General features: G+C 46.4%; 2 protein-coding genes across 2 annotated transcripts; one reads left to right on the forward strand and one right to left on the reverse strand.

Annotated features, from left to right (window-relative positions):
• Window positions 1-7,839: 7,839 nt before the first annotated feature.
• On the reverse strand, window positions 7,840-8,889 carry LOC108159277 (odorant receptor 45a). The gene is given in 3 exon segments (XM_017292438.2): window positions 7,840-7,893; window positions 7,962-8,259; window positions 8,261-8,889. Coding segments are annotated over 3 exon segments (981 nt in total).
• Window positions 8,890-43,789: 34,900 nt separating this feature from the next.
• Window positions 43,790-49,348, forward strand: LOC117194163. The gene is made up of 2 exons (XM_033398817.1): window positions 43,790-43,820; window positions 47,954-49,348. Exon 2 carries the CDS (start codon window positions 47,968-47,970, stop codon window positions 48,745-48,747), a length of 780 nt encoding a protein of 259 aa, XP_033254708.1. The 5' UTR covers window positions 43,790-43,820; window positions 47,954-47,967; the 3' UTR covers window positions 48,748-49,348.
• The last annotated feature ends 22,741 nt before the right edge of the window (window positions 49,349-72,089 follow it).

Below are 72,089 nucleotides of genomic sequence, written 5' to 3' on the forward strand. Positions count from 1 at the left end.
AGAAGTATAATTCTTTGTAAAATATAAGTAGATTTCTTTATTCTGATCATTCGGGAGTTAACCCTCCGATCTGTTTTATTGGTTCTTGTTGATTGAATTTAACAATTGTGTTTGGGCTTTCATAAGCCAAAAGCCGTGGAGCTGTGCTGCCAGTGACGCCGGCAGCGGAGCGGAAGAACTATGTGTTCTTATCTCTTATATTTTAGTATGTATATGTGTGAATATGCTCAGCGCTGTTGGCAGCGAGAGCGCGAGGGAAGATATATGTGTGTATGCATGTAAGTTAACGTACCCAATTCTATTGAGCTCTTATACGAGTTGTAAACAATCTTTGGCTTTCCAAAACGAAAACAATTTCAACCTTGGGCCTCCGCCTAATTGATTTCTAAGATGTACAATCTCAAGGGCTCCCGCCGCAATCCCAATCTTTGACACTCGCCTAAATGGAAAACCAATGTTTGCCCACAACCGGCTTCTCATAAACAATCTCACTCCCGTCTTTCTGCAGATCCTGCACTTTAGGCATTATACAGTTCTCTCTTTGGATGACGAAATCCAATACTCGGGATGGCGAAATCAATTGAAATGTTTATAGAAAAACTATTCCCGAAAGGGATCAACGATGCAAAGATCAGAAAGTTCAAGTCAGTCTTGATCCAGAAGCGACACCGCAAAGTCGAGCTAAAAATTAAGATCGCGCAAACCCTTTGCCCGGAATCCTTTGTGACCCTCTACTTAAATCTATATCAGTGAAGTAAGAAGTAAAATAAAAACTTTTTAAAAACACAATCCGCTACGGCAGTTATTTAATTTGCGCCCAACGTGGGGCGACGTTGTATAAAAAGCACCGAATAATAAAAGAGTTGCGTCGTGCCGAAACCCGAAGGACAATTAATTAATGGAATAAATCCTTCAGATATAAAAACTGTGAGATATAAGATAAGAAGAAGTGAGATAAAAAGGAAACAAACCGGAGCTAAGGGTGTGCAAAAATAAATACAATATACCATACAAATACAAATACAAATACAATACAAAATACAAATAAATACAAAAGCTAATCAAGACAATTCAAAAATACAAAAAAACCAAAAAAACCAAAGTTTTTAAATAAAACCAACCAAACCAAAACACAAAGAAAGGGAAACTATCAGCTAAGCCAAAGAAGGAAGACCCCCAGAAGACCCAGTTAAACAAAGAAATTTAAGAAGGAAGACCCGTTCGAAGGAAGACCTGTCAGCCAAATCAAGAAGGAAGACCCGTTCGAAGATCTGTCAGCCAAACTAAGAAGGACGACCCCTACCGGATAGTTCGTGAGCAAAAGTTGTATTAATAAATATATAAGTTCAATTAGGTTATATTAGATTATAAAAACAAACATATAAGAAAAATTTAAGGTGGATCAACTAACTTTAGATTTTGAAAAACTAAAAATGATTAACTCACAGACAAGGACCGATCTCACTGCAGATCTGGTCAAACAATTGATAGCACTTCAAATTTCACAAGTACAGGAGCAAATTGTAAAATTAAAACAACAAATAGAAACTAAATCCGATCAGGTATCAGATTATCAGGCAGAAACAATAGACGAGACAATAAAAGATGACACCACATTAAAGGTAATAGAATCCCTACCAATTTTCAATGGTGGATTAAACCAATACGTAGGATGGAGGGAAGCTGCAGAAACTGCAGTGAAGTTATATAAGAAAGGAAGTAAGCAATATTATATTGCCTTAACAATTTTGAGAAACAAAATAACAGGACCAGCACATGACGCACTGACCAACCACGGGACAGTTTTAAATTTTGATGCCATACTTTCACGACTTGACTTTGTTTACAGTGACAAGAGACCAATTTACATAATAGAACAGGAGTTAAGCGTTCTCCGACAAGGGAACCTTTCAATAATAGATTTCTATAACGAGGTTAACAAGAAAATGACCTTGTTAATAAATAAGACAATAATGACTCACGGAAAGGACAGTGAAATCACGAAAGAATCAAATAAGAAAATTAGAGACAATGCCTTACGCATTTTTGTCACTGGCCTAAACGGCGGCATTGCAGAAATCCTATTTTCATTGAATCCCCCAGATTTACCGAATGCCTTGGCAAAGGTACAGGAATTGCAATCAAATAACATTCGGGGCCAATTTGCCTACCAATTCAGTGGCCCCAGAAATTCAGGGAATAATAATTACAATACATTAAGATTCAACCAACGACAACCAAGGACTAATAGTTCACCATTCGACCAAAAAAGGGATTTTCAGAGGAATAACATGTCATGGGGACAACCCTATTTCTTGGGTAATAGACAACAAAAGCAGGCCCCAGAACCAATGGATGTAGACGAATCATTACAAATCCAGAGCCGACAGAACAGCAATCAATTCAGGGGAAATAATAATAATAATAATAATAGATATTATCGGGAGAATACTAATGGTTATTATAGGAGAAATAATAACAATTATAACCAAGCTCAGCATTTTAGGGCAAACGTAGTACCGAATTATCAATCTAACGCAAATCAAGCGCAGAAACGTAAACCAAATGAAACGTCGGAACAACCGGCTAATAAAGCAATGCGGATAAATAACATTGAGGAGGACCATTTTTTAGATCAGCCCCCGAAGTAGGTCTGCCCTACTTAAAAAGAGTAGATAAAAAAATAAACAGAGAATTACAAGTTTTGATAGATACGGGAGCAACTTCCTGTTATATAAAAAAGGGAATTTACGAAAATAAAAAAGAACTATCAATTTATAAGAAAGTTGCTACAATAAATGGGTTTTCAATAATTAAATATTTCCATAATATAACTATTTTCAACACAAAACAAGTGTTTTACGAAATAGATGGAATGAAGGCAGATTTACTAATAGGATTTAACCTATTAAAGAAAATCGGAGCTGTTATTGATACAGGAAAGGGGACTTTAGGTTATAAAGACAATGAAGAGAAACTAATATATGACGAGGTCCTTTCTTTAAACAAATTAACCTTTACAGAAGGAAAAACCATCCTTCCATTGAAGGAATATATAATAAAAAAATATTTTGAAGATGAAAAAGAAATGAAAAGTGATTCAGTAAAGGTAGAAGGAAGTTTATATAGCTTGGGATCAAAAAATCCTGAGCACGCCGACGAAGAATTATCCGTCAATAGTTTGGGATTCAAATACCCTGAACCCGCCGTCGTTGAATTATCCGACACTAAAAGTTTGAATAGTTTGGGATTAAAGAATCCTGAACACGCCGTCGTTGAATTATCCGACAATGAACAATTTAAAAGTTTGGGATGCAAAAATCCTGAACGCGCCGTCGTAGAAATATCCGACATACAAAGTTATGCAAATTCTGAATTGAAAAAAATGAAATTGTATAACACAATAACCTACAAAGAGGACAATTTAGAAAATCTCAGAGAGAAAATGGTATCTATCATCGAAGAATACCATGCCAATATAGATTTACAGTTACCGTTCAGAACGGATATAAAAGGAGAGATTAACACTGAACATGATAGACCGGTATATGGCAAACAGTATCCATACGCTTATTCGGTTAACGATTTCGTTAATAACGAAATAAGTAAAATGTTAGATGAAGGTATAATCAGACCTAGTAAAAGCCCATTTACCGGTAATAGTAGTACCAAAGAAGGGAGTAAATGAGGACGGAACTCCTAAACATAGATTAGTAATAGACTTTAAGAAACTTAATGAAAACACCATACCGGATAGATACCCTATGCAAGATCCTTCAGTAATCCTTGCCAATTTAGGTAAGGCAAAGTATTTCTCGGCCATTGATTTAGAGTCAGGTTTCTATCAGATTTTAATGAGGGAATCTGATATTGAAAAAACATCTTTTTCCATAAATAACGGCAAATATGAATTTCTAAGAATGCCTATGGGATTGACGAACGCTCCCAGAATTTTCCAAAGGTCAATGGACGATATACTTAGAGAACAAGCTGGGAAAACTTGTCACGTCTATATGGACGACATAATAATATTTTCAAAAACTATAGAACAACATTATAAAGATCTAATTCATATAATACAGATATTGCAAAACGCTAACATGCAAATTTCCCTAGAAAAGTCTAAATTCTTTCAATTGGAAACCAAATTTCTGGGATACATTGTTTCCCAAAATATCATTAAAACAGATCCAGACAAAATCTCCACAATACAAAACTATCCAATTCCTAAAAATATCAGAGAGCTACGTAGCTTCTTAGGACTAACAGGGTATTACAGAAAATTTGTCCGAAATTATGCTACAATTGCCAAACCATTAACCAAATATCTGAGTGGAGTAAATGGAAAAGTTTCACGAAGGGCATCCAAGAAAACATTAATAAAGCTGGATGAACCAGCAATGGGAGCATTCAATAATTTAAAGGACAGTTTAATAGCACATATTGAATTAGTACAACCAGATTACAATAAAAAATTCACATTAACCACAGATGCATCGGACATAGCAATAGGTGCAGTTTTGTCGCAAGATGGGAATCCCATAACATTTATTTCTAAAACTTTAAGTAAAACCGAGCAATTATATGCTACTAATAAAAAGGAATTATTAGCTATTGTAAGGGCATTAAAAAATTTGCGAAATTATTTATACGGAGTGAGTGGAATTGAAATACATACAGACCAACCTATGTCCTTTGCAATGTCGCAAAAAAATCCAAATGTTGAAATGAAACGTTGGTATTACTTCATAGAAAGTTTCACACCAAAAATCATTTATAAGCCAGGCTCCACTAACGTAGTAGCGGACGCTTTATCTCGGATTAAAATAAATCATATGACAGATAGTGATGTCGACCAGACAGATTCAGAATCAGACATAAATACTCAGCATTCAGCAGAGAGTAGTTTTAAAAACGGCATTCAAGAGACTAGCACGCATCTAAACCAATTTAAACAGCAGCTACTATTAGCGCAAGAGAGATAATTGATAAAGAATCCAAATATGTCAACAAATCAATTAATTCAAACGATGAGTGGGAAATATCAATGGACTTAAGTCTATTAAAATTAATGATTTCAGAATTAGTTCCAAAACGGAATGAAAGGGGAATAAATGAATTAGGTACCATTTGGAAATGGATAGCAGGCAGCCCTGATCATGACGACTTTTTGAAAATACAAAATAAAGTAAATGAATTAACTGAAAATAATAATAAACAATTTGTAATAAATTCCAAATTTTTCAAAGAAATTGAATTGCTATCAAATTCATTAAAAAATGTCATCTTCAATGAAGAAACGATACTGAGAAAGCATCGTTTAAAATTAATAACTTTTGACCTACTAAATTTAGTTGATACCATAACCCTCTTAAAAGTAAACATTTTCAATACAAAAATTTTAAATAAAAACGAAATAGAGGACATTTATAAGCATGAAAAACATCCTGTTGAACTGTCTGATCTGCTGGACATTGCTACGGTTAAAATAATTCGAAATGCAGATTTAATAATCATTTATATAAAATATCCTCAAATTAAAGATATTTGCAAGTTTTACCATGCAAGAGCCATCTCACAAAATGATGGAATGTTAGTTATAAGTGAAAAAGTTTGTGAATGTAAGGAGAAATACTATTTAATGAATAATTTTAAAAGTGAAACTTTTAACAATTACGCACAAATAAATTTAAAGAAGACCTGTTTCACCAATTTACTTAATGGCTTTAAAGCCAACTGCACTAAAAAAAGGGAAAAAAACAAAGAAATAGACATCATTCAGGATGGTGCCATATTAGTTTCAGGCAAAAATATCGTAGACAATACTACTTTGTTAGGTTCGTATCTCCTTATATTCAACAACACAATTTTAATAAATAATATAACCCACATAAATGACAAGGGTAAAATTCTAAGATATATATCGCATCATAGATATAGCGATTTTGAATTAGTTGATTATATACAATCGAATGATAAGCAATTTTCTTTTGATAATGTTAATATTTTAAATCCCCTTATAACATTATGTAATACGGCCTTACCATTAACAACATTATTTTTAATCATTTTGATATTAATAATGTTTTTTTACTTCGGCTATAAATTAACCAAATTTGTACTTATTAAATCAATAAGAATACCGTCAGAAGAAATAGTGGAAAGCAACATTCAAATACTGTCAGAAGAAATTAGAGCTCTATCAGAACTTCAAAATGTATCGGGACGAAACATTTAAGAATGGGGGGAGTTAACGTACCCAATTCTATTGAGCTCTTATACGAGTTGTAAACAATCTTTGGCTTTCCAAAACGAAAACAATTTCAATCTTGGGCCTCCGCCTAATTGATTTCTAAGATGTACAATCTCAAGGGCTCCCGCCGCAATCCCAATCTTTGACACTCGCCTAAATGGAAAACCAATGTTTGCCCACACCCGGCTTCTCATAAACAATCTCACTCCCGGCTTTCTGCAGATCCTGCACTTTAGGCATTTTACAGTTCTCTCTTTGGATGACGAAATCCAATACTCGGGATGGCGAAATCAATTGAAATGTTTATAGAAAAACTATTCCCGAAAGGGATCAACGATGCAAAGATCAGAAAGTTCAAGTCAGTCTTGATCCAGAAGCGACACCGCAAAGTCGAGCTAAAAATTAAGATCGCGCAAACCCTTTTCCCGGAATCCTTTGTGACCCTCTACTTAAATCTATATCAGTGAAGTTAGAAGTAAAATAAAAACTTTTTAAAAACACAATCCGCTACCGCAGTTATTTAATTTGTATATTAGTGCCGTCAAGTCTTGGGAACATGCTGACGCTGCACTTGGGTCGCTCGAGGCATTCTTGAGACTTTATTGTTACGTAAACACTGCAACAAAGTGTTACAGTGTGTAATCGTTAAGTACCGTCGGTACAGTGGGTATTCGAAATAATGAATACTTTATGTGAATGTGTATATTATATTTAATTTAATATGAGCATACTACAATTTTGTTTACGCTGCAGGCCACAGCCAGAGATGCTGCCCATAGGTCGCCCCGCCTCACACCCCTCACCCCTCGCGCCACCTTCCACGCTGCCGAGTAATAAATCAAAGGCCAGAGACAAAAATTAATTATGCCAACAAAAGCTGAGCCGCAATTTGTTATAGAAGCTAAGGCGCCATCCACCTCCGACCGCATACAATTTGTCGTCTTCTCGGACTTTTGTTGCATGTGGATATTTTCGAGTTGCAAAATGTAATAAAAGAAATTCCTGGCTGCCAACTTGAAGTCCAACTGTAGCCGAGTCTCGGCAGTTCCAAACTGAACATTCCACAGGCTGAAGAACGGTGGAAGGCTGGGGGTTCGCATTCCAAGAGACTAACAGCACCTGTGCAGGATTCAGAGCAGAAGCTATAGCTGGGGCTGGGGCTGGAGCTGGATCCGTAGCCTGTATCGCATCCCTGTCTGAGCCAAAGGACTCCGGGGCTAATGGCTGGGAATGGTGCAAATAGTTCAGGCAGCTATTTTTCAACAACTTGTTCTCGTTCTGAATGTTGCCAGTGATGTTGTTGCTGCTGCTCTTGCTGCTGTTGCATATTTCGAGTTAACAAATTCCGGCTTCAGCTACGGGGCTCCGAACACATGCATGGGCACGTTTTGTGTGTTGCTCGTATGGAATTCGCTCATGAATTTCAATTTCCCCTGCTCGTGGCAGCATCAGTGTATGGCAAGTGGCAGGTGTACCGGTCGGTCATTACGGTGTGTAAAATTTGGCAAAAAACTTTCAAATGGCAGCAAATTAGTGTCGTTTTTTGAGTGCTTTTGAGACTAAACGGAGAGTGCAGCCGCATCCCTTTATCGCTCGAATGTCCGCAGCAGGGCCAGAAACGAGCCCGTCGTCCTTGTTACCTGTCAAATAAATAGAAACCGCAGAATTAAGTCCACCAATCCATGGGACAGCCAAAGGGCACACCCACCCAGAGGAGCAGCGGCAGATCCACATCGAACATGTAGCCAAACACTTTGGCTGGCCTTTGGGCCCGCATGATCATCAACTGCCAGAGGCGACGCCTGGCCGGGGGCGTCTGCGACCAGTCGCAGCCGGAGTAGACGGCCAGGGCCACGCCGGAGCTCTGCTGCTTGAGGTACTCCCCGCCGTAGCAGTAGGAGCTCAGCTGGATGAACACCGTCACCAGGAAGGTAGCGCGGAAGCGCACCTGGGAGCTCCAGCCGCTGCGGGTGAAGCGGAACGCCAGCATGCAGAGCTGCAGGTAGCTGGAACTGCGCCACCACGTTGTGCACCAGCCAGGAGAAGAGCGTATCGGCTACTATGGCCAGCCAAACGGCGGCTGCCACGCCCAGCACGCCCCACGCGTAGATGGGCCAATAGAAGCGGGCCTGCGGCTCGTCCAGCCAGAAGTTGAACTCCATGGGCGTGGTCGGCCGGAAGACGCCCTCAGTTAGGTAGGCAATCAGGCCGTTCAGCATGGGGGCTATCATAGAGGCAACACTCATCGCGGCATTCCTGAACGCTCTCGATACATACATGTCCAATCGGTTCTCCCGGAGGATATTCTCCCGCTGCAGGGGAATGGCACATGCCTCCCGGTTGAGCCCGTGCAGGCGATGTACCATGGCGCCGATGCGGCGCCGCTTCACGATGAAGGCCAGGAACTTGAGGGTACAGAGGGATCCCTGCATGAACACGGCCAGGTTGTCGGTGAGCCAGGTAAGATCGCTGAGATCCTGCAGGCCATAGACGACCATCGGCCGGTTGTGCGAGACCAGGGACAGGATGAGGAGCCCAGCCCACAGGGGCCGTCTCATGTGCAGGCGCTGTGTGCTGGGGTCGAACCCGACGATTTCCAGGGCACGCCGCTGTATCGAGAAGTAGCTGTCATCCATGTCCGCAGGCAACTGAATCTGAGCCATGACTTGGAGCTCAGTTTCCACAAGGAGCTATTTATATGTATATACACAGGACGGGGATAGGGGATGGGCGATGGGGGATGGCTGATGGGGTATGGAGTGGACGGCTAAGTGGATGTCGTTGCCGCCCATGAAATTGTGGCTGAAATATTTATGCTCTCCGTTAACAGGCTACGTGATACGCTTACTCCAACACAGAAGACATGGAAGCCGGAGTAGGAGTAGGAGTAGGAATAGGCGTAGGGGCAGCAGGAGTCAGAGATCATGGGGCCACATGGCTGCCATGGGTGTGGCGTTGTTTTGATTGGAATTTCCAATTTCACACAATAATAGTTTGTTGATTTGTGGGCCGGGCCGTAAATATATCGTATTATCAAATAAATACCATGCCTCGTGGACGTGGGCCGTCCAACTATTTTCTTATGCACGGCAGATGTTGTTTTTTTAATTAACATATAGAAAACGCATAACTCGGTACTCTTACCCCCGATCCAAGGACATTTTATTTAAATATGCCACCATTTCGCGACACCCACCAAATTGTATCTGCCAGAGGGGGTATCTGGAAAATAATCATAAATCAATATGCGCTTGTTTATTTATGTTGATAGGAATGATATGGTATCTCACACGAGTTAAAAAGCGTTAATATTTATTTTGTGACACGCTTCCGGTTTCAATTTGCATATTTTTCCAAAATATTTTCACCACTTCTGATGATAAAAATATACTGAACTTCAATCAAATGTTGTGTACTCTTTGCCGAAAAAAGCGGTTTCCAAATGGCTTTTAATTCCCCCAGACTTCTTTCCCCCCTTTACTCCCTTTATTTGCGGCTAATTCCGTGATGGGCCTATTTTCTCATCCCCCCCCTGGAAGGATGGTTGAATTTTTAGCGTGAAATCAACAAGTAAATCGAGTTTTAAAATATCTCTCGCTTTCAGAAATTCCTCGACCCCGACCAAATTGAGGAAAATTGCAATTTTCCAAAGGGATCGTATAGCTCCCTCCACATCTTTTTTTGGTTATTTTCGGGGTTCTTTATTTTTTGGGTCACCCGCTTAATGTCACCTCAAATGCTTTCAATTAATATCGGGGACCCGGTCTGGGCCTTCATTTGCATGATGGTCCTGGTTGCTGTGTCCCCTGACAGCTTTACTGATTTGTATGATTCGTTGGTGGAGTGGCAGCAGCGGTCGTGGCAGGTCAACCGCTGCAGGCGCTTTGCGGTAGAAAAAGTTATGCAACATTATTTAGAGCAAGGCAGCCACCGCAGGGCACTTCAGTTAAATGGAGAGAGAGAGAGAGAGAAAGAGGGGAAGATAAATGTATTATACAATTTATTAACTTGTTGTATTTGCAAATCCAGTTTCATTCAGTTTAAAGCCTGCAATGCACTTAGAGGTCCTCATGTGTGCAGTGCGGCATCAGCATCGGTATATAAAATTGATATTTTATGCAAAATATTTACCCAAAAGCCACAAAGCCAGGGGCGGGGCCAAAAGGGGCGGCAGGGCAGAGCAGAGCAGAGCAAACACCCGTACTCCACAGTGCGTGTGTGTGTGTGGAATATAATCTGAGTACTGCCAATTTGTTGGCCGTTTTACATGGCCAAAACAGCCATAGGAGTGCGAAGGGAGAGTGCCATAGAGAGCAGATAGCAGATAGTAAGACATCTACTTGGTGTTCCACATGAATGAAGCTGGCAGCCAGCCTCAGGGAATGCAAACCAATCCACCCGCCCTCTTTCACCTACAGACGGAGGAGTGGGATGTGTGGTATAGAAAAAGAGCATCCTTCAATAAAAAATTAATAGGAAAACATTCAATGAGCGTGGCACAAAGGCGCCAAAGGGGCGCCCTGGCAGCAGTTAACCTCCAATCGCATCGCTGTGTGTGCTCGACTGCAGGCAGCAAGCAGCCCCCCTTTCTGATGAACCGTCCATACCCCGGCAATACGGGTATCGGCATGGAACCCCATCGCCTCCAGCCACCTGTCTCTGTGCTCGGAAATCACAGGTAATGTGGCTTTACGAGCACTGAGAGACAGGTATCGGTGTTCCCACTCCCCCCCCACATCCACATCTCATACACCCATTCCCTCTACCACTTCCACTCCTTTTGCTCCACTGATAACTGCAGGCAGCCCCAACTTGGTCGTGTGCCTGTGCCTGGCCGCACACAAAGGCGTATAAAGCATGCTAATAAAAACATATACTATGGCATGTCCATGTCCATGTCCTGTGCCCCCCTGTGTCTCGCCCTCTTTTCTGCATGTGTGTGTGTGTGTGTGTGTTATGTAAGCGGATGTGCAACACTTTTTTTTCGTATTCCTGGAAGCCCCGGCAGCCAGCCGTTAATTATACTAAACTTGTTTACTTATACCGCTCGTGTATACTGTAGACACACACACACACACACACATACAGCACTATTGGGTATCTGTGTGTGTGTATGTAAAAGTGCAAACTACAGCATAACCCAGACTCTCGTCTGCCAGTATAAATTTCGACTTATCCACGCGAGAGCGCTAAGCAGCAGCAGCAGCAAGAGGATGGCAAACATGGTCACAGAGAGAGGTAGTGCGGCATTTGGGGGTGCGGTGCTGGTGGCAGTGTGGATGCGCCATGTGGCACAGTGTGATGAATGGTGCCAGAAAATTTGATGATACACGATTAACATAATGATTTGCATGTGCTTAGCGTGTCCTTGTGCATTAAACATCTTGTAAATTGTCAGACAAAAAAAATTACTAAACTGAAATCTTAGTGAGTGAGACGAAGGGCGAGGCCATGAAGGTAAAGGATGTGCCGGATACACCATGCGGTTCTTAAAGAATGGCAGCGGATATCTAAGATTTAATCAGCATGCTTATCTAGTCGTAAGTACTTCTGTCCTAAACTAATTTACTTATCGTCTATTCTACCACATAAAATATGGGTACAAGACTCAGGTCTTATGTAGAAGTATCATCCATAGGAAAATAAGCCATATTTATGGGAAGCCATATCTGAATTGCATACAATTAAATGATGATATAACTAAATTACAGCACATGTGTACTCTGTATAGCTTTCTTTATAAAAATCGTTAAATTTATATGTTAAATTGATTTTCCTGCATGCCAGCCAATGAAAAGGAATATTTTTCTAAAGCCACAAGGGAATTGGTACCAAAAAGCATGCTCTTCAAAATCTCGACAATTTGTGATGTGATTTAAATACCTGTACAGTGTGTAGGGGACCGAACGATCTCCAGGGGAAAAGCTCTAATATTTCGTTTGGAGGTTTTGTGCCCCGTCTCGCCCCGCCCGCTCTGCTCCACCATCGTGTCCCCCAGAAATACTCACGACTTTTTTTTAACAATTTCATCTATAGAATTTTATGCATGAACAGACAGAAGAGAACATGTGCACACAGCACACACTTTGCTGGAGCCGAAATTAATTTCCACCAGAGCAAGTATGAAAAGTCCGAGCACCAATCACTAGAATCTTACATATACATGCACCTGTACTCGTAGATGCATTGATGGTCGATTGCCACCCGATGGACGGGACAGAGGATTGTGCGGCAAGTGTGGCCATAAATAAATAACGAAAAAATCTAGCATACAGCAGAGGTATTCAACTGTGGCAGCAACAGAAGTAAAACTTCTCAAATGCACACACATTGGGAGGGATAGAGCGAAACGGAGAAATGGAGGAACGAAGGAAAAGTTGCAATTGAATGAGCGAAAAGTTCCCAGACGAAATCCAGCAGAATTGATTGCTTATTTGCTTAAAGCTTTTCCCCAGCAGCGAGACAAATCTCAAGGGGTTGGATATACATATCCTCTAGCGTATAAGTATGCACAAATATGTGGTAATTGACTGCCTGCCACACAACAGAGAGAGAGAGAGAGAGAGAGACAGAAAGAGCCACACAAAGGAGAAGACTCTGCTTGAACCCGATGCTTTCCGGGCGAACAATGAGCTAATTTTAAGCTAATATTTATGCAGCAATTAAAACGGTTCAGCTGAGTTGAGTTTGAGCTTGAATCAGAACGAGGACGAGGACGAGAACGAGACCGATGACGACATCCTGCCACGCCCCACTCCCCTCTTTTTGCCGCATAGAAACCAACCTCAACAATTGGCTGAGCAAACCAGTTCGTGGCGGAGGAATAGATATCGCTGAATTATAAATGGATGATGAATGAATGCAAACTGCACTCTGGCAAAGTACGTACCCCTGCCTCTGCCCCTTCTGTAAGCCGCACCAAATCTGTTCCACATTATGAATAATATTTGAAAAATTTCCAGAGTTCTAGTGGAAGAACTTTGGCTCACTCATGGGAATTGACTGAAAAGTTAGACCGTAAGCCCATCACAGGGCTCTCTGGCCAGCATCAGTGGCAGGGTGGATCAGCAACAGTAACAGCAACATCGGCTTAGGCGGGTGCACGGGCAGGAGCAGGAGCAGGGGCAGGGGCAGCCAAGTCACATCTTCGAGCCAATAATGCGCCCTCATCTGGGGGCATGTGGCATGTGAAGTGTCAGATGTCTGTGACTTTTGCCTTTGACTTGGCCAGCACTTTTATCAGCTCAAGCAGACACACACACAACCACTCATCTGCCTAATTGAATTCCTTAACGCTTTCCGTTATGCTGCTACCCGTCCCCTGGCCCCATCTCATGTTGTTCAAGGAAACTCAGCGAGTGTTTCCTTTTTCCGCTCTGAGTGGCAGTGGCATGTTCGACATGGCAGTGGGGCACCCCCAGCTGGCAGCCACTTTTGCACGCCTGTCAGCCAAGACCTCTTTTGCACCCGCCCACTGTTCCGCCCCCCCCCCCCCCCCCCCCCCCCCCCCCCCCCCCCCCCCCCCCCTGGCCACTGTCAAACTATGCGCCTAAGTATGTCGATGTCCATGTCCTCGCCCGCATGCCTGAATGCCAATTCTATGTGTCGTTTTTAATAACTGTGTCAATCGCTACTCTCTACTCTCTCTCTCTCTCTGTGTGTATGTTTGGTTGCAGCTTAGAGGCTAGCCAAAAAGGCTATTCATCAGTGGCCATTAGGGGCGTCAAAAGGAATGCAACGGTTTGGGGCAATTAGTGAACATGGATTGGTCAGCTATCGTTTCGTGCATGTGACTTGCGACATTTGCATTAATTAATCGGAATGTCCGCACTTGTCCATACACTCACTAATTGGCCTAATCGACTTGTGGACAAGCAGGCTCCCGGTCTCCCACTGCTGCTGCATTCACTGCTGCCGCCTGGCCTCTGGGGCTCATTAATAATCAATGTTTTGTGTGTAATAATTGCCCAGATGCTGCAGGGTAACGTTTGTGTGTGTGTGTGTGTGTAATTAGGGTTTCTTCAAGTTGGAAAATAAACAAGTTATGGTCTCTCTTGAGTGCACGAGGATATGGATATCCACCTGTTCTGTCTGCTCCTTCGCTCTAATTGATTTTAATACATTTTTTTCGGAACAGACACATTGATTAGCCTAATTTAGACTCTTGCCCTCGTGACTTGGCTTAAACGCTTGTCAAATGCCTGACTGCGGCACATGCTGATGCTGATGGACAGGACGCCCCATAACCCACACACTTGCCACCAAACGGTTTTTCTCATTATAATGCCTCGATGGCTGGCTGACAGGCGCGTTATTTGATGTTTTATTCAAGGCCTTTGATCTTTTATGCGCTTTATCTAGGCCAAAAACGGACAAAAAACATCTACAGAGAGGGAATGAAAATATGCGTTGACAATGGACCCAAAAAAAGTAAAAAGAATGAGAGCATGCGCCCGACCTTGATGGCAGCGATTATGATAATGACAACAGCAACAATGGCATCCAACTATAGAAGCGATGCATTAATCCTTAATAATGGCCGCTAATCTCCCAGGCGAAAGTTGATTAAACAAAACTGATTACGGAGGACAACAACACCACCAGTTTCATCAGCTTGAGGTTTAGTTGAGGCTTTAGATACAGCGACAACAGCAGCAGCAGCAGCAGCAGCAGCTTCACAGACAGCTGGCAAGGACTTTGGGCGAATGTCAACTGCAGGCCAACGCGTCGTATGCGCAATGTCAGCAGCATCAACATTGTTTGATGTCGTCGCTTAGCCTCTGAAGGTAGTGTGGATGTGGATGGAGGCAGGCTGTGGAACAGGGAAACCCCTTACTGGAGCGCGGGAACACTCAGCGTTTTTCTTTTCGAGTAGTTTTGCCCCGGGGCCAAGTGGAGGCATAATTAACATAAGCGCGCGCGCGAGATGAGCCTCTGCGCCCATTATCAGCCCTCTGCCCTCCTGCTCGCCCAATGAGTGTGTGTTTGAAAGCTTTTACCCCAACACACACTCACGCAACACACAATTCAGTAGCCAAAAAAAAGGGGGAGGAAGAAAGAAAGATAACTGTCAAAAGCGACTGTCGCGCCCCCGCCATCAACATTTTCAAGTGCAAAAGTTGTTCGCCTTTTTTTCAACAGACATCAATATAGTTAAATATCCGCAACTCGAAATTTAGTTTTTAAAAAAGATTTTATTTTTAGTACTTAATTTCTTTATGTCACAAGATTGGTTGAATTCCCGGACTTAACTTTACGTCTGCTTGTCTCAAACGGAACTAATCTCTCTGCTGCTGGCTAGTTTCCATGAGCCCTTCTCTTGGAACTCCCGACTCTGGCTTCGGGCGTTGCTTTCCTCGGCTGCATCTTCGTGTCGGTGGCGTACGTGCCTGGATCGATCTTTGGGGATGCGTCGGCTTTGATGAAAGGCATCCACTGCTGGCGATCGGTGTTGCATTACATGACGGAGCTAGGAATATGATACTCCTTGGTTTTATGTCTATCTTTGATTGGTCCTCATGAGTGGCTTGATTCTAAAGAATCGATTTCTCGAGAGTGGCGTGATTCTAATGTTGATGGAACAATGTGGTCCATTGTTTATATTATGGGGGGCCCTAGCTTGGAGTATGGGAAGAAACAGTTATTGATTCTTGAGTGGGGTCCTGTTACTTGTGTGGATGGGGTGGATGAATTGTACATAAACATAATGTGTATGGGATGTGGGGAATTATGGATACGTCACTCCCCCAACGTTTGTTATTAGCCTGTCCCTAGGCGATTACCCTCGGGTATAGTGACGGGGTGTCAAGTGCGGTGGCTGAGGTTGGTTCCTCTTCTGCTTCTATTATAGGGTTAATACATTTAACAGTGACTCTTTTAGAAGTTTTCTTAAATTTAACAGCTACATAACTTAGTAGTACTAATATAATTATGACAAATGAAATTAGTAGACTTATTTGTAATAGGTTACTATATTTGGTGTATTGCATAATTATTTCATTAGTTTGGACATACGACAGTGGTTTTATTTTAGTTATGTTGTTGTTGACATAAACATTCTGGGAAAAATCTAACATTGTGTTTGATATTGTAAATTCATTTAATTGGATTGAACAGTTGTAGATTTTTATAATGGTATTTTCTTCCGCTATGATTTCTTGGTTGACACAATTCTGGTTTAGCGTTGTTTTTGGAAGATTCCATGTGATTAGTATATTGGGTTCAATAAAGTTTATTTGAAAGTTTTGAAAAGTTTTGGAATATGGACATTTAGTGGGAATTTGCATTACAATTCCTTTTAGACAATTGTCATTGGTTTTCAATCTAGTTTCTTTAACAAATACTTCTTCATTTTTTATGTAGTACTTGTCGTATGTCATATCTGTTAACATGTTATTTAATTCGTCTGGATACGGAACGATTTTATAGATTGGTACTTTTGTAATGTCTTTGGGAATGTTGGAAATTATTAGAATTTCGTTGGTATCGGATTTTAGCCATGGAGGTTTTTATATTTAGTATTTTCTCAGAATTTATTTGTTCCAGGTAGTCTTGTTTTAATAATTTTGGATTAAATATACCGAGCCTAGTTAATTGCATACCTAGTTCTATATCTTCGATATATTCTGTGAAATGTTGTACATTGAATATCAAAATTTCTATTTGTTGATTCCTGTCTTTTTCTTCATTTAGTTTGTTTATAACGTTTATTCCGCTATTAACTGCATCTATTACCAAATTTAGTTCATTCATTTGAATGTTATGCCTGGCTAAATTTTCTATTTTTTGTTCCAAATCGACTTCATCTTCCTGATCTAGTGTTCCAAAGAGATATTTGTAGGCTGTTCCTACTATATTGATTAGGCCTCTTTTATTTCTTTTGGTTATTTTTAGCCCGTTCATTTCTCTTTGCAATTTGTCTACTAGATATTTTATTTGGATTATGTCCTGGAATTATTATATTTGCTTCTATTAGACTTCTTCTTTTTCTTGAATTTTGATTTATAATGAGTTATTTTCCTACCCCTATTCTTTTCTTCATAATGTTTTTCGTCTACCTGTCTAATTTCGCCCGTCCTTTTGAAAGGATTTGTTACCTTAGACTTAACTAGAGGTGATAGTTTATAGCGGGTATCTACTTCATACTCTATGCGGTTTTTATTAAATTGAGTGATTTTATTCACTTTATTTAGTTGGGTGTCATAATCAGGTGAGCCTGCATAAATGAATATATCAGCTGGTGTCCTATTTGTGGTATTATGTTTGGTTTTATGATTATAAGTATAAATATTAATTCAAACTTCGTGAATCTATCTTCTGGGTTATCCTCGCTAGATATTATTCTTAATTTTTCATTTACTGTTTTATGAAATCTTTCTACGTCAGATATTCCATTTTTGCTGGAAGTGATCTCTATTTTGACGTTTTCCGCATTCAGCCATGCTTGCAATGCTGTGCACATAAAAGCTGAATCTTTTTTATCGGCTTTGATTTCAATTGGTTTGCCCATCTCGTTAAAAACTTTCATGATGGCTCTTTTTGCTTCTAACCAGTCACGACTTTTTACTTCTACAAGAGTGGCAAACTTCGAGTATACGTCAATACATGATAGGAACTGTTGGTTACCAACCATATAGAAATCTATGACGTATTTCTCTCTGATGTTCAGTATTTCCGGTGTAGTTTCGAATGCCAACTTCGTATTTCTATGCTCTGTTTCGGCAATATTACAAGTAGGACATTCGTTTATGATGTTTTGGATTAGTTTTTGATAATCCGGGTAATAGTATTTTCCCCTAAACCAATTGACGGTTTTCTCTATCCCTGGATGGAGTAAGCCTTTATGATTCTTTAATATGGTTTCTTTAAATTCAGCGTAATTCTGAATATCTAGGAGTTTCGTGCTTGATTTTGTTCAAAGTGACCGCCACGATAATTAGATATTGATCTCTAACAACACTGCACATGTGCCCTGCTGCATATCGATGTTCTCATATCGATGTTCTCATATCGATATTCTTCTTTCGGCGTCTGTCTCTTGCGTATGTTACTCGGAAGCACATATAATTCTGTATACTGATCTTCTGCTGTCTTACAAATAAAATAACTTTAACAGGTTATGGGCCCAGACACCAATTCACCCAGAAACAGTATAAAACAGAAACGGTGAGAAACAATAAACATTGTTTGGTGCTTAGTGAAAAGCAGTGCTAAAAAAAATGGCATAGACTCATTAGTGTATGTGTGTACATAGAAAGGCAAAAGAACAAGTTGAACAAATTCAACGGAGATTTGTATTATGTTTTTTGGATTAGAATTTAGCAGCTAATCGGACCGTTGCCGTGGTTTAAAGTCCAAAATAAAGCAGTCCCAACGGATCAAGAAACACAAAAGCGAACGGAGACTCAAGTGTGTATACCAAAAAGTGCGTATGCCAAGCCGCACAAAACCGCGAGTGTGTATACCCAAAAGTGTGTATACCAAGCCTTAGAAAATCCCGAGTGTGTGTGTGTAAATAGCAACTCGGAGGGATACTTAAGAGAAAACGAAAAAACAAAAGAAAGACACGGACAACAGTATTGTCGTCGTAGTTGCTTTGTGCATGAGACGATCGACAGTTACAAATTTTGCACTGTGGGACAATAAGTATAAAAAATGAGTGGAAATATGAATTTCAATATTGAGAAACTGGACGAAAACAATTATAGCACATGGGAAGTTTTGATGAGAAGTGTTCTCATACAAAATGATTTGTGGCCAATCGTCAGTGGTAAAATTGAGCTTAGTGAAAGTGCAACAAATGAGCAACGTGCAGCTTTTGAACTAAAGGATCAAAAGGCGTTGGCGTCAATTTTACTTTGTGTTAAATCGACCCAACTAAACAATATTCAAAATTGTGTATCGTCGTCACAGGCATGGCAAAAGCTAAATAAAATTCACAGGCCAAGCGGACCAGCAAGGGTAGTGCTTTTAATTAAACAATTGTTGACGTTAAAAATGTCGGATGGTATAAGTGCACAGGAATATTTGCGGAAATTCCAGGTGGTACACGAGGCTTTAGCAGAGGTCAACATAAAGGTTGATGAAAAGATCTTATCAGTTGTGTTGCTAAATGGTTTGCCTAAATCGTATGAAAGTTTTGTTGTTGCGATTGAGACGCGAGATGATTTGCCGAACTTGAGCATGCTAAAAATAAAAATTTCTGAAGAAGCGAATAGGCAGGAAGATAGCATTAGCAAGGAAATTACAAGTAGCGCGGAACTACACGTCAGCTATGACAACAACAATTTTAAGAAAAACTTTAAGAAGGGCAAAAAGAGTTTTAAGTGCGGAAAGGAAGGGCTTTTTAAATCGGAATGCCGTGCTAAAAGCAAGCAGGAAGGAGCAAACAACAAGGGCGCAAACAGTAAAAGCGGGGAAAGATTGGGTACAATGCTTTGCGTAACCGAATATGCCAAAGTGGAACCAGAAAAATATGTACCAATCCTAAATTTAGCTAAGCCAAATGACCAGATGTTAAATGCATGGTGCATAGACAGTGGCGCAACGGCGCATCTATGTTGTGACAAGGAACGCTTTGTGTCGTTCACGGAAGATAATCAAAAAGTATTTGTAGCCGGCGGTAAATCACTTATTGCTGAAGGGCATGGAACTGTTCAAGTAAAGTTCGGTGATAGATCCGTTACGCTGGAAAAGGTTATCTTGGTACCAGATTTGCAGTACAATTTTATATCGGTCACAAAACTATTAAAACATGGAAAAAAAGTTGTGTTTGAGAAAAGTCAAGCGATGATTTTTGAAAACGGAAAAATAGTTATAAAGGCACATCTGGAAAATGGATTGTTTATGGTTCAGGACAATCAGGAAAAGTGTATGAATGTTGAGGCATATGCATTCAAATGGCACAATAGGTTCGGCCACGTACATTTTGACGCATTAAAGGAAATGGTTAACAAGGAGATGGTAATAGGTCTCAAGGGCATATACAAGCCAAAACAAGTGTGTGCAACATGCGCAAAAAGTAAAATTTGCGTGCAACCATTTCAATCGAGCACAAACAGGTCAAAGGGCGTTCTAGACTTAATACATACTGATGTATGCGGTCCAATGCAAAAGCAGTCAATGGGAGGCAATCGATATTTCGCCACATTTATTGATGATTGTTCAAGATATGTATCAGTAAGTTTCCTAAAAACCAAAGATCAGGTTTTCGAGGCTTTTAAAGAATTTAAAAGTCAAGTTGAGTGCCAAACTGGGAGAAAAGTCAAGGTTTTACGAAGCGACAATGGCCGAGAATACATATCAAACGTTTTTGATAATTACCTAAACCAAAATGGAATAAAGCGAAACTTAACAGTGCCATATACACCTCAACAAAACGGAGTTGCAGAAAGAGCCAACAGAACATTGGTAGAAATGGCAAGAAGTATGCTGCTGCATACTGGGTTAAGTGAATGCTATTGGGCAGAAGCGATTCGAACTGCCACGTATACCTTTTGAAATATGGACAGGTAGAAAGCCAGTGGTATCGCATTTAAGAGTTTTTGGCTCAGTAGCGATAGCTCTAGATAAAACAAAGAAATCAAAGTTCGCACAGAAAGGCTTAGAGTATATAATGGTGGGCTACTCGGATACAGCCAAAGCATACCGTTTGGTCAGTAAAGAAACCAGGAAACTCGTAGAGAGAAGGGATGTCATTTTTGTAGAACCTGAAGGGGGCAAACTAGATGCATCATGTTCCAATGACATGGCATCAATTGAGGTTCAACAAAACCAGGACTCTGAACCCGAAATGGATAGCGAGCAATTTAAAGATCCAGAAAATGAGCCAGAAAATCAGGAGGAGATTAGGTCTAGTAATTCTTGTAATTCCAGAACCAATAAGAGGACCAGGACGCCCAACCGTAGTACGGACGGGCAAAACAGGACGACCAAGGAAGCAGTATCATATGCTCAATGCGATACTGGCAGCAGACGTACACGGTCCACAAAACTACGCACAAGCTGAACGGTCTACTGAAGGCGAGATATGGAAAGCATCAATGAAGGACGAGTACGAATCTCTCGTGAAGAATGGCACGTGGTCGCTTACTAAATTGCCTAGCGGGAAAAAGTCCATTGGATGCAGATGGGTTTACGCAGTTAAGTCCAATCCGGATGGAAGCGTGAACAGGCTCAAATCACGTCTGGTGGCGAAAGGTTGTAGCCAACGCTACGGGATCGACTACAAGGAAACATTTGCACCAGTTGTACGCCACGCAACTATCAGGTTGATAATTGCACTTGCAGTCGAACATGGTCTCCACCTACATCAAATGGATGTTGTCACGGCGTATCTCAACGGCGAATTGGAAGATGAGGTTTTTATGAGACAACCTGAGGGCTTCATCAGCGAAGTTCACCCAAATCACGTTTTGAGGCTTCACAAAAGTATATATGGCCTAAAACAATCAGGAAGAGTGTGGAACTCTACGTTGGATGCAACGCTGAGACGCATTGGTTTTATACCGACTGTCAACGAACCCTGTCTGTATTGTAAGCCAGGTAAAAATATGTGTCTAATAGCTGTCTACGTAGATGACATTATTTTGGCGTGCAAGGACCTAGATGATATATCTGATATCAAGATAAAGATCGCAGTAGAATTTGATGTGGTTGACATCGGGCCTATGCAATACTTTTTAGGTATTGAGGTGAAACGTGAAGGCAGTACGGGTGCGATTTCAATCAGCCAACGGAAGTATATTAGAGAGTTGCTCGAACAGTACAATTTGAAAGATTGTCGACAGACGTCCACGCCTCTTGAAGCTGGTTACCAGGTGGCATGCAACAAAGAGGACTGCCGCAGGGTCGACATCACATCGTTCCAAAAGCTAATTGGAGAGTTATCTTATCTTGTTGTTATGACTCGTGCGGACATTGCGCATTCGGTGAACAAATTAGCACAACGTAACAAGGATCCTCATTCCGAGCATGAAGCGGCAGCCAAGCACATCCTTCGATATTTGGCAAAAACTATCGACTGGGAGATATGCTACACAAAGCAAGGAAAGGCAATTGAGTGTTTTGTTGATGCAGATTGGGCAAGTGATTAATATGCCGAACCGAAAGTCATTCACTGGCTATGTATGCATGTTGGCAGGAGGAGCGGTTTCTTGGGAGTCAAGAAAGCAATCGACGGTTGCCCTCAGTTCCACGGAGGCAGAGTACATAGCCTTATCATCTGCAGCAAAAGAGGCGATATACTTTCGCAGCCTACTGATTGACTTGAAGCTGATGTCCAAGGAGTCAGCTATTCAGATGTACGGCGACAACATTGGAGCAAAACAGCTTGCTATAAACCCCATGTTTCATGCACGTACAAAGCACATCGACGTCAAGATACATCATATTCGAGAGGTTCTCAAGAGAGGTGAAGTCAACATTGCGTATCTGCCAACCGATGAGATGATAGCAGATGTCCTCACAAAGAACTTAGCCAAGGTTAAGCACCATAAATTTGTATTCGCATTTGGTTTAAAAGATCGTTTATAAGTGCTTGACATGTTATTGGATATTAGTTAAGTATATTTAAAGTTTGTAAACATGCGTTGTGTTGAGGAGGAGTGTTCAAAGTGACCGCCACGATAATTAGATATTGATCTCTAACAACACTGCGCATGTGCCCTGCTGCATATCGATGTTCTCATATCGATGTTCTCATATCGATATTCTTCTTTCGGCGTCTGTCTCTTGCGTATGTTACTCGGAAGCACATATAATTCTGTATACTGATCTTCTGCTGTCTTACAAATAAAATAACTTTAACAGATTTAATAGCTTTGGTTATATTGCTAGAATTAATGATTTCTAAATAGGCTTTTTGGAATGGAGGAAAATCTATTTCGTTATGGAAATATAATGCGCTCTTTTTGGTGCATAGATATTCCTTTATTATATCCTTCGCTAAGGTGTTAGTCATTTCCTTATACGTGATCTTGATGATTAGCTTGTGAAAATAACGAATTGTTTCTACCTTATCTTCATTGCCTTTTATTAGCTCAATTTGCCGATTGTAATAGTTAATTGGTCTTTCCGTGATAGCAATGTGATTTAGATTGTCTTCCTGTGCGCTATGTACAGTTGCACCAACGCTATTGGAAGCTTCTCCAAGGAGATTTTCATTAATCTTTACCCTTGATAAGGCATCAGCTACATGATTTTCTTTGCCTGGTAGATATTTCATTTTAAAATCAAACTCATTCAGTTTTATTTTCCACCTTTGTAATTTCATATTTGGCTCCTTGAGGTTGTTCAACCAAATCAAGGGTTTATGATCGCTTTGTATCTCGAATGTTCTACCGAACAGGTATGAACGGAAATACTTGGTTGCCCATACGATCGCTAATAATTCCTTTTCGATGGCTGAATAGTTTATTTCATGTTCATTTAGGGTTCTGCTAGCGTAGCAGATCGGTTTGTGTTCTTGTGACAAAACCGCAATGCTATGTTACTAGCGTCGGTTGTTACCGTGAACATTTTGTCAAAGTCTGGGAACGCAAGGATAGGGTCTGAGGTGATGAGTACTTTTAGTCTCTCAAATGCCTCGACGTACTTTTCTTCCTTGGGGTCTATGACAGCTCCTTTCTTTAGTTTGAGTGTCATGGGTTTTGCTATGTTTGCAAAATTAGGAATGAATTTCCTGTAGAACCCGCACAGACCAAAGAATGACTTTATTTGTTTAGTCGTTTCTGGTATTGGAAATTTGACAATGGCAGAGATTTTGCCTGGATTTGGTACTATTCCTTCAGTAGTGACTACATGACCTAGGAATTCAGTTTCCTTTTTCATGAATTCACATTTATCCATTTGTAGCTTCAAGTTGGCGTCTCTCAACTTTCCAAATACTCTCCTTAGTGACAACAAGTGTTCTTCCAATGAAGTGGAAAATATAATGATGTCATCTAAGTATACAAAGCAATCTTTGAAGATTAACTCTTCTAGCAGATTGTTCATACATCTTTGGAAGGTAGCTGGGGCAGTGGTTAGCCTAAAGGGCATACGAGTGAACTCGTAATGTCCATGCTTAGTGGAGAACGCAGTTTTGGGGATTGAGCTAGGTTCCATGGGTATTTGATGGAAACCTTTTGCTAAATCAGTTGTCGTAAAATACTGACATTTACCTAGTTTGTCTAGGATTTCATTAATTCGTGGAGTTGGGAATTTGTGCTTAACTGTTATTTCATTTAGACTTCTATACTCTACTACCATTCGATATTTTTGCTTTCCTGAAGCATCTATCTTCTTCGGAATCATAGATATGGTCGAGCAGTAAGGAGAATTCGACTTTCGAATTATTCCCTGCCTGATCATATCTTTGATTTGCTGGTTTACCTCCTGATCGTGTATCTGGGCATATTTGTATGGTCGTCTGTAGACCGGGTCTTCATGTTGAGTTTTGATCTCGTGCTTGATTGTACTTGTGAAAGTCAAATTGTCACCTTCTCTGTACTGCACATCCTTAAACTCATATAAGACGTTCTTTAACTCTTCCCTCTCTTCGTCGTTTAAGTGTTCCAATCTTAATTGATTACATTCCCTTAATTCACTGTCTAGAGCGGAAGCGAAGTATTGATCTCCCTCTGGAGATGGGTCAAGGCACTTAGGTGCGATCTTCTCTTCTTTTGTAGAGGGATCAGTGCACTTCTCTGCGGTCTTGCCGGCTTCAATAGCTTCTCCACTCTGAATGATTGGGTACGACCTAGCTCCTAGTGTTACAGTGTCATTTCTGGAATCGATGACGGCTTTACTTGCCATCAAGTATTCTCTTCCTAATAAAATATCATAATTTTCGGAAAAGTTATGTATGTAGAACTTTTGTTCGGACGGACATGTTTTGTTCGCATTCCTCATTATACTCTTAGTTAAACGGACAGGTCCATTGATGGTATGGACCGTAAGGTTATCGTCTTTTATCTCGGAATCTGTATAATTTTCTTTCATGATGTTGATCGATGATCCCGAGTCAGCGATACACCTTAATATTCTTTTATTAATGGTAATGTTTATATAGGGTCCTCCTCGGTTTCTTCCGAGGCGGCTTGATGAAAACTTACGTCCATCTTCGTTTGGCCCCTCTGGCTCTCCCTCCCTCTTTTAGTAGGTTGGTTGGGTCCACTCCCACTAGCTTGGTTTTGAGATATTTGCTGATTGAATGGATTCTGAGCCCTACCTTGATTCAAGGAATTTTTGAACTCATTGTATAATCCAGAATTTTTGGGAATTTTGATTTTGATTTGTTCGATTAGTCTGACCTGTTCCAGATGAACTGTGAGTTTGATTGTGATAGTTAGTAGTATTATAATTTGGATAATAGTTTCCAACATTCTTTCGATTTGATTGAGACGATTTCGATTGATCTTTCGTACAATCCTTCTTCTTGTGCTGCCTTCTTAAGATTAGACAATGTGGTAATATCTTTTCTTGCTAAGGTCATGAACATTCTGTCAGGAAGTTTTCGAGTAATGACATTGTGAGGAACCGTGGTTCCCACAGGCCGAATTCGACCAAAGCATAGCCGGATAAAGGCGGTGGCTGATGGCTGGCTGGATAAGGCGAAGGTCAGCCCAGATACCCACGGATATCCGGATGCGGCGAAGAGGCCAAGGGCCCCGAGAGGAGAAGTGTCCCGCTCTCGGAGCAAGAGAAACGCGAGAGGCAGAGGAGACGGCGGGATCGGGCCGGCAGCGATCCGACGCATGACCAAATATGGGCATGGGATCACGCCACCGGCCAGGCCCCGTTACGAAGGCCGTTGAACCCAGGAGACGGCGATGGAAAACTACCAACGCCGAGCCGGGGCCCGTCAAGGGGCTATAAAAGGAGGCTGCGGCAACGAAGCGGGTCTCTTTTTCCGTGGAGAAGTGATCGCGCGCGCACGTTGAAACCCCGCCGAAACGTGAGAGTAATACCCGGTACGGTTCGAAGAAGTGCAGTGAAGTGAATAGCAACAGGAAGACAGGCCCCGCCTGCCCCCAGAGTGAGTCTAAGTTAAGAGGTGATCCACAGTTGCCGGCGGAAGCTAAGAGGGGAGTGCGAGACGTAGAGTGCGGATTTGCGTGGCGGGCCAAAGCAATAGCGGAGGTCAAACTGCCCCAATCAATAGCCTCAACGCTGCCACACCCGACGAGAGCCCACGCGTGGTGGAGATCCATAGATAAGCTGAACTGTAGCATCTAGCCCTAAGTCCTAATATAAGTACGAATAAAGAGAGATTCGATTAAAGAAAAGGAAGGTCTTATCATTTGTCGTTGGGGGCAACAATAAAAATACGTTGCGACGAATCGGCCGACCGCTGAGCGAGCCCAGCAAACTCAAGCGAACCAAGAAGCAGGTCCGTTACAACTGGCGCCCAACGTGGGGCCTACAACGACAAATAGTAGGACAAAGGGAGGAGAAATATAGACGAGAGAATGGGGAAGGGACAATGGATCCACCGGTTGAGAAAGGAGGAGCTTGTCCAATGCGGCCACGCCTTCGGCGTGCGGCTGGAGGGCACAGTGGACGAAATGAGAAGAACATTTAAGGAGTGGATGAGGGAACACGAAGATGAGTCGGAGTGGGCCGATCTGATTGAGGTATGGGAGTGTCGGGCGGACAGGTCCTCGCCGACACCCGGGCGGACGACAAACAAGCCGCGTACGAGCACCTGGCACCCCCACCCGGCGCAACCGCGGCGGCGCTGTGGAGGTCCCCAGTCGACATACAGAGAGAATTGATAGCGAGTTCTCAGTGCCAATACCGGAACGCTCGCACACGGGGACGCTTAGCAGGCCCCGCCACCAAGGAAGGGATCGAAGCCGAGAGACCGAAAGAGGGAGAACCGAACCAGCCACAATACGGCCAGCACACCTGGACTACGCTAGAGTGGCGAAACAGGTGAGAGAGTGGTCGTTCCGGTTCGACGGGACGACGAAGCCTCTCGAGTTCTTGGAGCAGGTCGAGTGGTCCGCCGAGACGTACGGTCTGGATCCGGATCTGATCCCAAGGGCGATGCCGGAGCTGCTAAAAGGGCGGGCGCTGATGTGGTTCGTGGCGAACAATCGACAGTGGAGAACGTGGAAAGAGTTCTCGTCGAGCTTCCAGGCTTACTTTCTGCCGCGGGGATACTTTGAGAAGTTGCTGCAGGAAGTGAGGATGCGGAAACAGAAATGGGGCGAGCCATTCAAAGAGTATATGGTAGAGATGCAGACACTTATGCGACCCCTGAAATGTCCCCAAGAGGAGCAGACGGAGCTGATTCGTGAGAATAGCATGCCCGATCTGAGAGCGTATATGAGGCCGCACCGGTGCACGGACTTCGACACCATGATGGAACTGGCAGACGAGTTCGAGGCGTTGGAGAGGGACCGCCTAGAGTTCCAGCGGGCATGGAGCTGCAAGCCACGGTGGATACAGGAGCTACCAGCAGTTTCGTGAGCCGCGAGCTGGCGGACCGACTAAAGGGTGAAGGCCGGGAGGCGGCGGCAAGGAAAAGGGTGAGGTTGGCGGATGGCCATAGCCAGGAGGTCACGTGCCAGATTGAAACGAAGGTATGCTTTGGGAACAAGGAGATCCCAATGGTGCTACTCGTATTGGCGGGTGTGATTGATGAGTTAGTGTTGTGATGGGATTTTCTCCGCGCGGTCGGGGCAGTGGTGACCTGTGCAGGGCACAGGGTGGTGATCCCTGCCCAAGATCGGGAACGAGGAGACCAGGAGGAAAGACTGTCCGTGGCGAAGGCCGAAGCTGGAGACACGGCTCCGGAGTCCGACAACGAAACGGACACGACCCTAAGAATGGTCGCCAGAGGGGTGTCAGCGGGCATGAGGCAGAATAAGGGGGCGAGGGAAGAGCCAGTGGAGGAATTCTTAGCCCGAGAGTTAGAGGCATTTTCCAAGATCGATGGGGTGTCTAATGTGGCGGTGCACACAATCACCATGAGAGACCCGCAACCGATTAAGCAAAGATATTACCCGTAGAACCCCAAAATGCAGGCCGAGATTAACCAGAAAGTGGACGAACTAGTAGAAATGGGATGCATAGAGCCGTCAAAGAGCCCCTACAGTTCGCCTATAGTGATGGTAAAGAAGAAAAATGGCAAATGGAGATTGTGCGTGGACTTTCGTCAAGTTAACGCGAGATCAGTAAAGGACGCGTACCCAATGCCCAGGATCGATTACATCCTCGATCAACTGCGGGAAGCGAAATTCATAAGTAGCCTAGATCTGAAGGATGGATATTGGCAGATCCCCCTGGCCGAGAGCAGCCGGCCGATCACGGCGTTCACGGTGCCCGGAAAGGGGCTATACCAATGGAAGGTGATGCCGTTTGGGTTACCCTCCGCGTCGGCCACCTTTCAACGGGCGTTAGACCAATGGTGGCCAGAAATTATGCCGCACGCGTTCGCATACCAGGATGACATAGTGGTCATCGGGCGAACAGAGGAAGAACACCGAAAAACCTGAAAGAGGTGTTTCGACGGCTGCGCTTGGCGAACCTGCGGCTGAACGCAGACAAGTGCGAGTTCTTTAGGAAAGAGCTGCGGTATCTAGGCCACAAGGTGACCGGTGAGGGGATATGTACAGACCCCGAGAAAGTCGCAGCCATAGCCGAATTGAAACCGCCGACAAATGTCAAGGAGCTGAGACAGTACTTGGGAGTGGCCTCATGGTACCGGAGGTTCGTGCCCGACTTCGCCACCTTCGTGCAGCCCCTGTCCGGGCTCCTCAAGAAGAAGACGGAATGGGTCTGGACACAAGAACGGCAAGAAGCGTTCGAGGAGGTGAAAAGACGACTAGTGGCGGACCCCGTGCTGGCGTGCCCCGACTTCTCGAAGAAGTTCATTCTGCAGACAGACTCCAGTGATTACGGGCTGGGTGCGATTCTCACGCAGGAGACGGAAAGGGGCGAACGGGTAATATCATATGCTAGCAGGACGCTAAATGGACCCGAAAGGAACTATTCGGCGACCGAGAAAGAATGTCTGGCCATTGTGTGGGCCATCCGCCGGTTGAGGCCATACTTGGAAGGATATCGCTTCAAGGTGGTCACGGACCACATGGCTCTGAAATGGCTAAATAGCATAGAAAGTCCGTCGGGAAGAGTGGCGAGATGGGCATTAGAGCTACAGAAGTACGACTTTGAAGTCGCGTACAGGAAAGGACAGCTCAACGTGGTAGCCGACGCACTCTCCCGACAACCGACAACCGACAACCGGAGCGAGGCCGTCGGATAAGAAGTGAGGAGGGAACACAACCAGTAGGCGAGCCGCCCTGCAAGTGGTTAGAGGGCATGGTAGAAAAGATCAGAAAAGAATCCCCGAAGTACCCCGACTATGTGGAGAAGGGGGAAACTTGTACCGGCACATTCCTCACCGGGCAGGGAGCGAAGAAGTCGCCTCGTGGAAGTTATGTGTGCCGAAATATGCCCGAGAAAGGGTCTTAAAGGAAAGCCACGATAGCCCGGAAGCAGGCCACGCCGGCGGAAGGAGAACCGCGGCACGGGTGGCGGCAAGATATTACTGGCCAGGGATGTACAGAGACGTGAGGGCTTACGTGCGGAAGTGCGAACTATGTCTTCGCTTTAAGCCAAGTCAGCTACAAGCGGCAGGAGAAATGTTGACACAGGTGCCGGAAGAACCATGGGCAACGGTATGCGCGGACTTTGTGGGTCCTCTGCCGAGGTCGAAACATGGGAACTCGATGTTGTTGGTGCTGGTGGATCGATTCTCCAAGTGGACCGAGTTGGTGCCGCTGAGGAAGGCCACAGCAGAGGCACTAATAAAGGCCTGTCGAGAGCGCATAATAGCCCGTTTTGGCACGCCCAAAGTCTTCATTACGGACAATGGGGTGCTGTGAGTTAGCAGGGCATTTACAAGATTCCTGGAGCAGCTAGGAGTTCGCCACCAGTTTAAGGCGCCATACACGCCGCAAGAGAATCCGACAGAGCGAACGAACAGAACGGTAAAAACCATGATAGCTCAGTTCACCGAGGGTGATCAAAGGCGTTGGGATGAAAAATGGCCGGAGCGGAAGCAGGGCATGAATTCGGGAGTGTCGGATACAACGGGATATTCTTCGGCGTTCGTGGTGCAAGGAAGGGAACCCCGGCTGCCAAAGGCCCTATATGACGAGGAGACGGTTGGCACGGGACAAGGCACAGAGACGCCGGATGAAAATGCGAAGATATTAAAGGAGCTGTTTCAGTTGGTTCGACGCAACTTGGAAAGGGCAGCCCAGGATCAGGCCAGGCATTACAACCTGAGAAGAAGACCGTGGAGACCCAAAGTGGGAGAGGTCGTGTGGGCCAAACAGCACCACCTTTCCAATGCAGCGGAGGGATTCGCCACGAAGCTGGCACCAAGGTACGATGGGCCATACCAGATAGAGGACTTTATATCCCGGTTATCTGCAACCTAAGAAAGGAGGGCGACAGGAAGAAGAGAACGGCACACATACGAGATCTGAAACCCCAACCCGAGGAGCGAGAGACACAGGGGTGAAGGAGAATGGCTGTAATAGGTCGCCCTAAAGGGTCACGCAGCACCAGGAACGGTAGAGTGCCACGCAGGACACTGGGGAAGGGTGCCGCGCAGGACACGCACGAGACTCGTCAGCACGCAGGGTGATGGACTTGTCCACTTAGATTAAAAAAAAAAAAGGCGAACAGGAAGACTGTGGTTGGAGAAATCTGAAAAAAGCGAAAATTAGTAAAAAGAAAGGAAAATAAAACGAGAAGAGGAAAAGCTCAGCAAACCTGAACAGGAAACGCGTCACCCAAAGCTGGGAGGCGAATACAGGGTCGGGGAGTGTAATCTCAGACAGCGGATGACCAGGAAAAACCCAGGGGCCAGGCTCACGCCTCAACGCGGACTCACGGGGCAACTACGAGCGTCGGGCCGGAACGACGGGTGCCGCTCATGCGTGGACTACCGGGCGAGGAGTCGGATGATCCTCGGGTCCGAGCCACTGTGTGAGGGAGACACCTGTCAAAAGAGTCCGGCCGGTGGCGCATAGGAGTTGCCCTGGGATGTGAGCCCAAGATTCTAGCCCGGGCGGAGGGTCCATTGTTCACGAGCGGAATCGCGGCAAGCGGCCCGCATTGAGGGCAGAGGGCGAGCTGGAAAGGGAGAAAGGATGGAGTAAAAGTCATCCGGGTCGGGAGAACTCACCCAGGCCAAGGAGGGTCCGAGCAGCACGGGATGAAGAAGACAGGTCGGCGGTGGCATGTAAGAATAAATAGCAATTTTTTATAACAATTAAAAGTAAATAATTAGCAATCCATCAATCCATTAAATAGCAATTAAAATAAACAAGAATAAAGGGCTAAATAAAAGTTGTGAATAAGCAAAAATAAAATGGGGGAATAAAAAGCAAAATAATCATGAACGGGAAGGGGGTGGGTCCATCAAAGATGGAAAAGTTTTATCCATGAGCCAACAGAGAAACGCGGCGAGAACACAACAGTATCCAAAAAAAAGGGATAAGGCGAAATCGGATAGAGAGCGGAGAGCGCGACGGCACTCACACAACCAGGGGAAAGATGCCGTTAGAGAGCGCGGCCGGCAGAGAGACGAGGCTGAGGGCCATGAGTACAAACGCAACAACCGTTAGAACCAGGCGGGAGAGACCGAAACACGGAGCACCGGCACCGGTAGAGGGAAGGATTGGCAATGCAACGAGTGTATATAGGCGGGTGGAAAACGAAACAGCGAACACTTGAAGGTAATTATCACCAGAAAGAACGCAAGAAAAGCAGCAAGAAAAAAAAATGGAGATGAAACGCGGGCTCAACCACGAGGATGGCAGGAAGAAGATGGATGATATGAGGGCCTTCCTGGAGGAGCAACAGGCGATCGTGGGAGAAGGGGGCTATCGCGCCGGTACTTCTCGTCAGCGACGGGCGTCTCTGCTCTCGCGTAGCGACGAGGAGGATTGGTGCGATGGCGCCCAGTTCCTTCAACTGCTGGCCTCGCCGTTGGTGTCACCGGCGCCTTTGGGGCACGACTCGGTGTCGCCGACGGTGTCATCGGATGAGGAGGAGGAGGACGACGACGAGGTCATATGCACCGACGGCCCGCGCGCGCCAACCGCTCAGGAGAAGGCCAGATGGAGACGGCAGCAAAGGGCGGAGCCGGAGACGAGGAATGGAAGGCCGCTGACCCTGCGCGACAAAATTGAGGCGGTGAGGCGGAGGTTTCAGGAGGCGACGCCGGAGGAGAAGCGCCGGATGCACCAAGTGCTGGAGAGGGCGCGGGCGATCAGGCGGCGGAGGGACGAGCGGATGGAGGCGCGGCGGCGACAGGCGGAAAGAGCCGCCAGTACGGAGGAGCACGGAGGAGCCACCCCCACCATTCCGGGTGGTGCTGCCGCGGATGCAGCCCCGGACCGACGAGGCGGAGACCGAGGGAACGCCGCCCCAGGCCACGGGTAAGCAGGCTACGAACCCAGAGGCCGAGTGGCAGCGGCGGCTGCAGCAGGCCGAGGAGGAGGAAGGCGAGCTGTGGCAACCTACGCCACCGGCCGAGGATGACGAGGGATCCGAAAGGCGGCAGCCGCAGGCCGAGGAGGAGCAGCACCAGCAGCACCAGCACCAGCACCAGCAGCAACAGCAGCAGCACCAGCAGCACCAGCAGCACCGGCAGCAGCAGCACCAGCAGCAGCAGCAACAGCAGCACCAGCAGCAGCAGCAGCAGCAACAGCAGCACCAGCAGCAGCAGCACCAGCAGCCGCATCACCAGCAGCAGGGGCAGGAGCAGTGGCAGCAGCAACCACAGTGGAGGGGACCGGAGGCGGCCGTTATGGGTCCGTATGTATCGCAGGAGGTGCGGACCGCCGTGCGCCAGGGGATGGTGTGGCACCACCAGACCCTGCACATCACGTGGGCCTCGGGGCCCGCCCCGAGCGAAGCCCAGCCAGAGGCCGGCGCCCGGGTGTGGGAGAAGAGTCCACGCGGCAGCAACAACAGGGACCCGCGGAGGAGGGACCCCGGACCCGCCCCCACGACCTCAGCGGCAGCAATGGCGACGGCGGAGGCAGCGATGCGGACTGCAGAAGCGGCGAAGGTGACAGCAGAGACGCAGGCCGCGGAAATGGCGACGGCGGCCCAGACAGCGACGGCGGTCCCGACGGCGACGGCCGAAGCAGCGGCAGCCGCGGCGACGGCGGAGGCGGCGATGCGAACGGCAGTGGAGGAGACGACGGCAGCAGGGACGCATACCGCGGAAACGGCGACGGCGGTCCAGACAGCGACGGCCGAGGCAGCGGCAGAGGCGGCGACGGCGGCAGCAGGGACGCAGACCGCGGAAACGGCGACGGCGGCCCAGACGGCGACGGCCGAGGCAGCGGCAGAAGCAGAGACGCGGGCCGCGTAAACGGCGACGGCGGCGACAGCACCGACGGAGGTGGAACTCGAGGCGTGGGAGCGCGGACCGTGGGTGTGGCCCGCACCGGAGAGGTCGACGGCGGCCGGCGGTCCACTGGACGGCGATCCCGCGGGAGGAGTGGCCGGCGGCGGTGGTCCGCGCGCAGACCCAGATTCGCCTCGTGGGTAGGAGGGTGAAGAAGCTGGTGAGCGAGCGGGGTACCCGGTACCGCATTGCGATGTCGGCCACACGCACGGAGGTGTTCCGCGAGCAAAAGTAAGGAAAAACGAGGTGGAACGTTGTGAGTTGCTGCGGACACCGCAACTCTACAGTTATACCCGATACTAAGTCAGTATGGCTCTCCTGCGGCAGACGCCGCTAATATTGAACCACACGACAAAGAGTGCGTGCGAGAGAGACAGAAAATCAGTCTGAGCGTGACGTCGGGCGCTGCGTAGCCACTGAAAATTGATTTCTTGCTTTTGGCTACAAAAATGATCCGATCTAATCCAGATTCAGCAATCTGATAGATATGGTCATTATCTATGATTCTGCGTTTTTAGTTTTCTCGAATGTGCAATATTGTGGATGCAACAGATTTTCGTCTTTTGTGGTGGCGGAAGGGAGTGGGGCGAAATTCTGAGATATACGTTTTATAGTGAGATCTAACAGAAGTGCGGATACCAAATTTGGTTACTCTAGCCTTAATAGTCTCTGAGATTTGTGGATGCCCCAGATTTTCGTCCTTTGCGGGGGCGGAAGGGGGTGTGGCGAAATTTGGACACGAAACGGTCAAGGTCCGATATCACAGGAGTGTGGATACCAAATTTGGTTGCTCTGGCTCTTATTTCTGAGATCCTTGAACTCATATTTTGCAATTGACAAAACCGACCATGAAACCTGTGTGTTAGAGAGAGACAGAGCGAGAAAGAATGAAATTGTTTTCTTGATTCTGGCTATAATAATTATACGATCTGGTTGAGATTTTACACTCTAGAACATATATTCATCCTCTACGATTCTGCGTGTTTGGTTTTATCTGAGATCCTTGAACTCATATTTTGCAATTGACAAAAAGGTTCTGAGATCCTTGAACTCATATTTTGCAATTGACAAAACCGACCATGAAACCTGTGTGTTAGAGAGAGACAGAGCGAGAAAGAATGAAATTGTTTTCTTGATTCTGGCTATAATAATTATACGATCTGGTTCAGATTTTACGCTCTAGAACATATTGTCATCCTCTACGATTCTGCGTTTTTGGTTTTATCTGAGATCCTTGAACTCATATTTTGCAATTGACAAAACCGACCATGAAACCTGTGTGTTAGAGAGAGACAGAGCGAGAAAGAATGAAATTGTTTTCTTGATTCTGGCTATAATAATTATACGATCTGGTTGAGATTTTACACTCTAGAACATATAGTCATCCTCTACGATTCTGCGTTTTTGGTTTTATCGTATCTTTAAAAATGTGGATGCCACAGAGTTTCGTCCTTTGTGGGGGCGGAAGTGGGCGGGGCGAAGTTTTGAAATATTTTTGTAGCAGTGACATATCACAGAACTCTGGATCCAAAACATCGTTGCTCTAGCTCTTATAGTCTTTGAGCACTAGGCGCTGAAGGGGACGGACGGACGGACGGACGGACGGACGGACGGAAGGACAGACGGACTGACAGACAGGGCTCAATCGACTCGGCTATTGATGCTGATCAAGAATATATATACTTTATGGGGTCGGAAACGATTCCTTCTGGACGTTACACACATCCACTTTTACCACAAATCTAATATACCCCAATACTCATTTTGAGTATCGAGTATAAAAAGGGGAAAGGAAAAAAAAGAGCAAAAGGAAAAAAAGAAAGAAACGAGGGGGAGCGTTGTGAGTTGCTGCGGACACCGCAACTCTACGGTTATACCCGATACTAAGTCAGTATAACTCTCCTCCGGCAGACGCCGCTAATATTAAACGACACGACAAAGAGTGCGTGCGAGAGAGACAGAATATCAGTCTGAGCGTGACGTCGGGCGCTGCGTAGCCACTGAAAATTGATTTCTTGCTTTTGGCTACAAAAATGATCCGATCTGATCCAGATTCTGCAATCTGATAGATATGGTCATTATCTATGATTCTGCGTTTTTAGTTTTCTCGAATGTGCAATATTGTGGATGCAACAGATTTTCGTCTTTTGTGGGGGCGGAAGGGGGTAAGGCGAAATTCTGAGATATACGTTTTATAGTGAGATCTAACAGAAGTGCGGATACCAAATTTGGTTACTCTAGCCTTAATAGTCTCTGAGATTTGTGGATGCCCCAGATTTTCGTCCTTTGCGGGGGCGGAAGGGGGTGTGGCGACATTTGGACACGAAACGGTCAAGGTCCGATATCACAGGAGTGTGGATACCAAATTTGGTTGCTCTGGCTCTCATAGGTTCTGAGATCCTTGAACTCATATTTTGCAATTGACAAAACCGACCATGAAACCTGTGTGTTAGAGAGAGACAGAGCGAGAAAGAATGAAATTGTTTTCTTGATTCTGGCTATAATCATTATTCGATCTGGTTCAGATTTTGCACTGTAGAAGATATGGTCATCCTCACCGATTCTGCGTTTTTGGTTTTATCGTATCTTTAAAAATGTGGATGCCACAGATTTTCGTCCTTTGTGGGGGCGGAAGTGGGCGGGGCGAAGTTTTGAAATATTTTTGTAGCAGTGACATATCACAGATGTCTGGATCCAAAACATCGTTGCTCTAGCTCTTATAGTCTTTGAGCACTGAAGGGGACGGACGGACGGACGGACGGACGGACGGACGGACGGACGGACAGACGGACAGACAGACAGGGCTCAATCGACTCGGCTATTGATGCTGATCAAGAATATATATACTTTATGGGGTCGGAAACGATGCCTTCTGGACGTTACACACATCCACTTTTACCACAAATCTAATATACCCCAATACTCATTTTGAGTATCGGGTATAAAAATCAAGGGCGAAACACGCGGGAAGAAAATGAATAAAGAGAGACGAAAATGAGAAAAGTGGAATACTTACTGGGGAGAAATATCGAGTGGATCGCCTAAACGCCCCTACACCTTATCGATAGGTGGGGATTCGGCCCCAGCCAGAAAATTGCAAGGGCTGGCAGCGCCGCCCGAGCAAAGGCGCCAGAGGGCGCCAGGGCGCCCGTGATCCCAGATGCCGTAAGGAGCGCGCGTAAAATGGGGCCGTTCGAATGAGGAAAGCACACTCCGTCGCAAGGTCGCGGAAAACGGGAGTATTCCGCTGCGGGAAGAAAGAGGGGAGTGTGAGGAACCGTGGTTCCCACAGGCCGAATTCGACCAAAGCATAGCCGGATAAAGGCGGTGGGACGGTCGGATAAAGGCTGATGGCTGGCTGGATAAGGCGAAGGTCAGCCCAGATACCCCCGGATATCCGGATGCGGCGAAGAGGCCAAGGGCCCCGAGAGGAGAAGTGTCCCGCTCTCGGAGCAAGAGAAACGCGAGAGTCAGAGGAGACGGCGGGATCGGGCCGGCAGCGATCCGACGCATGACCAAATATGGGCATGGGATCACGCCACCGGCCAGGCCCCGTTACGAAGGCCGTGGAAACCAGGAGACGGCGATGGAAAACTACCAACGCCGAGCCGGGGCCCGTCAAGGGGCTATAAAAGGAGGCTGCGGCAACGAAGCGGGTCTCTTTTTCCGTGGAGAAGTGATCGCGCGCGCACGTTGAAACCCCGCCGAAACGTGAGAGTAATACCCGGTACGGTTCGAAGAAGTGCAGTGAAGTGAATAGCAACAGGAAGACAGGCCCCGCCTGCCCCAGAGTGAGTCTAAGTTAAGAGGTGATCCACAGTTGCCGGCGGAAGCTAAGAGGGGAGTGCGAGACGTAGAGTGCGGATTTGCGTGGCGGGCCAAAGCAATAGCGGAGGTCAAACTGCCCCAATCAATAGCCTCAACGCTGCCACACCCGACGAGAGCCCACGCGTGGTGGAGATCCATAGATAAGCTGAACTGTAGCATCTAGCCCTAAGTCCTAATATAAGTACGAATAAAGAGAGATTCGATTAAAGAAAAGGAGGGTCTTATCATTTGTCGTTGGGGGCAACAATAAAAATACGTTGCGACGAATCGGCCGACCGCTGAGCGAGCCCAGCAAACTCAAGCGAACCAAGAAGCAGGTCCGTTACAACATCTTTAATTGTGTTGTTCAAAGCGTTTTTATAAATGACATTATTTTCTGGTATGTTTTCTAAGTTTAGCTTATTGTTTATTAATAATGCTTTTATCTCTAATTCTTCTATAAACTTACGAAGATATATGTATAGTTGTCGTAAGAGTTCTTCATATGGTGTGTGATTTTTGAACTCGTTGATCAGCGCCGTCTTCAGTTCGAGCCACGTGTTGGGTTGTATCATTTGCGATATGCGTTGTGCCTCTCCTGACAGTTGGATCTCGGTCGCTCCAAATAGGATCCTTTGTTGGCGAAGATCTTCAGTTGGATATAATCCGCATACATATTCGATTCGTTTGATAAATGAGCTTAGCTGTCCAGATGAACCGTCATAGGCAGGTATTTGTCTGATCGACAGCAGTGCCGGGTTCAAGTGGATTTCGCTCAATGATAGTGGTGGTAACGCCATGTTGTTGGTGTTGATTGGGTTTTGTTTTGTTTTCAGTAGTTTTAAACTTTATTTTGGTTCACTTGTAAGTTTTTTGATTTTGTATTTAGTTTCACTGTTCTTGGTGGATCACTATCTCCGCTTACTTCAGTTCACTTAATTTTAGTTTTGCAAATCGTATGTGCTCGTAACACATAGGTTCTTTGGCGGATTTCACAATTTTATTAACGATTCCGGGATTACGTGATTACAGTAATTAGAAATTACACAAGCTGACCATTACCGAAATATAGGAGTTAATTTTAAACGAAATCCTACCGACTGCGCCAGTTAAATATCCGCAACTCGAAATTTAGTTTTTAAAAAAGATTTTATTTTTAGTACTTAATTTCTTTATGTCACAAGATTGGTTGAATTCCCCGACTTAACTTTACGTCTGCTTGTCTCAAACGGAACTGATCTCTCTGCTGCTGGCTAGTTTCCATGAGCCCTTCTCTTGGAACTCACGACTCTGGCTTCGGGCGTTGTTTTCCTCGGCTGCATCTTCGTGTCGGTGGCGTACGTGCCTGGATCGATATTTGGGGATGCGTCGGCTTTGATGAAAGGCATCCACTGCTGGCGATCGGTGTTGCATTACATGACGGAGCTAGGAATGTGATACTCCTTGGTTTTATGTCTAGCTTTGATTGGTCCTCATGAGTGGCGTGATTCTAAAGAATCGATTTCTCGAGAGTGGCGTGATTCTAATGTTGATGAAACAATGTGGTCCATTGTTTATATTATGGGGGGCCCTAGCTTGGAGTATGGGAAGAAACAGTTATTGATTCTTGAGTGGGGTCCTGTATGGGAAGAAACAGTTATTGATTCTTGAGTGGGGTCCTGTTACTTGTGTGGATGGGGTGGATGAATTGTACATAAACATAATGTGTATGGGATGTGTGGAATTATGGATATGTCACTATATATACCATGGGAGCATGGTTAAAGGGGAAAGGAAGGAGAGAGGGAGAGGAGAAGAGAACTGCCTGCTTTTTTGTGCAGCAATGCGATTAAAATGGCGGCCCTCGGCAAACAAAAAGAAAACTATCTATCTGTACGAGTATGTGTATATTTGTGTATGTATTATATATGCATAAAATATAAAACTGGCACAATGTCCTCCAGTGGGTGGCGGATGCTAGATGGCGCGGGTGGAGGTGGGGGATGGGTGTGGGGGGTAGAGCGAGGCAGGCAGTCCATTTCCTTGACCGAAACGCAACCGAAAGACAACGTTATCCAAAGCCCTTATATTTAAGTGTGTATGTGTGTCTGTTCATGCACCAACAGAAAACTTCATCTGTTTGTGTGTCTGGCGATAATCATGACGTCAGCTGGTTCTTATCTGAGGACAAAGTAGAACACGTCTAAGGACAACCAACTTTCGTTCCGCAAGCAAATGGAAAGTCGAACTTGAGTCGAGTGCAAATTTATACAAATCTGCTGCGAAAATAAGTTTGAGCAAGCGCCAGGCAGAACCAAGTGTTTGACGATGTGGCACTTTACTGTACTTTCGCTAGAAACAGCGAGAACAGGACAGGGCAGAAGGAATGCCATCGAAGGCAATATTCAAGAAAGAAAGGCAAGAAATTCAAAGTCATGGGACGACGCGCAGAGCGGACAACAGCCCAGATTTCATCCTGAATATAGGATATAAGAGACATGGATCTTCGTCTTCCTTCGTTCCTCCCTCAAACTGTATACAAATAAAACATGGATAAAAAATGCCACAATTGCTGGAGATGCAAATAAGTGAAACTTTCGCGGTATGCATTGCAATGAGCGTGCCCTGCCTCGCTACCGTGCCACACCGGATTGAGGCAGCAGCAGTTGCATCAAACAATCATCTTTCGGTTAAGCCTTTTTTTTTGTTCGTTCCTGTGCCTTTTGTTGCATTTGTTGGGGAAACAAAAAAGCGCGAGATGTGCGCAGGAAATTGAGTGTGCAACATCCGGGGGCCAGGCTGAGCTGGGCTGAACTTTTCCTTCTTATGCCACACACACAGACCACGTACCACATGGTTCAAGGGATTCATTTTTGTTCCGTTGTGGTTGCGGCTGGCCAGCAGGTGGATTGGGTTGACTTTCACGACCTTGGCGTTGCTTGAGGCATGCGGAATGAGGAACAGGCACAGGCACAAGCAACATCATCTTCAATCAGCACCGCTTCAACCCACTTGGACAGCCACTTTTCCGCACTTGAACCTTTTGTTTATGCAAATCAAAAACTGTTGCCCATGGCCCACTTCTTGGGATCCACAATCCACCACCGCTCTTCCCTCACGTTCCACTATCTCGCCATCTCTCCGTCTCTCTTTCTCCATATCTCTTTTTGTTTTCGCTATCTTTGCATTTCATTGTCAGTTTTCGCCTTGGCTGGCTTCCGCCTTCGTGAGTTATTTGCATCAAACATTTTTCTCTTCAGCTTTGGCGCCACTTTTCCCCCATTTTCCCTTCGGCTTTCGCGGTGCTGTGCCTCATTTTTCCCATTTTCGGCCCAAAATTCCGCTGCTGCTCCAAGGAGAGGGCCCAGTTTGCAGCTCTTGCAGCTGCTCTTAATAGCTTCTAGACTGTGTGTGTGTGTGTGTAAGTGTGTATGAGAAGCAATTAATCCTTTGTTTCTGAGAAAAGAAAAGAGCGTACACTCTCTCTTCCTCTCTCTCTCTCTCTGTCCCCAGCAAAGTAGTTTTTAATGTTTTACGCGGACTTGACCAGGCCAAGACTCAACAGACAGGCAAAAGACCCATACAGGACATTGACAGGACAGAACAGGACAATGCGTCAGTCAAGTTGTTATACCCGATACTCAAAATGAGTATTGGGGTATATTAGATTTGTGGTAAAAGTGGATGTGTGTAACGTCCAGAAGGAATCGTTTCCGACCCCATAAAGTATATATATTCTTGATCAGCATCAATAGCCGAGTCGATTGGGCCCTGTCTGTCTGTCTGTCTGTCCGTCTGTCCGTCTGTCCGTCCGTCCGTCTGTCCGTCCCCTTCAGCGCCTAGTGCTCAAAGACTATAAGAGCTAGAGCAACGATGTTTTGGATCCAGACTTCTGTGATATGTCACTGCTACAAAAATATTTCAAAACATCGCCCCGCCCGTTTCCGCCCCCACAAAGGACGAAAATCTGTGGCACTCACAATTTTAAAGATATGAGAAAACCAAAAACGTAGAATTGTAGAGAATCACCATATCTTTAAGACTGCGGAATCTGAATTGGATCATATTATTATTATAGCCAGCATCAAGAAAACAATTTCATTTTTTCTCGCCCTGTCTCTCTCTAACACACACGTAGCATTGGCGGCTTTGCTTAGAGTAAAACATTAGCGCCTAGATCTCAGAGACTATAAAAGCTAGAGCAACCAAATTTGGTATCCACACTCCTAATACATCGGACCGAGACGAGTTTGTTTCAAAATTTCGCCACACCCCCTTCCGCCCCCGCAAAGGACGAAAATCTGGGGATATTCAAAAATCTCAGAGACTATTAAGGCTAGAGTAACCAAATTTGGTATCCGCACTTCTGTTAAATCTTACTATAAAACGTGAATCTCAAAATTTCGCCCCACCCCCTTCCGCCCACACAAAGGACGAAAATCTGTTGCATCCACAATATTGCACATTCGAGAAAACTAAAAACGCAGAATCATAGATAATGACCATATCTATCAGATTGCTGAATCTGGATCAGATCAGATCGTTTTTATAGCCAATAGGAACAAATCAATTTGCAGTGGCTACGCAGCGCCCGACGTCACGCTCAGACTGATTTTCTGTCTCTCTCGCACGCACTCTTTGTCGTGTCGTCTAATATTAGCGGCGTCTGCCGGAGGAGAGCCATACTGACTTAGTATCGGGTATAACCGTAGAGTTGCGGTTTCCGCAGCAACTCACAACGTTTTTTAATTAGCCAAGAGAGACAGAGAGAGAGAGAGAGAGAGAGAGAGAGAGAGAGCAGGAGGCAACTTTTTAGCTCTTATTTACGACCATTGTCTATTTGAGCATGCAATATTTAAGCCTGGAAGTCTCAACATGGCCAAGACAAGCAATTTAAGTCAAACAACAAGAATTTGAGTCAGAAAAGTCAGTCGGTAAAGTTGCGCTCATCTTTCTTTTGCCTTCGTCTCCTCCGCCCTCTTCGGAACTACTGCTTAACTCAATAAGAGTTGTACAAATACAAGCACGAGAGGATTGTAGTACATCCCATCTTCAAAAGGAAAGTTTTTACTCCAGCTCCAGCTCCCCCTGCCCACCCATCCTTTTGTCCGTTGTAATCGGAGCTGCTGCGAAAACTTTTTGTGCTCTACCTTGTGAGGGAGCGTACGCTCCACCCACATTTTTTCCGCCCATCAGTTCGCCGTCATTTTCCCATTGGAGGGACCCGAGATTACGTTATTAGAATTAAGATTTTTTACTTTTCTTTATTGACTTTTCAGTTTTAGGTTAAGGGGGGGGAGGGGGAAGGCCACGAAGGCTACATGACATTAATTTTATATATTATACGGCCCGAGGGGTCTCTAAGCCCCACGTAGCTTATTATCTTCTTTAAAGGGGGGGGCAAGTCGCGATCACGGCGGATGCCACTGGTTTTTCAGAACCAAAACCCAACAACAACGACGCAGCAGCAGCCAAAACGAGAGAGGAATACACCGAGGACCGAGAACCAACGGCATCGACGCAGCAACGGCGTGAATACACCGAGAAAGCAGAAACCCAACGACAACGAAGCAGCAGCAGCCAAAGAGGGAGAGGGATACACCAAGAATCGAAATCCAACGTCACCGACACAGCAACGGCGAGGAATACACCAAGAACCGAAACCTAACGGCACCGACGCCAAAACGGGGAGGAATACAACAAGAAACAAAACCCGACAACAACAACGTAGCGGAAGCCAAAGAGAGAGAGAAGTACACCAAGAGCCGAAACGGTAGCCAACAGCATCAATTCAGCGACGGCCGAAGACGAGAAGCGCCGAAAAGATAAGCCGCCAGCGTCGACGCAGCAACGAAGCGCTGGAACAGTAAGCCCACAGCAGCAACGGCAGGAGAGAGACGCGGAAAACTAAAGCGAAGTAACGACGCGCCAGCAGCGAGACAGAGAGACGAAAGTCACGGGCGCACCGTAGACGCCGAACGACGGCTCCAGCCCTCTGCCGCCGCGGAAGATGACGACGCTAGCCGCCCACGCTGACGCTGGATCGGAGAGCCAGCAGAACGCCGGCTCTGAGCTGGGAAAACGTGGAAGGGAAAAAAAGGTCGATTGGGAGCAGTCGTAGGAGTCGGACGTGATCGCGGAAAAATTCGAGTGGCTTGGAAAAAGTAAAAACACGTGGCGGCTCGGATCCACGCCAACGCTATCAGTGACACGGGGAAGATCCGGCATCGACGCTGCGCTTACGGGGAGAAGACCCTGCATCGATACTACACTTACGGAGAGGAGATCCTGCATCTACGCTGCACCCACGGGGAAGAGGAGGCTTTCGACGAGTACAAGCGTGGGAGTTCAGGGGTAAGCTAGTCTCTGGACGTGTATACGGGCTGCTGAGCGGTGCGATAGGTAGGGAACCAAGAAAGAATAAAGTGAAATGTAACGAATATAACAGAAACAGAGCACGACCTCCAACAATCTATACACTAGGGAACCTGGAGGCCCGGGGCTTCATCTTCTCTGCCTATCCTCCCGCCTCTTGCCCGAGTCTGTGTGATTCCATCCAGTAGTTCGTAGCCCGACAGGATCCTGAGGCCGCTGTCCGGCGATTGCCTAGGCGATCTCGGTGATACCTGTCGTTGTTCCCTACGCATGATTCCCTCCAGTAGTTTGTGACCCCGCAGGGTCCCGAGGCCGCTATCCGACGATTGTCTAAGCGCCCCCCGGTGACTCCTGTTGGTGTCTCGCCTGATCCCCGCAGTTCCCTGGGTCCCGAAGGGGCTGTCCGGCGATTGCCTAAGCCCTCTCGGCGATACCTGCCCTGTATGATAAAGACTTTCGCAGTAAGGTTTAGCCCGATAGTGTCCCGTGAGTGCTATCCGGCGATTGCCTAAGCGCTCTCGGCGATACGCGTCGGTATTCTCGTACTCGTAGTAATTCTTAGTTCGGCGGTGTCCCGTAAGTGCTATCCGGCGATTGCCTAGGCACTCTCGGCGATGCTTGCCGGTATCCCGGACCCTCGTAGTAATTCTTAGGCCGACAGGGTCCCGTAAGTACCGTCCGGCGATAGCCTAGGTACTCTCGGCGATACTTGTCGGTATCCCCGCATAGCAAAGTTCCCCTTTCCGCGTCGTAGTAATTCTTAGGCCGTCAGGGTCTGGCGATAGCCTAGGTACTCTCGGCGACACCTGTCGGTATTGTCGCATAGTAAAGACCTCCGTATTGATTCTGAGTTCGGTGGGGTCCTGAAGGCGCTATTCGGCGATAACCGGAGTGCTCTCGGTGAAACCAACGGCCCTGTCCCACGCTACTCCCGTCCGCGGGACTGCTGCCCCGTCCCCCATCATCGGTCCGAAATACGGAGTCCCGGCAAATTATAAATATTACTGTAATTTCGACCCTGGAGTAGACTGAGATATGTACCCCAGCCCAGGATCGCTTCCTTACAGATGGCGCCCGAGCAGGGACTCCGGGATTCCGTTATGTTTTGGGGCGTTAAGTGGAAATGTCGATAAAAAAAAAAACGAGGGGGAACGTTGTGAGTTGCTGCGGACACCGCAACTCTACAGTTATACCCGATACTAAGTCAGTATGGCTCTCCTCCGGCAGACGCTGCTAATATTAAACGACACGACAAAGAGTGCGTGCGAGAGAGACAGAAAATCAGTCTGAGCGTGAGGTCGGGCGCAGCCAGTGCAAATTGATTTGTTCCTTTTGGCTATAAAAATTATCTGATCTGGTCCAGATTCAGCAATCTGATAGATATGGTCATTATCTATGATTCTGCGTTTTTAGTTTTCTCAAATGTGCAATATTGTGGATGCAACAGATTTTCATCCTTTGTGGGGGCGGAAGGGGGTGGGGCGAAATTCTGAGATATACGTTTTATAGTGAGATCTAACAGAAGTGCGGATACCAAATTTGGTTACTCTAGCCTTAATAGTCTCTGAGATTTGTGGATGCCCCAGTTTTTCGTCCTTTGCGGGGGCGGAAGGGGGTGTGGCGAAATTTGGACACGAAACGGTCAAGGTCCGATATCACAGGAGTGTGGATACCAAATTTGGTTGCTCTGGCTCTTATAGGTTCTGAGATCCTTGAACTTATATTTTGCAATTGGCAAAGCCGACCATGAAACCTGTGTGTTAGAGAGAGACAGAGCGAGAAAGAATGAAATTGTTTTCTTGATTCTGGCTATAATAATTATACGATCTGGTTGAGATCTTACATTCTAAAACATATAGCAAGCTTGTACGATTCTGCGTTTTTGGTTTTATCGTATCTTTAAAAATGTGGATGCCACAGATTTTCGTCCGTTGTGGGGGCGGAAGTGGGCGGGGCGAAGTTTTGAAATATTTCTGTAGCAGTGACATATCACAGAAGTCTGGATACAAAACATCGTTGCTCTAGCTCTTATAGTCTTTGAGCACTAGGCGCTGAGGGGGACGGACAGACGGACAGACAGACATGGCTCAATCGACTCGGCTATTGATGCTGATCAAGAATATATATGCTTTATGGGGTCGGAAACGATTCCTTCTGGACGTTACACACATCCACTTTTACCACAAATCTAATATACCCCACTACTCATTTTGAGTATCGGGTATAAAAAAAAACGAGTAGCAGGGGAATCGGGACTGTATCATGCGCAAGCACGGCACGTCGGAATCATTAGGACAAGAATAGCTGTATATCTCTGTAAAAAAAAAAACCGCACGTGAGGTCGCCCATTATTCACGTACAGCCGAGGCTGGCTTCCCTAACCTCCCTAGCAATAGCGTCAGCACGTGGCCGCTGCGCCCACATGAGGAGGAGAGCGCCGCGGCGAGGCGGCAGAGAAAGAGAACCGAGCCGAAGCTGGGCAGAAATCGCTAGAGAGAGAGAGCGACACGTACGCGGCGAGCAGCGAGTCGTAAGCGGTAGAGGCCGGAATCCTCCCGAAGACCAACCAGCCCGGCTATATATTTCGTACTCAGACCCAGAAGAGGATAGTCGATGCCCGACCCTCAGCGCGAGCAGTCAACGCCCGGTCTTCAGAGCAGGCAGTCAACGCCCGGTCTTCAGCGCGATCATTCAATGCCCGGCCTACAAAACAATAGCCGATAGTCAACGCCCGGCCCTCAGCGAGAATAGTCGATGCCCGACCCTCAGCGCGAGCAGTTAACGCCCGGTCTTCAGAGCAGTCATTCAATGCAATGTGATCATCAAAGCCCAGCCTACAAAACTATAGCCGAAAGTAAACGCCCGGCCTTCGAAGTGATCAGGCAGCGTTCAGCCATCAACACGGGACGAGATCCAACGCTTAAATCAACGAACCCAGCACGACCAGGACCACAAGGACAATCCCCAGGACGACGACAGCAAGGACTATCGACCGGCCTAGCCAGGATCAAAAGTCAGGACAATTCCAAGGACAACGATAGCAAGGACTATCGACCAGGACCCCAAGCAGCAAGGACGCCAAGGACGCCTCCACTGAACAACCGTGTTAACCGTGCATACGCCGCGCTTCCGTGACTAGCCCCAAGGACTCCGGTATTCAGCGCGTGACCTAAGAAAAGATTCTACCGGAGGCTCAATACGTGATACTACCGTCGGAAACGCGAAAGACCTCGAAGTGCCAGTTCGACCACCGTGCTTCGACATGGGGGTACAGTGGATTTCGTATCGGCGCAAGGACGAATTTCAGGCCATCGCCGCCGAATTCGGCCTCGGTGAAACCGGGACAGTGGACGAACTGCGCAGCCGGATCTCGGCCTTTATCTCGCGCGGTGAGCATCCGACTGGAATCGAAAAACGGATCAAAGAGCTCGGAATGGTCTTTGACAGCTCGCCCACTGACCTCGACCACGCCAGACCCAGCAGCAATACAAGGAAAACGCATCTAAGCCCCGACCGAGACGGACGCGGCGGCGCTAAAAATATAACACGATCGACGCGAGCCAAATCAGAAATGCACAGCAGTGCGGCTTAATCAGAGCGAACGATCCCACGGGAAACCAGCATCGCTCTACACCACGACCCGCTACGCCTGGAAGACCACGGCCCCGAAGGACATGGGTGGGTCAAGGTAGACCAACTCGCACCTCACCCCCCAACGAATTATCAACTCGCCCGTTAGCCGATACCGCGGCCGGTCGACAACGCAACCCTTCATCAAGGCAAACGAAGGAAAACTGCGAATTTAGCCGACTTAAAGGCGTTCCACGGAGTGGACCACCCCGAGGAGAACCCAACGACGTTGGAGAGACCTGAATGACCTGCCGACTTCGGAAGGGCCACTTGCGGTAGCGCGCTACCGTCACGTCCTCGCCCCGTAAGGGGCGCGACCCACGAAACCGTAAACTACGTATACATCCCCTTATGGGATTAGATAAGTACTACACCCAATGTAAACATCTTCTTACTCGCACCGCTCAAGCAGGATAGGGGAAGGGTATTAATACTTCTAGTTAAGACAGGCAGGTTCTAACCGACAGGCATTTTCTCCCTAGAATCGACTGAAGACATGAAGCGTCTAAGAGACGGAAGGCAAGCTCGGCCCCTAGGGGCAAATGGGGATACGACGGGACACCCTAGCGGAGACCAGCAGCCTGAAGTCCCGGCACCTGTCGACGAACCAACGACACACCGGACTCGCGGCTGGATCGTCGACCCCAATGGGCCATCCGCCTCCCGTCAAGCCCAGCTGAGGCGGGTCGGAGAGGCGACACTTCGACAACAGGACAGGATGCCATGGTGCCGGCGCGCGGCAGCCATCCAAGGGTGGATCGACCAACAAACCCAGGACCCGGGGACCGACGCCGAAGAGGAAGTAGAGCCCGATGGCCGATTCGCAACCGCAGGTGTCCGCTCGGCGCCCAATCACGACGTCGCCGCCCTGAATCGCCGTTGGTTCGGGAGTTATGGGGCTGCCATCGACGACGACAACGCGACAACGGACACCGACGAGCACGAGACGATAATACGCGACGCTCAAAGCCTGGCGTCCACGCTGCAGGACGAAGGGAACAGACATCCACTGGCTCGCGGAAACGAATGGGACTCGCCCCTTTGGGCCGAGTGGAACCTGGCCGGTCAAGGTCGGGCAGCCAGCCCTCTAGCAGTACACGACGAGGATGAATCCGGGGACAGTGCTGGACCACACTACTCCGACGTGTCCCACGCAAGCGATGCAGGGGAAGGAGTAGGACCCCAACGCGACCGATTCCAGGTCCCTCATGAGCCTGGGCTTCGCGCCCCAGGCGAACCAGCAGTGGGCACCAGCCAACCCGTCGGGGTCAGATGACGTCCCGCCTCCCCTCGTAGCCGCCCACGCCGGACTACCCCCACAACGTCCCGATGAGGCAGTCGTTGACTTCGACTCCGAAGAGAGCCTCCCGCTGGAGTATGGCGAGATGGCCGACCTGCTGCAGATATTCCGACTCCACCCTACGGTAGCCGCGGTGCAGGACGACCCGGAATGGGCAGAGGCTCCCCCCGAATGGCGGACCAACGCGCCAGGTCGACAGTTGCCCCTGGACCTCATATCCAACATCACCGTATTCTTACGCGATCGCGCCTACCGACTGGGAGTCCGGCGACTGGAGGTCCATGACGGCACTTGCTTCCGCATAAAGATTACCCGCAGCCGGGCCGTCACTCTTCGGCACCCCCGAAGTATGGAGGGGGTGTGAGGGAGCGTACGCTCCACCCACATTTTTTCCGCCCATCAGTTCGCCGTCATTTTCCTATTGGAGGGACCCGAGATTACGTTATTAGAATTAAGATTTTTTACTTTTCTTTATTGACTTTTCAGTTTTAGGTTAAGGGGGGGAGGGGGAAGGCCACGAAGGCTACATGACATTAATTGTATATATTATACGGCCCGAGGGGTCTCTAAGCCCCACGTAGCTTATTATCTTCTTTAAAGGGGGGGCAAGTCGCGATCACGGCGGACGCCACTGGTTTTTCAGAACCAAAACCCAACAACAACGACGCAGCAGCAGCCAAAACGAGAGAGGAATACACCGAGGACCGAGAACCAACGGCATCGACGCAGCAACGGCGTGAATACACCGAGAAAGCAGAAACCCAACGACAACGAAGCAGCAGCAGCCAAAGAGGGAGAGGGATACACCAAGAATCGAAATCCAACGTCACCGACACAGCAACGGCGAGGAATACACCAAGAACCGAAACCTAACGGCCCCGACGCCAAAACGGGGAGGAATACAACAAGAAACAAAACCCGACAACAACAACGTAGCGGAAGCCAAAGAGAGAGAGAAGTACACCAAGAGCCGAAACGGTAGCCAACAGCATCAATTCAGCGACGGCCGAAGACGAGAAGCGCCGAAAAGATAAGCCGCCAGCGTCGACGCAGCAACGAAGCGCTGGAACAGTAAGCCCACAGCAGCAACGGCAGAAGAGAGACGCGGAAAACTAAAGCGAAGTAACGTCGCGCCAGCAGCGAGACAGAGAGACGAAAGTCACCGGCGCACCGTAGACGCCGAACGACGGCTCCAGCCCTCTGCCGCCGCGGAAGATGACGACGCTAGCCGCCCACGCTGACGCTGGATCGGAGAGCCAGCAGAACGCCCGCTCTGAGCTGGGAAAACGTGGAAGGGGAAAAAAGGTCGATTGGGAGCAGTCGTAGGAGTCGGACGTGTTCGCGGAAAAATTCGAGTGGCTTGGAAAAAGTAAAACACGTGGCGGCCCGGATCCACGCCAACGCTATCAGTGACACGGGGAAGATCCGGCATCGACGCTGCGCTTACGGGGAGAAGACCCTGCATCGATACTACACTTACGGAGAGGAGATCCTGCATCTACGCTGCACCCACGGGGAAGAGGAGGCTTTCGACGAGTACAAGCGTGGGAGTTCAGGGGTAAGCTAGTCTCTGGACGTGTATACGGGCTGCTGAGCGGTGCGATAGGTAGGGAACCAAGAAAGAATAAAGTGAAATGTAACGAATATAACAGAAACAGAGCACGACCTCCAACAATCTATACACTAGGGAACCTGGAGGCCCGGGGCTTCATCTTCTCTGCCTATCCTCCCGCCTCTTGCCCGAGTCTGTGTGATTCCATCCAGTAGTTCGTAGCCCGACAGGATCCTGAGGCCGCTGTCCGGCGATTGCCTAGGCGATCTCGGTGATACCTGTCGTTGTTCCCTACGCATGATTCCCTCCAGTAGTTTGTGACCCAGGGTCCCGAGGCCGCTATCCGACGATTGTCTAAGCGCCCCCCGGTGACTCCTGTTGGTGTCTCGCCTGATCCCCGCAGTTCCCTGGGTCCCGAAGGGGCTGTCCGGCGATTGCCTAAGCCCTCTCGGCGATACCTGCCCTGTATGATAAAGACTTTCGCAGTAAGGTTTAGCCCGATAGTGTCCCGTGAGTGCTATCCGGCGATTGCCTAAGCGCTCTCGGCGATACGCGTCGGTATTTTCGTACTCGTAGTAATTCTTAGTTCGGCGGTGTCCCGTAAGTGCTATCCGGCGATTGCCTAGGCACTCTTGCCGGTATCCCCGACCCTCGTAGTAATTCTTAGGCCGACAGGGTCCCGTAAGTACCGTCCGGCGATAGCCTAGGTACTCTCGGCGATACTTGTCGGTATTTTCGCATAGCAAAGTTCCCCTTTCCGCGTCGTAGTAATTCTTAGGCCGACAGGGTCCCGTAAGTGCCGTCCGGCGATAGCCTAGGCACTCTCGGCGATACTTGCCGGTATTTCCGCATAGCAAAGTTCCCCTTCCGCGGCGTAGTAATTCTTAGGCCGACAGGGTCCCGTAAGTACCGTCCGGCGATAGCCTAGGTACTCTCGGCGATACTTGTCGGTATTTCCGCATAGCATAGTCCCCCTTTCCGCTTCGTAGTAACTCTCAGGCCGGCGGGGTCCCTTAAGTACTGTCCGGCGATAGCCTAGGTACTCTCGGCGACACCTGTAGGTATTGTCGCATAGTAAAGACCTCCGTATTGATTCTGAGTTCGGTGGGGTCCTGAAGGCGCTATTCGGCGATAACCGGAGTGCTCTCGGTGAAACCAACGGCCCTGTCCCACGCTACGATCACTCCCGTCCGCGGGACTGCTGCCCCGTCCCCCATCATCGGTCCGAAATACGGAGTCCCGGCAAATTATAAATATTACTGTAATTTCGACCCTGGAGTAGACTGAGATATGTACCCTAGCCCAGGATCGCTTCCTTACAACCTCGTACAGTGAGACGAGCGAAAAGGGAAAAGGGGGGCAAAAAAGGCAATAAAATAATTTTTAGTATGCATAAATCGCTCCCTCGACTGGTCTTCAAAGGCGGACACGGACACATGACACAGGATGTAGCTCACACATCCTGCTCACTGAGCACGAGCTCTGAACTGTCCCTGACAGATCGCTCGTCAAGCATCGCTGACATCCATCCGGCGGAAAACTTGAAAACGGAGAAGCCGGAGAGCCACTGACATCGGGGTGACAATTATGATGGAATAGAAGGAATGGTAAATGGTAGATACTGAGCAAAGTCAAACCTTTGGGGACCTTTGTCCATCAGCCATATCCTCGATTTTGCGGTCAGCTCTGCGAGAATTGTCATTGCCAATCGAGCTGGACATTTCCGCAATCGAAACAATGTTATACTCGTATAGCCATCGCACTGCTGATGACAGGCCACCTACAATGAGCTGCCGCTGAAAATAGAATTCCCCTAGCATCAGCAGCAGCAGAAATCTGTCATCGCTTTGGCCTGACAGCCTCCGATTGGCACTTCATCGTTCAATCTCCTTAAGCGCCAGCGCCACAGCTACCACACTCGTTGTCGGTCGAAAATAGAATATGCACTCTAAACTCAGCAGGACCCAGGGGATGTGCATCACCCCTGTCATGCTGTGACACCAGATTGTTGGGTGGGGCGCATCCTCGTCGGGGCAAGCGGGCACCATCTATTCTGTTTCCTCCAGCTAAATTGCGTATACGCCACGTGCCACAGCCAGCCGGTTATTTGCACTTGTTACCCAGCAGGTTTGCCAAGCCATTTGAAGGAGTGAGCATAATGATACACATCCATTGATTAGCATAATCCACCCGTGACTTCGAGAGAGAGGTCCCTCAAAGTTCGTTCTGATCTGAACTTAGTTTAAAAGTGAAATTTAATGAGATTTGGCTCTGATTCCAACCCTTAAAGCACTCTACAAACTTCAGATGCGACATGAACACTTAAAAAACGATTCAAGAACCTCCTCAGACACACACTCCTCCTCCGACCTTCGTGGCTCACCCGTCAGGCGGCCTAAACGTGCCAAAACTTATGCTACATGGCCTAATGTCATTTGCATATTCCGTCCGCCATTTTGCACACACCAACAAACACACACAGACACTCACATGGCATTACGCCCCGCATCGCACATCCCACGCTTATCCCTTTTTTCCAGCGAAGCTGGGAGCTGGATTTTATTTCATTGTTCACATTGTGCACAAGCAAATATTGAAATTAGAATAGAAAATTAACGAGGGGGAACGTTGTGAGTTGCTGCGGACACCGGCAGACGCTACTAATATTAAACGACACGACAAAGAGTGCGTGCGAGAGAGACAGAAAATCAGTCTGAGCGTGACGTCGGGCGCTGCGAAGCCAGTGCAAATTGATTTGTTCCTTTTGGCTAAAAAAATTATCTGATCTAATCCAGATTCAGCAATCTGATAGATATGGTCATTATCTATGATTCTGCGTTTTTAGTTTTCTCAAATGTGCAATATTGTGGATGCAACAGATTTTCATCCTTTGTGGGGGCGGAAGGGGGTGGGGCGAAATTCTGAGATATAAGTTTTATAGTGAGATCTAACAGAAGTGCGGATACCAAGTTTGGTTACTCTAGCCTTAATAGTCTCTGAGATTTGTGGATGCCCCAGTTTTTCGTCCTTTGCGGGGGCGGAAGGGGGTGTGGCGAAATTTGGACACGAAACGGTCAAGGTCCGATATCACAGGAGTGTGGATACCAAATTTGGTTGCTCTGGCTCTTATAGGTTCTGAGATCCTTGAACTCATATTTTGCAATTGGCAAAGCCGACCATGAAACCTGTGTGTTAGAGAGAGACAGAGCGAGAAAGAATGAAATTGTTTTCTTGATTCTGGCTATAATAATTATACGATCTGGTTGACATCTTACATTCTAAAACATATAGTCATCCTCTACGATTCTGCGTTTTTGGTTTTATCGTATCTTTAAAAATGTGGATGCCACAGATTTTCGTCCTTTGTGGGGGCGGAAGTGGGCGGGGCGAAGTTTTGAAATATTTTTGTAGCAGTGACATATCACAGAAGTCTGGATCCAAAACATCGTTGCTCTAGCTCTTATATTCTTTGAGCACTAGGCGCTGAAGGGGACGGACAGACGGACGGACGGACGGACGGACGGACGGACAGACAGACGGACAGACGGACAGACGGACAGACAGACATGGCTCAATCGACTCGGCTATTGATGCTGATCAAGAATATATATACTTTATGGGGTCGGAAACGATTCCTTCTGGACGTTACACACATCCACTTTTACCACAAATCTAATATACCCCAATACTCATTTTGAGTATCGGGTATAAAAAGCTTTTAATGTAAACAGGCAAAAGGTTTCGGTTCAGCTGGATACGGTTCTGGCTACGGGCCTGGCTAGAAGGGCTCTGGGCCAAAGTTATCGTCTGGCTGGGTCTTGGTTCATTCTATCGCTGGTTGTTGCTGTTGCCATTGCCGTTGCCGTTGCTGTTGCTGTTGGGGCAGAAATGCCACGCCCACTTCGTTGCCACAGGGCCACATGCAGACAGAGGCCCCGAATTTATTTCGCATTTAATTTTCTGATTCTGATTTGTGAATTGTTTGGTCGGTTCCCTATGACAATGGTAGGGCGAAACCAACCGCATAAAACGATATGGGAATACCAGCTGCTGGGGACTAAATTAGTAGAAATTAAATTATAAATAAATTACAGTGGAAAATCGATGTAGAATGTTAAAACAGAGCATATTTGAGAGCAAGGAGAGCATTCTTTATTGGTCTATATATGAACTTGTATCAAAATACAATATTCTGTAATTTTCGGAGACTATTTTTTTATTGGTTACTTCGATGGGCACGGAAGACCTTCCCAGAACTGGTAAAAATGTCTTTGCTATGCTTTAATTTTGAATTTAGAGAATTTTACATTTACTGGCCCTCTCTTACCGCTCCCCGCTCCCCTCTCCCTCTCTTTCTCTCTCTTTCTGCATCTATGTGTATGTCCTTCTATCGGTATTCCTTTGATACTGCTCGGCCGAAAGGCAAACGGCAATGCGAAGAGAGGCCTGCCACGAGAACGACTGAATAAACAAGGGAAACCAAACAAACAAAAAAACAATTTTACGTTTCACTTTGCACACAGCGGATGGTGTGTGGGGCAGGCGGGGCATGGGTGCTGGCGGCTGGCGGCAGCAGCGACAAAAAGACACAAAAGTATTGACCTGCTTTGGTATCCTCGTATGCATGTGTATGCGGCTAAAAGCCATGCATAAGTATGTGTGTGAAGGGTGTGGGTGTGGGTGTGCTCTCTATGTGTCCAATATTTTGACAATCTTCAGTACGACATATGGGAATTGCCCTACACGCTGATGGTCCGAAGTGCTGCGGGCTTTTTTTGCTGCGGCGGAAAAAAGGGGGTGGGGGAAGGGAGTAGCGGAAGGAGATGAAGAGACAGAGAAGTTTGGTTAAATAAAGAGAGATGGATTCCCAACAGCTGGCTTCGCATTCCGGCTGTTGCGTGTGTTTCATCTATTCCTGCAGTACACTTTTTCCCCAGCTTCCCGTTTTCAATACACCCTCTCACTCTCTCCTCTCTCTCCCTCTTCTCCTCTCTCCTCTCTCCTCTTTATGTAATTACGAGAGCATAAATAATCCATCAGCATCAGGGCGTAGGAGCGGGATAATGGATATCGTTGCGTGTTTTTGTGTTTGTTATTATTCTGACGCCCCGCCTCCCCATTGCACACGAAAACAGTTGCATAATTGAATATTAATTATTAAGAAAATTATTAAATTGAAAACGGGAGATAGGCTTAATGAGGACAGCATGTGCTCACCCGAGGCGCCGCCGCCGCCGGAGGTCATAAATCAAGAGGCACTAAAGCAATGCCTCCACATTCTGAGCCCCTCTGCCCCCGGTATTCCTGGAGCAGTTCAATTGGAATCTGTTTGAAAGAAGATGTTGCGCATTGATTGATTAATCCAATCAAATACGATGATGGACTGATAGATCCATCAGAGAGACGCTCCTGCTGGTCCCGACCATCCTCCTACTTCACCTTCTAGCCTCGAGGTCCATCGCAGGCTAACAAACAGAAATGTATTCACTTCACAGATTGCCCATAGAGCAACTATGCAAACAGTGGGGCGGGGGAGGGAGAGGCAGTCGGCGAGAGGAGGGTAGAAGCCATTGAATTCCCTTGCTGATTAGAGTAATGCACTAGGGGATACAAAGCAAACAAAAAGAAACGAGTACAAGTTCGACTATTCCGACAGTGGCTTCATTGGCAGCATAATGTAGCACATATGTACATATGAGTACCCTGAAGCATGGAGTTGGAAATTGTATCAAGCATTAACGGGAAAAGTCAATCTCGCGAGGCAGAGCGGGGCCAAAGCCACGACAAGTGCGACGGCAAATACAAATGAAAAGCAACTCTCGAAGCTGTCAATGTGTCACCAGAAACAAAAACAAAAGCAACAGAAGCCAGAGCGAGACCAGAGGCAGATTCTGAGGCTGAGGCCAAGGCAGCCAAAAAGATGGTGGAATTTCGGCTTCCGAAGATTAGATACCCTTGATTCTATGGCAGCTTAAAGAAGAATAAGAGTTATATGGACTAGTTTTACGAAAAAAAACCTCCAATAGGAGTACCGAGTATATTGACAGAATAAGACGCAGAACACCCTTTTGCAAAGTCGTCATACCCGACGCTAGGGTAAGAGAGCATAGTAAGCAAAAAATCAGGTGTAAGAAGCTGCAGCAGAATCGAGGGCAGAGAGAGAGAGCTACGTAGGTAGAGAGCCAGCGAAATGTCTTTAATTTATACTTGCACTCAGACAGATAGAGTGGGAGAGAGCAGCAGCAGAGCAGCGGCAGAACAGCAGCAAAAAGAGAGCAGCCAGCAGAGGTTCAGTAAGAGCTACATCGAGCAGCGTCAATATCAATAACCATAACGGTAAATGAAACAGAGAGGGAGACAAAATGTGAAATATGCCAAGCAACGGAATTGATGCAAATGGAAAATGTCAACTATTTGCGTGTGTAGCATAACGGGAACGAACATGAGCAGCGTCACTGGAAAAGAAAGAGAAATATAATGGAGCGAGAAGGGAAAGAGGGCGAGACCAGGGGAGAGGGAGATACATGTGCGGTCGCATGTTTATTTATTCATTACAAGTAATTTCCCATGCTCCCCCAGCTACTTCTCTATCTCCCCTCTCTCGCTCCTCCTAACACTTCGCTCTCTTCCTACTCCATTCCTTCTCTGCTGTCCTAGACTCAGGGAATAATATAATATTTTTACAAATTTATATTCATGCCATTTGGCAATGTGCATTTTTAAAACAAACTTTCACACAAACACACACACACACACACACAATGTAGCGGCAACAGAAAAGGAGAGGGGGACTGTAGCATGTAGCCCGCAAAAAACATAAACTGTTTTCAGTGTAGCCAAGTGTAGTAACAGAAGCTTCAGCCCTGGAGCTGGAAATAAAAGATAAACTCTTAAGATGCTTTTCGTAAATGCCTTAGTAACCAGTACGCACAAAGAAGTAAATTCAACATTTCAGTCATTTTTATTGTAATTTCCTCTGGGGTTGGAAATTAAATAGTATATTTGCAGTGTAGCTGCTAGCTTCCAAATCTTTCAATACTAACTGAATTCTGACTTTAGCACATAACTAAGTTAAGTAGTTGTTACCCCTTTCAGTCATGCTTTTCCAGCTTCCACCGGTAGAATGACACCCATTGCAAAACATCAAAAGCCTCTTAATCTAATTGGTTTTGTAGCTGTAAGAAGCCTTCAATCGTAGAACACTTGTACCTCCAACTTACAGAAGGGAACATCCAGAGCCCAGCATGAATGCAGCATTAATCTCTACTGGCTCAGAGGGGCCCAAGGTTGCTGAGATATGCATGTCCGCAAATTGTCTTCATTCAAACGCAATCAAGATTGCAGTACTCTGCCCATTGGCAGTTTATTCACAGACACACCCCCTTGATCCTGCAAACATGACTCTTATCAACGGGGTATCAGGGCTGTAGCTCACCTGCTACTCGTATCAATTGCTATGCAAGTCTTCATTGGGAAGGACAGGGAGTTTTTCAATGCTGTTTTGCCTTAGAATGGAGCCGCACTACATTCCATACCCAGCCATCTCTGCATAAATTGCAAGTGATATGCATGGTTCGGCATACGCTTTGTGCGACCACGCGTGGCAAGGTTGCAGGCAATTCTGTGGAGTGGACGGTGCGAGCAGTTGCAGCGGGGCTGGCTTGCGTAGGAGTATCCCACAAATTCAAATGAAAAACAAGCTATACATATTTTGACAATCCCTGATATTGGCATTGACGTCAACAAAACAGAAAATGTGGGCTGGCATGGCATTTCCCAGGCAAATAATTCCGAGTGCAACATGATAATAATGCAATTGACAATTTTCGTTGCCCACGTCAATTAATAATGCCGCTCTGTGAAAATGCTCATTTGCATTCGGCAAACATAATTTTCTTTGCGTTGCATTTATGTTATTATATCGAAATCTTCTCGGGCCACACATAGAAACGGAATAATTAATTTTCTTGACCTTATCGGTTATCCCTTTTGAAGGAGACTTTGTGGGAATGTGATGGGTTTTGCAGAGGGCCAGGCAGTTTAGCTTGGAAAACCATCATCATCGTCATCATCAACATCAAATAAGTTGACCCCCTGCGGTCAATCCCCGGGCTCAAGCTCTCTCACGAATTGAATGTAATGGCCATGGCCTCTGCCATGTATACATGAATTTTCAAATTTTCAAATTTTCAACATGCAGCAGCAGCTGAAATCGACTTTGGCACTAACACACTTCCATCATACAGCCCCAGCCGCAGCCCCAGACTCGGACTCCATTTCAGACAGCAATCATCTAGACTCCTCTGCGGTCATTGTGGCAGGCCCATTAATATGCTGCCACATACCGAAGAGGCACGTCACACACACAACTGTGCTAATTTCGTAATCAAATGTATTTTGAGCAGAAATTACATTTCCAACTCGACGCTGAGATTGGATGGCGATGGCGATGACGATGGCGATGTCGGTGTTGTGGGGGGGAGGGGGAGTGCCGAGTAGAGCCGAGAGAAGGATTACAATTGTATTACCAATTCTAATTTGTTTCCCCCTCAACTGTTGCCAATTACCATGTAGATGAGTGATGAGTTATGAGTGACGTTTGGCGCATCCTCAGAGGACCAATTGACATGCCTGCATGAGACACCCATTCGGAGGAGTCGGTGACCCCGGAGTGCATTGCCTTCCTCCAGCTTCGAGAATATTCCAAGGCCCCTTTGAATGCCATTCGGTAATTGTACATTCAACAAAGTGATAGTTAAGCCCTGCTCGACTTTCTCGGCATAATCAAGATGATAGTTTATGCCCTGATACTGAATTGATTTTCATTCGGCTCTAGCAAAATTATTAAACAAATTTACTTTGATTCAGTCATTGAAATGAAATTGAAAATAATACCATATTTCACTTTATGCCAGCTCTGATTTCTCGGAAAATAGTTGATTTTTTGCCGGATCCTTGCGTTGTCAAAGTAACGGCACATACGCACTGGACATTGGGCCAGATACTCGCACACACAGATACATTTGCTGTTTGCTTGAGCTGCGCTAATCCTTGGTTGAGAAAAATAACAGGAAAGAAACCAAACTCTATGCTTGGAAAGTAATCAGCTTACACATACAGAACTAGGAAAATGGCAAAAGAATTCGAATTTCTATCAAAAATGTGCAAGCATATGTGGACGTATAACGTATACGTAACATGCCCTGTGGTGGGGGTAAATCAATGAAATTCATTCCTCTCCTTTGCAAATTCATATAGAATGGTTATGCATTTCCCATGTATATGGCTGGGTTTTTCTTTCTGTTAGAGGCATAAACCTTGTTTATTTTAAGAGCCATAGGTATCAAAGTTGTCACAAAATCCCTTTAAACCAATAAACCATTTCCTAATCCACTCCAAACGTCAGTATCAGTACTACTAATAAGTATCTCACCGTCGTAACACACCCACTACTGGGGCCTGCTTTTGTTAAAGTCCTTTTCAGGGGATCCCCATAAGATTTATGCGATTTCCGTGCGGTGCTATTTCTATGCAGCTGTCGCTGATAAACTGCAAGCAGTCCACGTGGCATGGGGGTCAGGTGAGATGAGATAGCAACAAATGAACATACCCCATATGATGGAGCACTGGAATGGCACTGACGACACTTGAAATTGTTTTGCATGCTGGATCCAGCAGAAGACATTCGTCAAAAAAGAGGTGGGCGGGGAAGCAGAGAGAGAGAGTTACGACAGAAAGAACAACTTCTGAGGACATTCATCACGTCATTCGTGTCAAGCATCATTGTCAGCGTTTAGAATGTGCTTACTTCAAGTACGGGGATATGTATCGCACATCCTTACAAGTGGCCCTACAAAGTGCTTTTCATGTTGTGAATATCCTTTTTGTTCTGCTGCTGCTTCTGCTGCTTATGGCCTTGCCGTGCCAGAATAAGATTAATTAGCCAAGGAGCTGTTTGGAGAGGGCAGGGCAGGGCTGGGCAGGGCAGGGCGCCGCTGCAGCGTCTGCCAGCGGGAAAAGGCATTGGCAGCAACAAAGGCCAGAGCAAACACCTGAGATCCGCTCCGCTGGGGGAAATGTTACTATGTTTCCAACGCAGCCTTGTCCGTCCGCTGCTGTTTGCCTTTGTTTCTGCTTCTGCCATTTCCTGTTACCTTGCCAATTTCCGTTCCGGGAAACGGCAACCTCTTGTATACCTGCCCCTGGCCTAATTTATTTATGTTTGTCAAATTATCCTACATAAACGAATCAATAAGGTTCCACAAAACTCAAGTCACGTCCTTCTTCGGTGTCGCTTTTGGCTTCCAATTTGCCAATTTCCACTGCAGCAGCAGCTGCTGCTGCTGCCTGCATTTCCCTGGCAAATAATTCCGAGTGCAACATGATAATAATGCAATTGACAATTTTCGTTGCCCACGTCAATTAATAATGTGTGAAAATGCTCATTTGCATTCGGCAAACAGAATTTTCGATGCGTTGAATTTATGTTATTATATCGAAATCTTCTCGGGCCACACATAGAAACGGAATAATTAATTTTCTTGACCTTATCGGTTATCCCTTTTGAAGGAGACTTTGTGGGAATGTGATGGGTTTTTCAGAGGGCCAGGCAGTTTAGCTTGGAAAACCATCATCATAGTCATCATCAACATTGTAGGGGCCGAATTAAGGGAAAGAGTATGGAACATCACGGATAAGCACAGTTTTCTTTTGGTAATGCTTAAAAGGGCAGATACATAGTAACTCCGAAAGTGGATCGTAAGCTGCAAGCTTTCCGAAAAGCTTTCTAAAGAGAGTCGGCGCGCAGTGCACGCATTTAAGCGAAAGACGTCACGTTTACCTTGACCCAAGAGAGTAGCGTAGCGTAGAGAGGGCATAGATTAAAAGCTTGACCAAAATTTCGCTCAATTGGGCGAAAGATCATCCGATTATGCAGTTCGGGCCAGCCGCTGAAGAATAACCGTAACTATAACATTATTATTGTATGAGCAGAGAGAGCCGCCTATGTTATAAAACGTTGACGTTCTGCAGAGCTGCTGCGCTCTCCCGCTAAAGGGGCTCTCTGCCGCCGCCACTTCGACTACTTTGATCTGCTGCCGCCACTTCGGCAATCACTTCGATCTAACGCTAACCCCTCTGCGCATTGGTTGCATATCGATCTCGCATAAGGTTTATCTGGCAAGAGCAAGCAATCGGCTTCCGCTAAGCCACCAAGATTAAATACGAATTATAAAGTTTAACCCGAAATCTCTTTTCATTTTTGAAACACATAGGTGCCAAAAAAGCTTGGCATCTCAAACATTGGTGACCCCCCGACGTGATATAAAACCATTGCTTAATCGCGTTCCGTTAAAACACTTATTATTTATAAAATATTTTGTTATTGGGTAGTTTAACTACCAACAAATACATTTGGGTGCACGTTGAAAAACAGTTTAAAGTGCAAATTCAGTGAGAGTGCGGCTGGAATATTTATAGACAAATTCCGGTACTTTAAGCGTCGAATCTCTCATTCTCTGCGCAGCTGCAGCCGCGGTTCTTGACTTTTCGTGTCTTGCATTCTCGCTCTCGCGTCTATACATCGTCGCTTACGCGGTATTTCATTTTCCGTTGTTGTGTCGAATTGCACAACGGTTAACATGGACAACGATCCGAATACAGGCGCGGGCGGAAATATTGTGGTGGCTGATTCCAGACTGAATCTGTATAAGCGTAAAAGTCAGTCATTATATGATCGATTGCACAGGCGGGGAATAAAATCGATAAGCTGACCGCCGCGGAAGTCGAGGTGCGCCTTGATATGTTGGCAGAAATTCGAGAGGAATTTAATAAGGCCCATAATGAGTTGGAGGCTCTCGATCAAAACGAGATTGGGAGTGAGCTGCGCGAAATCTTCGATACTCTTTTCATATCGTTGAAAGCTGAGTTGCTGGCTGCTGTTGAAGTAAGCCAGTCACACGCCACTGCCCATTCTACAACTCTGCCAAGCCATTCCGGACATAGTACCATCATCATGGCTCACAAGCAGCGACTTCCTGAGCTGAAGGTGCCTAAATTTTCTGGAGGATATGTCGAGTTCTCGGATTTTATGGCAATGTTCAAATCGGTGATTGAAGCGGATGCGGATCTCAGTGACATCGAGAAATTCCAGCACCTTCGCTCTTGCCTCGCTGATGCGGCTTTGGATTCGGTTCGATCGTTAGAGCTCTCCAGTGCCAATTATCGTGCGGCTCTGGATATACTTAATAAACGCTTTAATAACAACAGACTTGTTTTCCAGGCACACATCAAGAAGATTCTTGGGCTAATGAGGGTAGACTCGCCTTCTGCTAAAAGGCTTCGGGAGTTTTCGGATGCAGTCAATTTACACATGCGAGCGTTGCAGACATTGGGAACTGCTGAGGAGATTTCAGGATTCATGGTCATCAACATGCTGCTGCAAAAGTTGGATTCGAAGACGCAAACCAAATGGGAGGAGCACACATCGTCGGATGCTATACCTACCGCAGAGGAATTCTTCGAATTCTTGCAGCAACGCTGCCAGAAAAGGGAGCGGTTGGAATATGCTACAGCGACACACGCTAGTAGCGATCAGGTGGGAAAAAACCATTCCTATACGCAGGTTAAGAAAACGTTTGTAGCTTCCAACTCTTCCGCCGACCCGTCTGTATGCGTCTTTTGCCACTCAGCGGGCCATGGAATATACTCGTGCAAGATATTCGGAAATCTCTCACCGTTGCTGCGCCACAAAGAAGTGAAGAAGCTTTCCCTATGCTTCAATTGCCTAAAGCCGGGGCACCGGACCCGCGCATGCAATAGTGGAAAATGTCGAGTATGCGGCGGTAGGCATCATAGTTTGTTGCACTTCGATAGTATACAGCCCACAACACAAGGCTGCCCAGGTATTACTCCTCCCGATCTGGCCGTTCAACCGGACACTCTTTCCGTTGCTCAAAATTCTGCTAGCAGCTCGTCTCTACCTTCGTCTACCTCTCTTGCTGCCCTCTTGCTCACTCTGATGTCGTGCTTCTGGCTACAGCCGTGGTTCTCGTAAAGAATCGGTCTGGCGTTTTAGTTCCTTGTCGTGCCATCTTAGATTCAGGATCGCAGCTGCATCTCGTCACATCCAGGTTCGCCCAGCAGCTTCAGCTTAGGAGAACTCAATCGTCTGCACTTGTGTCTGGGCTGGGCGATACCAGCGTTTCTACTGAGGGATCCACCATAAGCATTTGTATGCATTCTCGCACCTCTGCTTACACAACTACACTTACTGCTCTCATCGCCCCCACGATTACCGATTCTCAACCAAGTATGACAGTAAATGTATCCGATTGGCGTATTCCATCTAACATTCAGCTCGCTGATCCTGCATTTTTCAATCCTCAACGGGTTGATCTTCTCATTGGTGCGAGCGTTTTTTATGATCTCCTCTGCGTAGGGCAAATCAAACTCACCGATGGACTGCCTCTTCTGCAGAAGACCCGGCTTGGGTGGATCGTATCTGGCGGTGGACAGAAGGTATCAAGCTCGGCGCTTTTGGCTACGCACAATTGTCCAGATTCGATAGCTGAGATGGAAGCAAGGTTGGATAAAACTCTTCGTATGTTTTGGGAAGTCGAGAATTGTGTGGAGGCTGGGTTGAATCCCAAAGAAGAAGACGATTGTGAAGCACATTTCGTAAGCCACCTTTCACGGTTGCCATCCGGGAGTATGCAGTTCGTCTGCCGCTAAATAACAATACTGATCGTTTAGGAGAATCTTATGCTCAGGCTTATCGACGGTTCATCAGTCTGGAGCGAAAACTGGAGCGTAATCCTACACTCAAGGAGCGGTATTCCGCCTTTATGAGGGAGTACATTGATTTGCATCATATGCACCAAGTCAACCCTGATTCCCGTAGTCTCTGCAAATATTTCTTGCCTCATCACTGTGTCCTAAAGAAGGACAGTACGACGACAAAACTCCGTGTCGTTTTCGACGGATCCGCAGCTACATCAACTGGATATTCTCTAAATGATGTGATGATGACAGGCCCTGTTATTCAGCCTGCATTGTTTAACATATTGATTCGCTTTCGAACATATCCAGTCGCTCTCACTGGGGACATTTGTAAAATGTACCGCTGCGTACGAGTGTCTCCACCCGACAATTTGTATCAGTGCATCCTATGGCGAGATTCCATCGAGTCCGAGGTTCAAGTCTACACATTAGACGCCGTCACATACGGGACGAGGGCAGCATCATTTTTAGCGGTCCGCGCAATGCACCAGCTGGCCATCGACGAGGGTGAGTCCTACCCTCTTGGCTCAGCTGCTCTGCGGCAGGAGTTTTACGTGGATGACCTTATTTCGGGCGGTAATTCGGTCGCACAGGCCATGGACAAGATGCACCAAACATCAGCTTTACTGTCCCGTGGTAATTTTAGACTTAGGAAATGGTGCTCCAGTCACCAGGAAGTACTTGAGGGAACCCCTGAAGATGACATAGAGAAGTTCCTAAAGTTTAATGATGGAAGTGACATTGCCAAAACTCTCGGCTTAGCGTGGGACCCTGCTTCGGATCAGCTGCTTTTTGCCTTGTCCGCACTGGACACAAGCTCAAAGCGGTCGGTTTTATCTACGATTGCGCGGTTCTACGACCCTCTTGGATTGATAAATCCAGTCATTGTCAGGTGCAAAATCTTCCTTCAGCAGCTTTGGAGAGAGAATTTGGATTGGGATGAAAGCCTACCCTCAGCGTTGCATTCAACTTGGATGGACTTGAGAAATAGTTTGGCAAGCATTTCTCGGATCTCATTTCCTCGCTTGGTTCTTCGTTCTAGTGTGGCTACAGAAGTTCACGGATTCTGTGACGCCAGCTTAGAAGCATATGGCGCTTGCGTGTATTTCGTGTCCAGGGAAGCCCAGTCTTTAAGCCACGTTTGTGCTCAAAGTCGCGAGTGGCGCCGCTAAAGACTATATCGATTCCTAAGCTGGAATTAAGTGGAGCCCATTTGCTTGCGAAAATCATGCATAATGTAAAGGACATGGGAATCTTTACAGGTCGGATCTATTGCTGGTCGGATTCGTCAACAGCATTATCTTGGATTAGGGACGAGCCAGCTAAATTTCAAGTTTTCGTGGCAAATCGAGTGGCATCAATTCAGGAGTTGACGGCAGCCATGGAATGGCGCTACGTTCCCACATCGTTAAATCCTGCTGATATTCTCTCGAGAGGCTCGCTTCCCAACCATCTTATCCAGTGAGAGCTATGGTTTCACGGCCCATCCTTTTTGCTAGGCTCCAAGGATAAGTGGCCTGTATCTCCATCTAACAACATAGCAACTTTGGAGCTTCGCAAGAGAGGATTGCTAATCACGTCTCCACATGCCGATATCACGTCCGGATGCAAATTTGCGAATTCATTCTTTCGCATGCAGGGCACATTCGCCTACATGCATACATTTATACATCGTCTTAGGCATCCAGGACTCACCGTTTCTGATATTCGGCAAGGAACGCATCTTCTAATTCGACACATTCAGCTGGCAAATTTGTGGATGGACATAAAGGAGAATCGGCGCAATGGTCAAGTCATGAAATCCAGTTCTATTAGTTCGCTCAACCCGTTCATCGATCATTCTGGACTACTTAGAGTTGGAGGTCGTCTTGGCAACTCATCGCTAGGATTTGACGCTCAGAACCCGCTCATTCTGCCAAAGGGACATTCCATTACCTTTGCGCTGATAAGGTATTATCATGAAAGAAACCTCCATGCCGGACCTCGCGCCTTGCTATCCAAAATTCGGCTGGAATATTGGCCCATTGGAGGTGTTAAGGCAGTGTCAAGGGTTGTCAGCAGATGTGTGAGATGCTTCAGGACTAGGCCGCGCATGGTCGAACACATCATGGGAGACCTACCTAAGGAACGTTTGGAAGGATCTCGAGCTTTTGAAGTCACTGGAGTAGATTACTGTGGACCTTTTTTCTACCGATCAGAAATCCGCACGAGGCCTCCGATCAAGTGCTACATTAGCGTATTCATCTGTTTCACTTCTAAGGCTATACACATGGAGCTCGTAAAGGATTTGACCACCGCATCGTTTCTAGGCGCACTAAAGCGTTTTACTTCCACTCGAGGAAGGCCAAGTCAAATTTGGTCGGACAATGCGACAAACTTCGTTGGGGCCAAGAACGAGCTTCTGGAGCTAAAGAAGCTTTGTCTGAGCGAACCGCATATGAAGGAGGCCCACGAATCCTGCTTGGCTGACTCGATCGACTGGCGTTTCATCCCACCTCGCTCTCCGCATTTTGGCGGGTTGTGGGAAGCGGCCGTGAAGACCGCAAAATATCACCTGTACCGCTCAGTTGGACCATCTGTGCTTAGCTTCGACGAGCTGCGCACTCTGATCTGTCAGATCACTGCAATTGCTAACTCTCGCCCTTTGCTCTCGCTTTCAGAAAATCCTGATGATTTAGACGTTTTGACTCCTGCTCATCTGCTTTTAGGCGGCCCCCATGAGCAAATCCTCGAGCCTGACCTAACGAAGCTGAACTACAATCGTCTGGATGGCTGGCAGCGGGGTCACCCAACTACAGCAAATATTTTGGAGCCGTTGGCGCGAAGAGTATCTCACTCTTTTGCAAGAGCGCGCGAAGTGGCGTACCCCCGCGCAAAACATCTGCAAGAACGACCTCGTTCTGGTGAAGGACGAAAATCTTCCTCCAATGCGTTGGCCACTGGCTAGAGTGGTCGATGTCGTTTTGGGCAAGGACGGAGTGTGTCGCGTCGCTGACCTGAAGACATCCTCAGGAAACATCAGGAGGGCCGTCACTCGGCTATGTTTGCTGCCCCTTAAGGAATCTGTTGAGAGACTAGCTCCCAACGGGGGGAGTATGTTCGGGCCAGCCGCTGAAGAATAACCGTAACTTTAACATTATTATTGTATGAGCAGAGAGAGCCGCCTATGTTGTAAAACGTTGACGTTCTGCAGAGCTGCTGCGCTCTCCCGCTAAAGGGGCTCTCTGCCGCCGCCACTTCGGCAACTACTTTGATCTGCTGCCGCCACTTCGGCAATCACTTTGATCTAACGCCGTCGTCTATAGTTTAGTTCTATGCTAACCCCTCTGCGCATTGGTTGCATATCGATCTCGCATAAGGTTTATCTGGCAATAGCAAGCAATCGGCTTCCGCTAAGCCACCAATATTAAATACGAACTATAAAGTTTAACCCGAAATCTCTTTTACTTTTTGAAACACATAGGTGCCAAAAAAGCTTGGCATCTCAAACAGTTCCTAAGATCATCCGATTATGCAGTTAAAGTTCCTAAGATCATCCGATTATGCAGCTAAAGTTTCCAAATATCATCCGATCTTCGAGCTTTTGGCTCGGTACCGCTTAGCTGAACTTGCAGAAGTTGGGCTGGAGTTATTGACTGAGAATCGATTGATTAAAGCGGACGTGTTCACTCGAGAAGGGTGTGGGTGTGGGTGTGCTCTCTATGTGTCCAATATTTTGACAATATTCAGTACGACATATGGGAATTGCCCTACACGTTGATGGTCCGAAGTGCTGCGGGCTTTTTTTGCTGAGGCGGAAAAAAGGGGGTGGGGGAAGGCTGTAGCGGAAGGAGATGAAGAGACAGAGAAGTTTGGTTAAATAAAGAGAGATGGATTCCCAACAGCTGGCTTCGCATTCCGGCTGTTGCGTGTGTTTCATCTATTCCTGCAGTACACTTTTTCCCCAGCTTCCCGTTTTCAATACACCCTCTCACTCTCTCCTCTCTCTCCCTCTTCTCCTCTCTCCTTTCTCCTCTCTCCTCTTTATGTAATTACGAGAGCATAAATAATCCATCAGCATCAGGGCGTAGGAGCGGGATAATGGATATCGTTGCGTGTTTTTGTGTTTGTTATTATTCTGACGCCCCGCCTACCCCATTGCACACGAAAACAGTTGCATAATTGAATATTAATTATTAAGAAAATTATTAAATTGAAAACGGGAGATAGGCTTAATGAGGACAGCATGTGCTCAACCGAGGCGGCGCCACCGCCGGAGGTCATAGATCAATAGGCACTAAAGCAATGCCTCCACATTCTGAGCCCCTCTGCCCCCGGTAATCCTGGAGCAGTTCAATTGGAATCTGTTTGAAAGAAGATGTTGCTCATTGATTGATTAATCCAATCAAATACGATGATGGACTGATAGATCCATCAGAGAGACGCTCCTGCTGGTCCCGACCATCCTCCTACTTCACCTTCTAGCCTCGAGGTCCATCGCAGGCTAACAAACAGAAATGTATTCACTTCACAGAGGCAGTCGGCGAGAGGAGGGTAGAAGCCATTGAATTCCCTTGCTGATTAGAGTAATGCACTAGGGGATACAAAGCAAACAAAAAGAAACGAGTACAAGTTCGACTATTCCGACAGTGGCTTCATTGGCAGCATAATGTAGCACATATGTACATACGAGTACCCTGCAGCATGGAGTTGGAAATTGTATCAAGCATTAACGGGAAAAGTCAATCTCGCGAGGCAGAGCGGGGACAAAGCCACGACAAGTGCGACGGCAAATACAAATGAAGAGCAACTCTCGAAGCTGTCAATGTGTCACCAGAAACAGAAACAAAAGCAACAGAAGCCAGAGCGAGACCAGAGGCAGATTCTGAGGCTGAGGCCAAGGCAGCCAAAAAGAGGGTGGAATTTCGGCTTCCGAAGATTAGATACCCTTGATTCTATGGCAGCTTAAAGAAGAATAAGAGTTATATGGACTAGTTTTACGAAAAAAAACCTCCAATAGGAGTACCGAGTATATTGACAGAATAAGACGCAGAACACCCTTTTGCAAAGTCGTCATACCCGACGCTAGGGTAAGAGAGCAGAGTAAGCAAAAAATCAGGTGTAAGAAGCTGCAGCAGAATCGAGGGCAGAGAGAGAGAGCTACGTAGGTAGAGAGCCAGCGAAATGTCTTTAATTTATACTTGCACTCAGACAGATAGAGTGGGAGAGAGCAGCAGCAGAGCAGCGGCAAAACAGCAGCAAAAAGAGAGCAGCCAGCAGAGGTTCAGTAAGAGCTACATCGAGCAGCGTCAATATCAATAACCATTACGGTAAATGAAACAGAGAGGGAGACAAAATGTGAAATATGCCAAGCAACGGAATTGATGCAAATGGAAAATGTCAACTATTTGCGTGTGCAGCATAACGGGAACGAACATGAGCAGCGTCACTGGAAAAGAAAGAGAAATATAATGGAGCGAGAAGGGAAAGAGGGCGAGACCAGGGGAGAGGGAGATACATGTGCGGTCGCATGTTTATTTATTCATTACAAGTAATTTCCCATGCTCCCCCAGCTACTTCTCTATCTCCCCTCTCTCGCTCCTCCTAACACTTCGCTCTCTTCCTACTCCATTCCTTCTCTGCTGTCCTAGACTCAGGGAATAATATAATATTTTTACAAATTTATATTCATGCCATTTGGCAATGTGAATTTTTAAAACAAACTTTCACACAAACACACACACACACACACACACACACACAATGTAGCGGCAACAGAAAAGGAGAGGGGGACTGTAGCATGTAGCCCGGGTAATTACGCAAAAAACATAAACTGTTTTCAGTGTAGCCAAGTGTAGCAACAGAAGCTTCAGCCCTGGAGCTGGAAATAAAATATAAACTCTTAAGATGCTTTTCGTAAATGCCTTAGTAACCAGTACGCACAAGGAAGTAAATTCAACATTTCAGTCATTTTTATTGTAATTTCCTCTGGGGTTGGAAATTAAATAGTATATTTTCAGTGTAGCTGCTAGCTTCCAAATCTTTCAATACTAACTGAATTCTGACTTTAGCACATAACTAAGTTAAGTAGTTGTTACCCCTTTCAGTCATGCTTTTCCAGCTTCCACCGGTAGAATGACACCCATTGCAAAACATCAAAAGTCTCTTCATCTAATTGGTTTTGTAGCTGTAAGAAGCCTTCAATCGTAGAACACTTGTACCTCCAACTTACAGAAGGGAACATCCAGAGCCCAGCATGAATGCAGCATTAATCTCTACTGGCTCAGAGGGGCCCAAGGTTGCTGAGATATGCATGTCCGCAAATTGTCTTCATTCAAACGCAATCAAGATTGCAGTACTCTGCCCATTGGCAGTTTATTCACAGATACACCCCCTTGATCCTGCAAACATGACTCTTATCAACGGGGTATCAGGGGCTGTAGCTCACCTGCTACTCGTATCAATTGCTATGCAAGTCTTCATTGGGAAGGACAGGGAGTTTTTCAATGCTGTTTTGCCTTAGAATGGAGCCGCACTACATTCCATACCCAGCCATCTCTGCATAAATTGCAAGTGATATGCATGGTTAGGCATACGCTTTGTGCGACCACGCGTGGCAAGGTTGCAGGCAATTCTGTGGAGTGGACGGTGCGAGCAGTTGCAGCGGGGCTGGCTTGCGTAGGAGTATCCCACAAATTCAAATGAAAAACGAGGTGGAACGTTGTGAGTTGCTGCGAACACCGCAACTCTACAGTTATACCCGATACTACGTCAGTATGGCTCTCCTGCGCCAGACGCCGCTAATATTGAACCACACGACAAAGAGTGCGTGCGAGAGAGACAGAAAATCAGTCTGAGCGTGACGTCGGGCGCTGCGTAGCCACTGAAAATTGATTTCTTGCTTTTGGCTACAAAAATGATCCGATCTTATCCAGATTCAGCAATCTGATAGATATGGTCATCATCTATGATTCTGCGTTTTTAGTTTTCTCGAATGTGCAATATTGTGGATGCAACAGATTTTCGTCTTTTGTGGTGGCGGAAGGGGGTGGGGCGAAATTCTGAGATATACGTTTTATAGTGAGATCTAACAGAAGTGCGGATACCAAATTTGGTTACTCTAGCCTTAATAGTCTCTGAGATTTGTGGATGCCCCAGATTTTCGTCCTTTGCGGGGGCGGAAGGGGGTGTGGCGAAATTTGGACACGAAACGGTCAAGGTCCGATATCACAGGAGTGTGGATACCAAATTTGGTTGCTCTGGCTCTCATAGGTTCTGAGATCCTTGAACTCATATTTTGCAATTGACAAAACCGACCATGAAACCTGTGTGTTAGAGAGAGACAGAGCGAGAAAGAATGAAATTGTTTTCTTGATTCTGGCTATAATAATTATACGATCTGGTTGAGATTTTACACTCTAGAACATATAGTCATCCTCTACGATTCTGCGTTTTTGGTTTTATCTGAGATCCTTGAACTCATATTTTGCAATAGACAAAAAGGTTCTGAGATCCTTGAACTCATACTTTGCAATTGACAAAACCGACCATGAAACCTGTGTGTTAGAGAGAGACAGAGCGAGAAAGAATGAAATTGTTTTCTTGATTCTGGCTATAATAATTATACGATCTGGTTGAGATTTTACACTCTAGAACATATAGTCATCCTCTACGATTCTGCGTTTTTGGTTTTATCGTATCTTTAAAAATGTGGATGCCACAGATTTTCGTCCTTTGTGGGGCGGAAGTGGGCGGGGCAAAGTTTTGAAATATTTTTGTAGCAGTGACATATCACAGATGTCTGGATCCAAAACATCGTTGCTCTAGCGCTTATAGTCTTTGAGCACTAGGCGCTGAAGGGGACGGACGGACGGACGGACGGACGGACGGACGGACAGACGGACAGACAGACAGGGCTCAATCGACTCGGCTATTGATGCTGATCAAGAATATATATACTTTATGGGGTCGGAAACGATTCCTTCTGGACGTTACACACATCCACTTT

Source organism: Drosophila miranda (assembly GCF_003369915.1).
Source record: "Drosophila miranda strain MSH22 chromosome Y unlocalized genomic scaffold, D.miranda_PacBio2.1 Contig_Y2_pilon, whole genome shotgun sequence".
In the NCBI taxonomy this organism is placed as follows: domain Eukaryota; kingdom Metazoa; phylum Arthropoda; class Insecta; order Diptera; family Drosophilidae; genus Drosophila; species Drosophila miranda.

Excerpts from the sequence above, each read along its gene's own strand:
- LOC117194163 (XM_033398817.1), top strand. The coding sequence starts at position 47,968 with ATGAAGCGTCTAAGAGACGGAAGGCAAGCTCGGCCCCTAGGGGCAAAT.